Source organism: Triticum aestivum, chromosome 2A, assembly GCF_018294505.1.
Source record: "Triticum aestivum cultivar Chinese Spring chromosome 2A, IWGSC CS RefSeq v2.1, whole genome shotgun sequence".
Lineage (NCBI taxonomy): Eukaryota > Viridiplantae > Streptophyta > Magnoliopsida > Poales > Poaceae > Triticum > Triticum aestivum.
Genome location: NC_057797.1, coordinates 223,087,872 through 223,159,960, shown reverse-complemented (window position 1 = coordinate 223,159,960; position 72,089 = coordinate 223,087,872).

The following is a 72,089-nucleotide window of genomic DNA, read 5'->3' as shown; positions in this document are numbered from 1 at the left end:
TGGTCTCATGTGAACGTCGACTACATGACACTTCACCATATTTGGGCCTAAGGGAATTCAATGTAGATTACTTATTAGATGATGGGTTGTGAGAGTAACATAAGCTTAAACCCTAGTTTATGCGCTATTCTGTAATGGGCCGATTGGATCCAAAAGTTTAATGCTATGGTTAGAATTTATTCTTAATACTTTTCTCATAGTTGCGGATGCTTGCGAGGGGGTTAATCATAAGTAGGAGGTTTGTTCAAGTAAGAACAGTACCTAAGCACCGGTCCACCCACATATCAAATTATCAAAGTAGCGAACACGAATCGAATCAACATGCTGAAAGTGACTAGATGAAATTCCCGTGTACCCTCAAGAACACTTTGCTTATTATAAGAGACCGTTTTGGCCTGCCCTTTGCCTCCAAAGGATTGGGCTACCTTGCTACACTTTTGCTACTACTATCATTACTTGCTCGTTACAAATTATCTTGCTATCAAACTACTCTGTTACTTACAATTTCAGCACTTGCAGACATTACCTTGCTGAAAACCACTTGTCATTTCCTTCTGCTCCTCATTGGGTTCCACACTCTTACTTATTGAAAAGGCTACAATTGATCCCCTATACTTGTGGGTCATCAAGCTTCACCGAGGTCTTTCATTGAAAAATTCTTATTCAAGTATCCTTTTATGCTATCCAGAAATTCTACATCATTTCCAATAAATAATATGCCATCCACATATAATATCATAAATGCTACAAAGCTCCCACTCACTTTCTTGTAAATACAGGCTTCACCGTAAGTCTGTATAAAACCATATGCTTTGATCTCCTCATCAAAGCGTATATGCCAACTCCGAGATGCTTGCACCAGTCCATAGATGGATTGCTAGAGCTTGAACACTTTGTCAGCACCTTTAGGATCGACAAAACCTTCTGGTTGCATCATATACAACTTTTCTTTAAGATATCCATTAAGGAATGTAGTTTTGACGCCCATTTGCCAAATTTTATAATCATAAAATGTGGCAATTGCTAACATGATTCTGATAGACTTACGCATCCCTACGGGTGAGAAAGTCTCATCGTAGTCAACTCATTGAACTTGTCGAAAACCTTTTACGATAAGTCAAGCTTTGTAGATAGTGACATTACCATCAGCGTCAGTCTTCTTCTTGAAGATAATTTATTCTTAATGGTTTGCCGATCATTGGGCAAATCCACCAAAGTCCACACTTTGTTCTCATACATGGACCCTATCTCAGATTTTATGGCCTCAAGCCATTTATCGAAATCTAGGCTCATCATAGCTTCTTCATAGTTCGTAGTTTCGCCTTGGTCTAATAACATGACTTCTAGAACAGGATTGCCGTACCACTCTGGTGCGGATCATGCTCTAATTGACCTATGAGGTTCAGTAGCAACTTGATCTAAAGTTTCATGATCATTATCATTTGCTTCCTCTCTAGTTTGTGTAGGCATCACGGGAATGGATTTCTCTGATGTGCTACTCTCCAATTCGAGAGATGGTATGATTACCTCGTCAAGTTCTACTTTCCTCCCACTCATTTCTTTCGAGAGAAACTCCTCTAGAAAGTTTCCATTCTTGGCAACAAAGATCTTGCCTTCGGATCTATGGTAGAAGGTGTACCCAATGGTTTCCTTAGGGTATCCAATGAAGACGCATGATACGTCACCATCGTATCTACTTTTCCTAATGCCTTTCCTCTTGTTATGGACTCAAATTTGCATGATTTGAATGAAGCTAACCCGGACTGACGATATTTTTAAAATAACTACCATGGTGTTGTTTTTGTGTAGAAATAAAAGTTCTCCGATTGGAACAAAACTTTGTGAGGAATTTTTATACAAATGAAGAGAATTTCTGGAGCCAAGAATAACCGGAGGGGGCACCTGGGTGGGCACAACCCACCAGGGTGTGCCCCCCTCCAAGCGTGCCCAGGTGGGTTGTCCCCACCTAGTGGCCCCGCAGACCCTGAAACCGACGCTATAAAATTAGGGAGAAAGAATTATCGCATTTCACGTGACAGAGCCGCCGTCGCCTCTTATTCTTCATCGGGAGGCCAGATCTAGAGTCGGTTTGCGGCTCCGGAGAGGGGGGGTCTTCGATCTTCGTCATCACCAACCCTTCTCCATCGCCAATTCCATGATGCTCCCCACCGGGAGTGAATTATTCCCTCATAGGCTCGCTAGTCGGTGAGGAGTTGGATGATATTCATCATGTAATCGAGTTAGTTTTGTTAGAGCTTGATCCCTAGTATCCATTATGTTGTGAGATTGATGTTGCTAGGACTTTGCCATGCTTAATGCTTGTCACTTTGGGCCCGAGTGCCATGATTTCAGATCTGAACCGTTTATGTTATCACCATTATATCTATGTTCTAGATCCGATCTTGCAAGTTATAGTCACCTACTACGTGTTATGATTCGGCAACCCCGGAGTGAAAATAGTCGGGACACTTCCCGGTGATGACCGTAGTTTGAGGAGTTCACGTATTCACCATGTGTTAATGCTTTGTTCCAGATCTCTATTAAAAGGAGGCCTTAATATCCCTTAGTTTCCAATAGGACCCCGCTGCCACCGGGGGGGGGGGGTAGGACAAAAGATGTCATGGAAGATCTTTCCATAAGCACGTATGACTATTTACGGAATACATGCCTACATTATATTTAAGAACTGAAGCTAATGTTGTATCGCCCTAGGTTGTAATTGTCACGTGATGAATATCATCCAATAAATCACCGATACAATGCCTACGATTTTCCTACATATTGATCTTGCTAAGTTACTACTGCTATTGTTAATGGTGCACTTGCTACAAAATCATTGCTATCACTGTTACTGTTACTACTGTTGTTGCTACTACTATTAAAACTATCGTACTACTTTGCTATTGAACACTTTGTTGTAGATAATTAACCTCCAGGTGTGGTTGAATTGACAACTCAGTTGCTAATACTTACAAATATTCCTTTGCTCCCCATGTGTCGAATCAAAAAATTTGGGTTGAATACTATACCCTCGAAAACTGTTGCGATCCCCTATAGTTGTGGGTTATCAAGACCGTTTTCTGGCGCTGTTGTCGGGGAGCATAGCTATATTAGTTGAGTCACTTGGGATTATTATCAATTTATCACTATGAAGAATCTAAAGGATGCTAAGACTGTGATTTTTTCCTCTAAGACGAGGGGAGGTAAGGAACTACCATCCAGCTTCGCTTTAGATTCACCTTCTGTTATAAGTAAACTTGCAACACCACCACATGCAATTAATTCTGATATGTCACAAGTTATTGATGATGCTACTTCTGCTATGAATGCTACTCATGTTGATGCTAGTACCTTGCTTGATGATAATGTGCCACTTGGTGAATTTCTTGGTTAACAAATTGCTAGAACTGAAGCTTTTGAGAATGCCGAAACTGATGAAATTGTTGAAACTGATGAAGAGCTTGAAACTAAAAATCTTGAAACACCTCTTAGAACTAGTCCTCCTAGATATGAATTGCCTAAGGTACTGGAAGGTTATGTTATGAATGAGGAGACAACTAGAGACATTCTTGCTTGTAAGGATAGAGATGATCTATAAAAATTATTATGCAAGTATAAAGAAAAGACTTTGAATGCTAAAATGAAATGTGATCCCCAGTTTGCTAATTCTCCTATCTTTGTTGACGATAAGGATTATGAATTCTCTGTCGACCCAAAGTTGATTACTTTGATTGAATCTGATCCTTTTCATGTTTATGAAACTGAAACTGTTGTGGCACATATTACTAAGTTGAATGACATAGCCACCCTTTTTGCTCATGATTAGAAAATTCGCTATTATTATATTCTCAAATTATGTCCATTCTCTTTAAAGGGTGAAGCTAAATCTTGGTACAATACTCTTGCTCCTGGTTGTGTGCGTAGTCCCCAGGACATGATTTATTACTTCTCTAAATAATATAACTTTGTGCAAATTGAATAAGAGAGTCTCCCACAAGCTTGGGGGAGGCTTCTTCAATTGCTAAATGCATTGCCTGATCATCCTCTTAAGAAAAATGAAATACTTGATATCTTCTATAATGGACTAACCGATGCTTCTAGGGATTTCCTAGATAGTTGTGCTTGTTGTGTTTTTAGGGAATGAACTATTGGGCAAGCTGAAGAATTATTGAATAACATATTGAAAAATCATGATATTGGACTCTTCCTAAACGACCGCTTAAACCAACTCCAAAGAACAGGGGTATCTTATATCTCAGTCCTAAAGATATGCAAGAGGCAAAGCAATCTATGAGAGAAAAAGGTATTAAAGCTGAGGATGTCAAAATTTTACCTCCTATTGAAGAAATACATGGGCTTGATAATCCTCACAATATGCACCCTAGCCAATGCCTTTATGAGTTTGAAAATTACATTACAAAGCAAGATCACTTCAATGCAAATGTTATGAAACAATTGAAATACAATTCTGATATGATTGCTCACTTGAGTGACTTGTTATTTAGAATCTCAAATGATGTTAGAGGTGTGGGGAAGCATGTTTCTATGGTTCAAACTCAGTTAGAACAAGTTGCTAAATCTCAAAGAGAGTTGCTTGATGAAATGAATAATAATATCAATGGTCATGCTGTTAAAGTAATGACTAGAGGAGGAAGGATGACTCAGGAACAACTTTATCCTTGAAGACACCCAAAAAGAATTGAACAAGACTCTCAAAGAGTTAACACTGATGCACCTAGTCCTTAAAAAAAGAATGATAGGACTTTGCATGCCTCTAGTGAACCTAAAGTAGAAAAACCTCCTGATAATGATAATGAAGTTTCTATCTTTGATGCTGAAACTCAATTTGGTAGTGAACACTCCCCATCTGATAATGAAAAATATAACGATGAGGTTCGTGAAGATACTCAAACAAATAATAAAGAACCCGAAAATGATGTTGAGATAGAACCAGTAGTTGATATTGATAACCCACAACCCAAGAATAAAAGAGACTTTGTCGCTAGAAAACACGATAAGGAAAGAGAACCATGGGTTCAAAAACCTTCTACCTAAGTCAACTAAAAAGAAAGATGATGAAGAATTTGAACGCTTTGCTGAAATGTTGAGGCCAGTCTTTTTGCATACTCGCTTGACTAATATCTTAAAAATGCCTCCTTATGCGAAGTACATGAAAGACATCATCACCAATAAGAGAAAAATATTGGAAGCTAAAATCTCCACCATGCTTGCTAATTATACTTTTAAAGATGGAGTACCTAAAAAACATGGAGATCAGGGGATACCAACTATACCTTGCTCCATCAAAAGAAACTATGTGAAAACTGCTTTATGTGATTTGGGAGCTGGTTTTAGTGTTATGCCTTTCTCTTTATACAAAAGACTTGATTTGAATAAACTCACACCTACTAAAATATCTTTTTAAATGGCTGACAAATCAACTGCCATACCTATCGGTATTTGTGAGGATGTTCCCGTTGTTGTTGCTAATGTTACTATTTTGACTGACTTTGATGTACTTGAGATGCTTGAGGACGACAACATGTCGATTATCCTTGGTAGGCCCTTCTTGAATACTGCAGGGGCTTCATACGTCTCCTACATATCTATAATTTTTTATTGTTCCATGTTCTTATATTATCATTCTTGGATGTGTTACAATCATTTTATAGTCATTTTATATCATTTTTGGTACTAACCTATTGACATAGTGCCAACTGCCAGTTGTTGTTTTTTGCATGTTTTTTACATCGCAGGAAATCAATACCAAACGGAGTCCAAATACAGTGAAACTTTCTATGGATTTTTTGGACCAGAAGACTTCCAGTGGGCCGGAGAAACACCTTGGGGCTGCTCTGAGGGGAGCACACCCACCAGGGCGCGCCTGGGGGCCCAGGTGCGCCCAGGTGGATTGTGCCCACCTAGGGTGCCCCCCGAACTGCCTCTTTACTCTATAAATACCCCAATATTCCATAAACCCTAGGGGAGTCGGCGAAAATCAATTCCAGTCGCCACAAGTTCCAGAAACCACCTGATCCAATCTAGGCACCATAACGGAGGGGTTCATCATGTCCATTGGTGCCTCTCTGATGATGCGTGAGTAGTTCTTTGTAGACGTACGGGTCCGTAGTTAGTAGCTAGATGGCTTCCTCTCTCTCTCATTTGATTCTCAATACTGTAAGTGCATCTAGTGCCACCCCTAGTTGGTTTTGGAGTATTGACGACAAACCTGGTTGAGGGACTAATGTGTTTGTGAGAATTGCAGGATAACACAGGTAGTAGTCCCTCATTGATTCGGTTTACCTACCGGAGATGACCCCTAAAAATGTGTGAAGGCATTGAAGATAATGGTGGTATGTGAAGATATTCACATTGAAGACTATGACATGAGAAGACATCGCATGAAGTCTTTGGAGCGCAAAGACATAGTTGTTTCGTAGTTTCATTTTCTTCTTTGTTGAGTCATAGGAACCACCGTACTGTTAAGTGGGGTCCAAGTGAACAAAGTCAGAGTGACTAAAGTGATGCTCAACCAAATCCTATGTCTTCAAGCGAAGACAATGAGAGCAAATCTTATCGAGAGCTGGATGAGTCAGCTTTACTTGTAGCCCAAGTCAAGCTACTGTGTGTGTATGAAATCTGACCATTGGAACACGTCTCAGTTCCTTAGTGACCCAGGGTCATTTCGGTCAAATCAGGTCGGGTTGCCTAGTGGCTATAAATAGCTCACCCCCTACACCATAAATTGGTGGCTGCTCAGAGTTAGTGCACGACTTTTGTCATTTGAGAGCAACTCACCTCCGAAGCTTTTGAGATAGAGAAATCCTTGTGAGGACAAATCCCAAAACACCCAGAGCCAAAGAGTGTTAGGCATCACTGAAGTCTTTCTGTCCGCGTGACCTGAAGACTTGTTACACTTGAAGATTGTGAATCCTCCAGCCGGTTAGGCGTCGCGTTCTGAGCATCTAAGAGTCATTGTGGATCGCTGGTGAACGAAGTCTGTGAAGGTTTGGAAGTCTACCTTGAAGACTTACCTGAGTGATTGGGAGAGGATTGGGTGTCCTTAGCTCAAGGGTAATAAGGCGAAGACACGGTCTTCTAAGTTAAATCTCAACCTCCCTAACTAGACATACAGTTGTCACAACAACTGGAACTGGTCCAACAAATCCTTGTCCTCACCAAGCGACTGGTTCTATCTTCTCCCTCTCTTTATTTACAGTTTGCCTTTGTGAAGTCATTGCCTGCCTGTGTTACCTGTTTGACTTCATTGTGTGACTTCTATTGTTGTTTGGCTTCATACTATCTTCCATCCTGATCATCACTACCTAGCTTCTATTAGTCTTCATGCTTTCACTTCATTGAATACTTTACTATGGCTTGCCTAGTGTAGTCTACCTTCCGCTGCATGTCAATAGGTTCATTTCTACTGTTTGTCTTCGAAACTCCCATGTTTTGAAGACATTCATTAAAATCGCCTATTCACCCCCCTCTAGTCAATAACTAGCACTTTCAATTGGTATCAGAGCAAGGTACTCCCTTGTTCTGTGTGATTTGGTTTAACCATGTGGAGTTTTAGCTATGTTGACTGCAGGGATAATCAAAGTCTCCGCTACGTGCCCTGTCTTCGATGGCATTGATTACCCCTACTGGAAGAATAAGATGTGCATGCATCTTGAAGCCATTGATGTCAATCTATGGTATGTCGTCAAGAATGGCGTTCCCAAGACTGTTGAAGGTGTCACCCCTGCTGATGTCAAGAAGTTCGTTCAACTGGATTCTGCTGCCAAGAACATCATCTGTGGTCATCTGACCAAAGGATAGTATGGCCGTGTGAGTGCTCTGGAAACGTCGAAGCTAGTCTGGGACTGGCTCTCCACAATCAACGAAGGCATCTCAACCCATGGAGATTAAAGGATCAGTGTCCTTCGCAGCCTCTTCAACCGCTTCAAGAGAAACGACAATGAGAATGTTCAGCTCACGTTTGATCGCCTCACTGAGATCACAAATGAGCTCCATGCTCTCGGCGCCACTGAGATGACCAAGCATGAAATCGTCAAGACACTCCTGAGATCACTTGACAGCTCGTTTAACACCCTAGCCCTGATGATTCAAGAACGCCCTGACTTCAAGACACTCGATCTATCTGACATACTTGAGAGGCTCAACACACATGAGTTTTAGTTATCTGAGAAAAAAGATATATATGGTCCCAACTATGGCCAAACTCACGCTTTGAAGGCAAATGCAGTTTCCTCATCTGAAGAAGAATCTGATTGCAGTTCTGGTGATCCTGAAGGCATTGGAAAGGAGCTTGCTATGCATGTGAAGAAGTTCCAGAAATTCACCAAGAAGAAAGGCTTTAGAAATTCTTCACGATCCAGCTCAAGAAATGATGAAGCTTCTACTCATGACCATAAGAAGAGAACATGCCACAAGTGCAAGAAACCTGGTCACTACATCTCTGAGTGTCCATAGTGGGACAATGAAAACAACAAAAAGAAGAAGAGCAAGGAATATGATTCTGATGACAAGAAGAAGAAGAAATCCTCAAAGTCTTCTTCCAAGTCTTCATCAAAGTCTTCATCACACAAGAAGAGCTCATCTGGTAAGGCTCGTGCTTTTGTTGGCAAGGAGATGGGTTCAAAGGAGGAGTCTACTTCTGTTGGCAAGTCTGGCTCTAGCTACAACCTAAGTTGCCAAGTCCATCTTCAACACTGAATACAATGGCTCCGTCACCTACGCTGAAGCTAATGACAAGGACGACTCCGCTCCCACCTACTGCTTCATGGCACGTGGTGCCAAGGTAAACTCACGCGATGCTTACTTTCAAACAACAAGTGAAGATGACTCTGATTGTGAATCCAAACCCAGCTACAAAACACTTGCTAAAATTGCAACTGAACAACAGAAAGCTATGGAACATATTCAAAAACTATTATACAAAAGCGATGACCTGTTGGACGCGGAAATGACCTGATCTTAGTCCTTAATTGAAGACATAAAAAATCTTCATGTTAAGTATGAGGAACTTGAAAGTTGTCATGAAACGCTCTCAACAACTCATGAAAAGCTTTCCTATGATTATCTTCAAAGGAAGCAAGAATTTGAGAAATTGAGAGCAGTTCATGAAGATCTTCAAAAAGAAAATGAGTCACTTCACGCTCAACAGATCAGTCCCGCTCAGGAAGGATTTGAACCACCATGTCTAAAATGCCTTGAGCGTGATAATGCTACTTTTGTTGCTGAATGTTCTACTGCTGCTACTGTTGCAATATCTTCAACTGTTGATGTGGTAACTAACCCCTCTGCTGAGGATGCCACTGCTATTGCTAATGAAAATGCTAGGTTGAAGATATTGCTTGAGACAGGGATGTACAAAAGTCTCAAAGGGCATCAGACACTATGTTATGTCCTCAAAAAGCAGATTCTGAACCGAAACCCTAGGAAAGAGGGTGTTGGGTTTGAGAGGAAAATGAATGTTGATGATTCTTACTGGAAGCCTGAGCAGTACCCCAAAATCACATGGGTTGCTGCAAAGGAACCTTCAGTGGATCCATCCACCCTATCTGGCTTCACTTGTGCTAACCCTATTATCATTGATGAATCCTTTGATGCAAACTATAAACTGTTTAAGAATTAGAATGGTGAAGTGTTTGCCAAGTATATTGGTACTAACTGCAGGAATGGGCCACCTATGAAGAAAATGTGGTGCCCAAAAGGTGTCTGTAGAATCTTCCTGTGAATTTCATCATGACACCACAAGGGGAGAAGACAAACCCCAGACCAAAGGCTTCATATGGTCCAAAGTCTTCATACAGACACATGACTCACCTGAGTCACCCTAACGCCAATGTTTTGCAGGAAAATCATACTCAAACTTATGAATATGAGTGTGTATCATCAAACCGCTATGTTCATAAGACTAAGAACTACTCTGCTTATTCATATGAGTACTATTCGCCTCCTGCAATGTTATTTGCTAGGGCTCCAATGCCGAAGTTCTCAGATGTTGCACTTAGACTCATTGCTTCTAAGCCACCCCTGAAGATGTGGGTGGCTAAGAAAAATTGACTTTCTTTTGCAGGGAAAGGTCTCCAGCCGGAAATCAAAGGCGTCAGATGCTATTGCTGGGGACCTAACACATCTTGTTGGGCGCAAGATAAAATGCCCAAATGGTCTCACTATGTATTTTGTTCCTGAATCGCTTGCCAATCATCCTATCAGTCCTAATCTTGATCTGAGCTTTGATAATCTTCTTGTGCATCAAATGTTTATGCTTCACAATACTCTTGGTGAAGCCTATCCCCCTAATTTTACTGTAGGGTATGACACCTCATGCTTCAGAATGGATTATGGACAGCGGATGCACTAATCATATGACTGGTGATCAAAGTCTTCTCATGGACTCAACCTTACGTCCATCTGACAAGAGTCACATCACATTTGCTGACACTGGTAAAAGCAAGGTATTGGGTCTAGGTAGAGTTGCAATCTCAAAGGATCAGCACATGGATAAAGTGATGCTTGTTGAATCCCTTGGCTTCAACTTAATGTCTGTCTCAATGCTTTGAGATTTGAACATGATTGTGATATTAGGAAAATATCGTTGCCTTGTTCTAATGGAATCTGACAAGTCTCTAGTCTTTGAAGGGTATCGGAAAGATGATTTGTACATGGTAGATTTCTCAGCAGGACCACAGCTTGCCGTATGTCTTCTTGCAAAAGCTTTAGAGTGCTGGCTCTGGCATCAGAGGCTAGGGCATGCTGGCATGAGGAACTTGCATACTCTCGCGAAGAAGAAGCATGTCATAGGCATTGAGGGCGTCAAGCTCAAGAAGGATCACTTATGCGGTGCCTGCGAAGCTGGAAAGATGATGAGGGCCAAGCATCCCACGAAGACAATCATCACAATAACTCAACCCTTCGAACTGCTACACATGGACCTATTCGGCCCTACTCACTACTCTACTCTCACTACTACTGCTTCTTTCTATGGCTACATCATTGTTGATGATTATTCAAGATATACATGGGTGCACATAATCCTCTACAAGACTGAAGTGCAGGATGTCTTCAGATGCTTCGCCAATCGTGCCATGAACAACTATGGCGTCAAGATCAAGCAGATCAGAAGTGACAACGGCACAGAGTTCAAGAACACCGGCCTCGACCTTTACCTGGATACATTGGGCATCACTCATTAGTTGTCAGCTCCGTACACACCTCAGCAAAATGGCATCATGGAGCGCAAGAATAGAGCACTCATTGAGATGGCTCGGACGATGCTTGATGAATACAAGACTCCAAGAAAGTTCTGGCTTGAAGCTATTGATACTGCATGCCATGTCATCAATCGTGTTTATCTTCACAAGCTTCTGAAGAAGACATCCTATGAACTCCTTACTAGTAAGAAGCCAAATGTCAGTTACTTCAGAGTATTTGGTGCTAGGTGCTGGATCAAGGATCCACATCACACTTCAAAATTTGCACCGAAAGCACATGAAGGTTTTATGCTTGGTTACGGAAAGGACTCGCACTCCTACAGAGTCTTCAACCTCTTTCACTATAAAGTGGTTGAAACTGTGGATGTGCGGTTTGATGAGACTAACGGCTCACAAAGAGAGCACCTGCCAAGTGTGCTAGATGAAGTTCCACCTAGTGAATCCATCAAGCTTGTGGGAACTGGAGAAATCATACCGTCTGAAGCTCAGGTTGAAGAGGAACTTATCATTTCTGCACCTAATCAACCTGAAGACAATGCTCAGCCTGAAGACAATCCTCCTAATGATGACAATGATCAGCGAGAGAAAAATCTTCGTACAGTTCATCCTCGTGTTACAAATGAAGTACAGATTGAGAAGATAATTGATAGCATCAATGCACCTGGTCCACTCACTCATTCAAGAGCAACACAACTAGCAAATTTCTGTGGGCACTTTGCATTTGTCTCAATATCTGAACCCAAGAAAGTTGATGAAGCCTTCATGGAACATGAATGGATTCAAGCTATGCAAGAAGAGCTTCAACAGTTCGAGTTGAACAATGTGGGGGAATTGGTCAAGCATCCTAATCCTCGTAAACACAATATCATAGGCACTAAATGGATATATCGCAACAAGCAAGATGAGCATGGTAAAGTTGTCAGAAACAAGGCTCGTCTCATTGCTCAAGGATACACTCAAGTTGAAGGGATTGACTTCGATGAAACATCTGCTCCCGTGGCTAGGCTTGAAGCCATTCACATACTGCTAGCCTACACAAATCATCATAACATCCTTCTGTATCAAATGGATGTGAAGAGTGCCTTTCTCAAAGGCAAGATTGAAGAAGAAGTGTATGTTGCACAACCGCCTGGCTTTGAAAATCCAAAACATCCTGATATGGTATAAAAGCTCAATAAGGCACTGTATGGCCTCAAACAAGCCCCTCGCGCTTGGTATGACACTCTCAAAGATTTTCTGAAGAGCAAATGCTTCAAACCTGGTTCCCTGGATCCCACACTCTTCACAAAGACATATGATGTTGAACTGTTTATGTGCCAAATATATGTGGATGACATTATCTTCGGTTGCACTAATAAAAAATACAGTGATGAGTTTGGACACATGATGCAAGAGCAATATCAGATGTCCATGATGGGTGAGATGAAGTTCTTCCTTGGTCTTCAAATATGTCAGCAAAGCAAAGACATCTTCATATCTCAAGAAAAATATCTCAAAGACTGCCTGAAGAAGTTTGGAATGCAAGATTGCAAAGGATACACAACGCCCATGCCAACCAAAAGTCATCTGGGTCCTGACGCAAATGGTAAAGAGTTTGATCAAAAGGTATACCGCTCCATGATTGGTTCTTTACTTTATTTATGTGCATCTAGGCCAGATATAATGCTTAGTGTTTGCATGTGTGCCCGATTCCAAGCGGCACCAAAGGAATCGCATCACTTAGCTATGAAGCGAATTCTTCGATATTTGGCCTACACCCCAACATTAGGATTATGGTATCCAAAGGGCTCAGAGTTTGATCTAGTTGGATTCTCGGATGCTGATTATGCTGGTGACAAGGTGGCTACATCAGGCACATGTCACTTTCTGGGACGATCACTTGTTTGTTGGTCTTCAAAGAAGCAGAACTGTGTATCTCTCTCCACTGCTGAATCTGAATACATTGCTGCTGGATCTTGCTGCGCTCAGCTTCTATGGATGAAGCAAACACTCAAAGACTATGGCATCCATCTGAAGCAAGTACCACTCTACTACGACAATGAAAGCGCCATCAAGATTGCCAACAACCCAGTTCAGCACTCGAAGACAAAGCACATTGAAATTCGTCATCACTATCTCAGAGATCATGTCATGAAGGAAGATATTGATATCATTCACGTCAACACTGAAGAGCAACTGGCAGATATCTTCACAAAGCCCTTGGTTGAGAAAAGGTTTTGCAAGTTGCGGTGTGAGCTAAATATCTTGGAATCCTCAAATGTCCTATGATTAGGCACACATCCCAACACTTATGCATGTTGATGACTTAGATGTGAAACACACGAAGTAACGGATATCTTCAATAAATGAAGACTTACACTCTAAGTGTGAATACATTAACGCGGAATTTGACTTTGGAGTGCCATGATAATTGTGCGTCGTGTCTGGGTATAATACTTCCTATACGGTGGGTAACGCCACCACCAAACTTTTGTTTGGAGTGTTTTATGTTGCGTTACATTTGCAAAGTCTTCACATTTGGTTTGTCTTCAATATTGACATGACTTCATGTTTATCTTCACAATGTTGATTTGGTCTTATTCTGATATATACATATATTAGTGTTCTGTCCTCTACAACATTCACTCATAGCTATGTCTTTTCGTTTGAATCTTTTGAACTACGTGAATGTGATCGGACCCTAACCTCTCTATGCTTCCTTCTCAAATCTATCTATCCAAATCATATGCATTCTATTGAAACCGTCGAATGTCTTCTCTGCATCCTTGTCAGCAGAAGATACAGAGACAAACATTAAATCTGTTTTAAATTCTCAATCCTTATTGCCTGAAACCTGTGGAATCCGGAACGACCACCCGATAGTCCAGGCATGCGTGAGAACATGGAACAACTTCCAATGTGTTGCATGTTCGCCACGTGTCCCTCAGATGTGAACCACCAGGGGCACCTACGTAATTGCGTTGTGATGTGTGTAACACCCTCGATGCGGCTATATCTCCCACATGTCGAAGCACGACTTAGAGGCATAACCGCATTGAAAGCAATGCCGCAAGTGAGGTAATCTTCACACAACCCATGTAATACATAAGGGAAAGAGATACATAGTTGGTTTACAATCGCCACTTCACACAAATACATGAATAAAGCATTACATCATCCAAATACACTCAAGGTCCGACTACGGAACCAAAATAAAAGAAGAACCCCAAAAGCGACAAGGTGGGTTAGAGGCTTGGTTCAACAATATGGGAGGCATGATAAGCGAGTCATAGGCATCATAGCATAGGCATAGCAAAGGAGCAAACAACTAGCAAGCAAAGATAGAAGTGATTTCGAGGGTATGATCATCTTGCCTGAAATCCCGCAAGGAAGAAGAACGAGTCCATGAAGAAGACAAACAGACGTAGTCGAACGGGTCCTCACAAACCCGACGTTACCGGAACCAACCCGAAGAAGCAAACACCGGAAAGAAGCACACAACATAGTAAACAACCATCACATAATCATGGCATGATGAACAACCAAGTATGATGCATGTCCGGTTTAAATATGCATGGCATGGCAAAGTGCACAAACAACACTACAAGTTAAGTGGAGCTCAATATGCAACGGGTTGCATATTGACGGAACACCACATCAATTATTTAGTTCTCTCTCGTTTATGCACCCCAACAATATTAAATGTTGTTAGCATGGCAAGAGGGTGAAGCAAAGAAAACTACCTATCTAGTCAAGTTTAAATGAGGCCGGAAACAACAAACAACAATTCCGGTAAATCCCCATATGCATATAATAGATTTGGTACTGCTCTGCCCTAAACACACTTTTAGGGTTGTTAAACATGCAAAACAAGTACACCATGTTAAACTAGGCATTTTTCTACCCCAATTACATATAAAGTTTGTTAAGTTTGGAGCTACGGTTATTTAGTTATGAGATAAATCATTTTAACAAGTTATTTGAGAAAATTTAAACAAACAACATTTTAAGCATTTTAAACATGGATGAAAGTTGGAAATTATTAATCTACACAAAATTCTAGGAAAGTTTCATATATTAAGTTTTTACATTTGATGCATGATTGGTGAGTTATTAAATGCATGAAGTGCAAGGGGCTTTCTGTAAAACAGGCAGTCTCTGGTTAAATGGAAAAATCATAGCAGCAGGGAAAAACAAATTACATGGGCCGAAACTGAGCAGAGGTCCAACAGAACAAAAAAAGAAGGCGCTGGTACTGCTCACATCGGGCCTTGGCCCAGCTGGAGGAGAGGTAGGCCGACCTTGGTGGCTCTGGCTGGGCCGAAAGCAGGGCAGGGGCTCGGTCGATCCAGAGGCGAAGCGAGGGGCTGGGAGTTAGCGGTCAACACGGCAAGGGATCGAGTAGAGACTTGGCGTTGGCACCGTCCTCACAGAAGAAGTGGCTCATGGTGGCGCGCTGAAGGAGGCAGCAGCCGGCGACATGGGACTTGCAGCGGCGCGAAGCAGGCGAGCCGCGGTGGATCCGTCGGGATGGATCTGATCCGGCAGCTGCGGGCAACGGGCGATGCAGTGGGCGGCGGCGAGCTCATTCCCGAGCAGAGGTGCGGGATGGGCTTGAGCGCTAGGCATGGCTCTCGCACGAGCAGCGCAGGGGAAGAAGACGCGATGGCATTAGCGGCTACGGGATTTGTTGACGAGTTCACTCCGGCAAGGGACATGGCGGGGCGACGACTCGTTCGTGGCGACGGAGCTTGGCGAGGCGGCGACCGGGGCGACGAACTGGAGGAGGTACTCGGGCGGCTCGGCGGCTCGGCGGGCGATGCGTGCAACGAGGAGGAGGGAGCTCGTGCTCCTGCATCCATTAACGAGGCGCGGTCGGGGACTCCGGTGCGAAATCCATGGAGGCCGGCGCATCGTGTTCTCCCTGTGAGAGAAAACAGAGCGGTGGAGGGAGTTACGGCATGGAAGGAGGAAGGAGGGAACGGAAGGGGAAGAAGGAGATAGGAGGATGGCCTAGCGATGCAGCAGGTGGCCAACGGTGGCGCGACTCCGGCGCGGGGGAGGCCGGTGATAGCAGAGTAGAGGCGCACGGATCGAGCAAGGTGGAGGGCGAGGGGATCTGGAGGCAATAGGTGGCGAGCGATGGTTGGGGATGGGTGGATCCCGAGGGGGATTGAGACCGGGTGGCGGCGGCGACAGGGACAAAAGTCCTAGAATTTAGGGTTTGGCAAAATAGTCTAGTGGTTGATCTATATATAGCAAGTTGGTTAGGTTAGGGGCTATCTCGTCCCTCTGATCAAAATTGGACGGACGGGAAAAATAGCCTAGGGAGCCCAAATAAGAAAACGGAGACGTTTTGTAGATGTTTGGGGATGATCCAGACACAAAGGTGGCGACAGTCCGGGTCGGGTTCGGGACAACTTTTCGGACGCGCGCGCGAGGAGGGCCCGAGCTGACGAGAGAGTTTAGGTAGGGCCGGACGGTAGGTAGTGGGATGTGTAGACGGTCTCGAGCTGAGAGAAGAGAAGAGAGGGAGACCCGTCGACTGTTTCCAGAGACCGAAAACGCCCGACATTAGACCGACTATAATGTCGCTATAGTTATCCGTTGGGCTATCAAACGAACTCCGAATGTGATGAAACTTGGCAGGCGGCCTACCTACAACATAACAACACCACATGCCAACTTTGAACCCATTCCAAGAACATTTTTCAGCCACTTATAAAATAATATTTCGGACGTGCCGCGGGTGCGTGAAAGTGTGTCTGGGCTCAGAACGGACAACGAACGAAACTGGGGAAACCCGGACGAATGCAAGTTTTGAAAACATGATGATGCAATGCATATGATGACATGACAAGATGCGCCACGCAAGCAACGACAATGCAACAACAACGAATAACTGGAGGACACCTAGCACATCGGTCGCAGGGCGTCACAATGTGCCTTTCCCTATAAATGCACATCACATCACGGTCAAAATCTTTCTTCCACCTCTCCACCTCAGACAAACCCTAGCGCCACCGCTAGCTCTCGACGATGCCGGCGACGAAGCGCTTAGCTGCCGCGACCTCACCAACGCCATCCTCACGCCGGCCACGGACATCGTCTTCTCCGCCGCCGCTGTAGGTGTCCTCCGTCGCCAAGTTAGGGCACGAAAGATCAAACTGCTCGGCGTCATCTTCTACTCCATCTAGCAGTTCATCGTGTGGTAAATTAAAACTCTCTTTTTACTGTCTTTTTGATCCGATGGATTCATCTTTCCTTACCAAAAGTAGTTTCTGCTTCCACAAATTTGGATCTATCCCATTCTGCATCTCATAATATGCCTAGTATATTCACTTATGCTTCACACGTAGTTAGATTCCTCACTTGTACCAATTCTTGGATTCGTACAAATATGGAACAAACTCTCAACATATAAGTGAATGTCTTCACGCTATGAGGTCAATGTCTTCTAAATTGATTTATCTTCAAAATCTTCTGTGAATGCATATGACCTCTTCCCCTTCCCTCGCATCTCTAATGCTGTCACAGGTACATGTCCGTGGGAGAATCCCTTGGTTCTCATAGTCTGCATTCATTTGCAGAATTCTTACAGCATCACATCAATTCTCCCGAAGCTAGTTCCTTTCTGACTAGCAGACGGAAGCCTTTGACAGTTTTGAAGCCATTCAGTCTGAACTACATGGCCGCAGATATGTCAGCAAGGAAGGGAGGCAGACAGCGCCGAGGGGGCACGTCAATGGATTTGCCTGAAGATCTTTATGAGTTATACAAAACTGATCCTGAAGAGAGCTATGTCCAACGCAAAACACGAATCCTATGGATTCGAAGATATTGGGCCGAGCAATGGTTCAAGTACAGATTTGTCACCAAGGAATACGCTGAAAAGAATGCCATCAAGCGTCCTTGGGGATATATTCTCTATAAAAATCATCAACCCAAGACTAAATCTGAAGCTATTGCTCAGGGTTTCTACCCTTGCATGGTCCATGGACCACATCCTGCTGATGCTGACCCATCTTCTCTCCTATGGTGTCGTGAAGACAATCTGTTCAAGCGCAACTACTAGTTTGCCAAGAACTCGACCAAAGAGAACAAGAAGTCGCGGGGATTAAACTTTGACCCCGGTCCATTTGCTCCTCGTGCCGATGGCACATGCGATGCTGAACCCAATATTGTTGGGCCCTTATACAACCTCGAGGGTCTCATCACTCACATCATGGTTCTAGGGGCAGCCGTGGATCACTCTACAGATGACACTGATTCTGACGAAGCACCTGCACCACCGAAGCCTAAGAAGCAGAAGAAACCCAAGGCTTCGAAGCCCTCCACTGCACCAAGAGCTTCGCGAGCGAAGCCTCTAGCCACTGCTCTTCCTGCACCAAGTGTGCATTCTGAAGATCTGTCACGCATCTCCAAGTCTGAGAAGAAGAAGAAGCCCATGCATACTACTGGTCAAGCACTAAACCCTACTGCCGTTCTAAGGAATGAGAACGACGCCATTGACCTGTCTAGTGACGGCGATCTTGGCGATGATGCTCTTGAGCTGCTAATAAAGAGCAAGCAAGAGGCGGAAATCTTCAATGATCTTCCCCTGTTTGATGTGGACATCCTGAACAAGTTCATTGACGAGTGGTTTGATAGCCCAAACCTCAGTTTTGATGATCTTCAGCTCCCTATTGGCCTCAGCGTCTCCTTCCATGGAGCCATTGATCCTAAGCTGGCTCTAGCTCAGAGGATAGTTGAACTGAAGCACACGATTGACTATGAAAAGGCTCAGTTCAAGAAGCACATGTCCAAGCTCAGTGTGACAGACATCCAAAACTTCAAGCAAATGATGCATGAGCTCAAGGAGGCGTTTCACAAGAAACGTGACGAAGCTAAAGGTTCTCAAGAGCACATGAAACTCCTCGCTGCCAAATGTGTTCAAGCTTACAACAAAGCTGAGAAGCACAAGGCACTTGGGGGTCTTGGCATCGACCCCAAGATGGCTGCTAAGAAGAAGAAGCCTACCGTGGCCCCAGCTGAAGCATCCAGGCGGGAAGAACCTCACATTGTCTTCCCCGCCAGCATGACAGGCGTGAAGCCTAAGGTCCCCACAGTGGCTTCAGAGCTCATGAAGACAAGAACAGTCAAAGCTGAAGCCAGAAAGCGCAAGAACAAGAACACCACAGATGATGCGCCACCAACCAAGAAGAGAAAGACCAAGAAGAAAAATTGGGCTGCTCCCATAGAGCCCCTTGTCATCGAGCCAATTTTGGTTAATCGCCCTGTGTCCGCACTCCAAGAGCGTTGCTTGATAGTTCATGAGCCTGCTTCCACAGAGGCTCCTGAAGCTGAAGACATTCCAGCTATCGACCCCACCGCAGCTGAAGACATTGGTCCCCAAGACAATGTAGAAGATGATGAAGTCCTTCCTCAGATCGAGCACAACATGGTGTCCTTTGATGAACAATGAGCTCATCAGAATTGGTCGTCCTTTGACGCCAATCGCTCAGGATGATTCCTGGGCTGATCACCCTCAAGTCTCCCCCGTTAAGAAGAATCACCATGTACTTCCCCAACTCAAGTCACCACTCCGGTACTTGATGATGAAGACTTTGTGGCCCAGACAACTCCATCTCCACAAGCATCGCCAGCATTTCGCAGGATTTGCAAAGGACCAAGGCCACAAGTCACTCTTCCGAGTGTTCCAGAAGGAGAAGAGCACCACCACTCAGTCTCACGACAAGTGTTTCATGAAGCCTCTCCAACTGCAAACATCTCAGAGTCACCAACTACTCAAGTGGAGGCTGCCAATACTGAGGCGGCCACAAACAACTCAACTGAAGCCAATGACATTGTCATGGCCGAAGCTAATGTGGCGCCTAAAGCTAATGTGGTTCCAGAAGTGAATGCACCTGCAGCCAATGCTGCACCTGATGCAAATCTGTAGCCTGAAGTTAATGCCACTGCCACTGCTCGTGTACCGCCTCCAAGGCCACACACCATCGAGCAAGCATTTGATCGTGGTCAGTTGGTTACTGGCAGATGACCCATTCTGGTTCCTCCACCTGCTGCCAGTCCACAATTCGACTATCATGTAGAGCACAGGCCTCAGGTCCAGAAGCCGAAGCCAAGGCTGCCAAGGTTTCCAGGTACTGCAACTTCACCAGGATCTTTCAATGCAAATGGCTTCATTGAACACAACACTTTCTTTGATAGTGCCAAGAACCCCTACTCCAAGCCAAGAATTTCATCTGATCAGTTCTGTAGCTATCAGCAGCATAGTTACTATTCATGTGTTCCCTATGATCAAGGGCGCATCTTTCCCCATATGCGTCTAGATAGTGAAACTATTGCTGGACTGCCCTGCTTAGAAGAAGCTCTTGACTGTTTCCGTGATGCTGGTCTCTTGAACTTTGTGACTGATAAAGAGAATTGGAATGAAGAGCTTCTGCTACAATTCTATGCTACTCTCCACATTCACGGCTACAACAGGGATCCGAAGACTTGGATCCTTGAGTGGATGACAGGCAATACACACCACGAAGCCAAAGCTCTAGATATCATTGAGCTCACAGGCCTGCCCACTCCAGGTGAACTCTTTGAACCTGGTTGTCAGCTTCACCATAATGCCTTAGAGAGCATTTTTCACAAGCCAGAGCCCAACATGAGCCAAATGCTGAGCATGATGAAGCCTCTACCATGCGACGTTGAATACCCAAGAGAATTCTTTGTTGAAGACCTAGAGTATCTGCCCCGAACGATCTATCATATCATAAGGCGAACTCTATGGCCCATCAAGGGACATTCTTCTGCAGCGAAGCTTGAAGGAGCGATGAAGACATTGGTCTTTTATATCTTCAATGGCATCAGCTTCAATGCTCAAGACTTCTTTATCATGCAATTGGCTGCATCTGGCTCTGACCTCTTTGGTCTGAAATTCTACGGTCCATGGGTTATGCGCCTTATCAAGCTTCATTCAGCTATCTACTATCAGCCTTCTTCACGCAACCATCTGATATTTTTGCCAGAGGTTGATATGTCAGACTCAACTCCTCCAAGATTCAAGTTTGACTCAACTCCTCCAAGGAATGTTGTCTTGCGTCAGACTCCCTCACTTGAAGACTCTGACTATTCCTCCTCAGCTGCAACTGTTAATGCCAGAGTCATTGATGACCAAGATGATGCTACTTCACCACCTCCAACTTCGGCGCGTATCAACACTGCACCAAGTTCTTCTGCACCACCAAACCTCAATGACGACCCTGCTACTTCACCACCTATTCCTCATGGGAACGACTGGAAGCTCTATGTCTTCAAACCTTTTTGGTCCTTACTGACAAAAGGGGGAGAAGCATATGAGTTGATAGTCTTCAAGTGCGTCCCTATGGGTGGTTGCTATACTTTTTGCCAATTGTTTACCACTCTCGCTTTTGATACATTTGGGTTCTTTGAGTTGTAACACTTAAACTTGATGGTCGTCTGCTACTTTTTTTGTCATCTATGTGATGCGACGGTAAATTCTGCATGTGCGATGATAAATACCGCACCAAGTCATATTGCAGACGTCCATTTTTCATTATGCATGTCATTATCTTCGTTATATCTTATCATGCATGATGAATTACCTTTATAAGTTGAAGAGGATCTCCACAAGTACAACCTGCCATGTGCATTTGCATTCCAAAAGCAAAATACACATATGCACATCTTCAGAGGGAGCCTTTTGCTACTTATGAAGACAATATATTAATCCTTTACAATCTCACACACTTTTATCCTCGTTGAAAACTTCGACCAGTTTGTCATCAATCACCAAAAAGGGGGAGATTGTAAGTGAATCTAGTGACACCCGTAGTTGGTTTGGGAGTATTGACGACAAACCTGGTTGAGGGACTAATGTGTTTGTGAGAATTGCAGGATAACACAGGTAGTAGTCCCTCATTGATTCGGTTTACCTACCGAAGATGACCCCTAAAAATGTGTGAAGACATTGAAGATAATGGTGGTATGTGAAGATATTCACATTGAAGACTATGACATGAGAAGACATCACATGAAGTCTTTGGAGCGCGAAGACATAGTTGTTTCGTAGTTTCATTTTCTTCTTTGTTGAGTCATAGGAACCACCATACTGTTAAGTGGGGTCCAAGTGAACAAAGTCAGAGTGACTAAAGTGATGCTCAACCAAATCCTATGTCTTCAAGCGAAGACAATGAGAGCAAATCTTATCCAGAAATGGATGACTTAGCTTTACTTGTAGCCCAAGTCAAGTTGTCGCGTGTGTTTGAAATCTGACCGTTGGAACACGTGTCAGTTCCTTAGTGACCCAGGGTCATTTCGGACAAATCAAGTCGGGTTGCCTAGTAGCTATAAATAGCCCACTCCCTACACCATAAATTGGTGGCTGCTCAGAGTTAGTGCACGGCTTTTGTCGTTTGAGAGCAACTCACCTCCGAAGCTTTTGAGAGAGAGAAATCCTTGCGAGGACAAAGCCAAAAACACCCAGGGCCATAGAGTGCGAGGCATCACTGAAGTCTTTCTGTCCGCGTGACCTGAAGACTTGTTACACTTGAGGACTGTGAATCCTCCAGCCGGTTAGGCGTCGCATTCTGAGCATCCAAGAGTCATTGTGGATTGTCGGTGAACGAAGTCTGTGAAGGTTTGGAAGTCTACCTTGAAGACTTACCTGAGTGATTGGGCGAGGACTGGGTGTCCTTAGCTCAAGGGGAATAAGGTGAAGACACGGTCTTCTGAGTTAAATCTCATCCTCCCTAACCAAACGTACAGTTGTCACAGCAACTGGAACTGGTCCAACAAATCCTTATCCTCACCAAGCGACTGGTTCTATCTTCTCCCTCTCTTTATTTATAGTTTGTCTTCATGAAGTCATTGCCTGCCTGTGTTACATGTTTGACTTCACTGTGTGACTTCTATTGTTGTTTGGCTTCATACTATCTTCCATCCTGATCATCACTACATAGCTGCTATTAGTCTTTATGCTTTCACTTCATTGAATACTTGACTATGGCTTGCCTAGTGTAGTCTACCTTCCGCTGCATGTCAATAGGTTCATTTCTACTGTTTGTCTTCGAAACTCCCATGTTTTGAAGACGTTCATTAAAATCGCCTATTCACCCCCTCTAGTCGATAACTAGCACTTTCAAATACAATAGTCTCTTGGAGATCCATATGATGTAACTCTTTTTGCGTTGTGTTTGTTGGGATCCGATGAACATTGAGTTTATGATCAGATCTATCTTTTTATCCATGAAAGTTATTTTGAGTCTTCTTTAATCTCTTATATGCATGCTTGCTTATAGCCTCGTATTTATTCTCTGATATTTGTGTTTTGTTTGGCCAACTTGATCTATTTCTCTTGCAATGGGTAGAGGTGCTTTGTGATGGGTTCGATCTTACGCTGGTTGATCCCAGTGACAGAAGGGGAACCGACACGTATGTATTGTTGCCATTAAGGATAACAAGATGGGGTCTACTTCTACATAAATAGATCTTGTCTACATCATGTCATCATTCCTATTGCATTACTCCGTTTCTCCATGAACTTAATACACTAGATGCATGTTGGATAGCAGTCGATGTGTGGAGTAATAGTAGTAGATGCAGGCATGAGTCAGTCTACTAATCTTGGACGTGATGCCTATATAATGATCATTGTCTCGATATCGTCATTATTATTTGAAGTTCTATCAATTTCCCAAGAGTAATTTGTTCACCCACCGTTTGCTATTTTTCTCGAGAGAAGCCACTAGTGAAAACTACGGCCCCCGGGCCTCTTCTTTATTATATTTGCCTTTGCGATCTATTTCACTTTGCTTTTATTATTAGATCTATTAAACCAAAAATACAAAAATACCTTGCTGCACTTTATTTTATTTGGCGTTCGATCTATCAACTTATTACAACTCTCTCACGTATGTTTGCCAATTTCTGGTGCCGTTACCCGAAAGGGATTGACAACCCCTTTAATACATCGTGTTGCGAGTATTTGTTATTTGTGTGCAGGTATTGTTTACGTACTGTTGCTTATTTCTCCTACTAGTTTGATAACCTTGGGCTCATCATTGAGGGAAATACCTACTGTCGCTGTGCTGCATCATCCCTTCCTCTTTGGGGAAATACCGACGTACTTCTAGCAGACATCAAAAGGAATTTCTGGCGCCATTGTTGGGGAGACATCATCAACATCTACCAGGTTCCTAATCACAAATCCCATCTCCTCGCAATTTACATTATTTGCCATTTACCTCTCATTTTCCTCTCCCACACTTCACAAAAAATTGTCATTTTATTCGCCCACTTTTTCGTTTTCCTTTTCTCGTTTGATCTTATGTTTGCTTGTGTTGCTATGTGCCTTCTCTATGCTTGCGTCTTCGCTTGCTAAAAATATATATATATGGATCCACATCCACATGCTAATATTTTTAAAAGATCCAATCATGATGAACCGATTTCTAGTGAGTTGAGTGCACTAGATTATCTTTATGAAGTTTTGCTTGAGATTTGTGAATCTGAAAAATGTGATGAATAAATTTATGAAGTGACTCATGATAGCTCCTTGAATGAAAAGCATGATTACAATGTTTTTACTATATGTTCTATTAATGTCAGTTGTGCTAATAATATGCAAAACCCCAAGCTTGGGGATGCTAATTTTGCTATGTCCACTACTTGTTGCAATGATCATGATTGGGGTGATTCTTCTTATGATCTTGAAAATTTATTTAAGACTCATGATGAATATTTTTGCAATAATATTGAAAGTGAGTTTGGAAGAGTGTCAACTTTAGGTAAAAGTAATCCCACATATTTGGAGAGTGTTCAGTCTTATGAATTTTTTGATAAAAGTGGGCTTGGAGAGGTCATGACTTTATTTGATGATAATCCCACTATTTTGGAAGAGTGTCAACTTTGCATGCGTGTGGATCATGAAGAGATTATTTTATGTGATAGTTATATTGTTGGATTTGATTATGATCGTACATGTAATCATTATGAGAGAGGAAAATATGGTTGTAGAAATTTTCATGTTACTAAAATACCTCTTGTTATGTTCAGATCGTAAATGTTTTATTCCTCTTCTTAGCATATGTTAGATGTTTCTTGTCTTGATAATTTGTTTGCTTATAAAATTCCTATGCATAGGAAGTATGTTAGACTTAAATGTGTTTGCCATACATTTCAGGATGCTGTCTTTGTGTTTCAGTCTTATCTTTCGTGTGAGCATCGTTGAAATATTATGCCTAGCTAGGGGCGTAAAACAATAGCGCTTGTTGGGAGGCAACCCAATGAATAAAATTTGTGATGTATTTTTATTTCTGTTCTTGAGTGTTTGCACAATTATCCTACTATTATGATTGTATTTTTTGTGTTTTAGTTAGTGTTTGTGCCAATCAAAGCCATTGGGATCATGTTGGGTGATAGTTGATTTGATCTTGCTGAAAAACATAAACTTTTGCACTCACGAAAATAATTCTCATATTTAATAGAAGTGCGATAAAATACTGATTCTTTTTGCATAAGATTAATATAAAAATTTATCATGGGGTCCTAATTTATCAGATGTTTTGGAGTTACATAAGTATTCGAAATATCCAGATTCCTACAGACTGTTCTGTTTTTGATAGATTCTGTTTTCTTTGTGTTGTGTGCTTGTTTTGATGATTCTATGGTTTTCTTTGAAGGGTTTTTGCCACAGAAAAGTTGGGTTGGTTTGCAACAGTACTTATAGTAGTGATTTGTTTTCTTATACTAACGGATCTTAGGAAGGTTTCGTTGAGTTTTGTGTGATTGAAGTTTTCAAGTTTGGGGTGATGTTATGATGGATGATGGAATAAGGAGTAAGAAGAGCCTAAGCTTGGGGATGACCATGACATCCCAAGCTATTATCCAAAGAGAAGCAAGCAACTAAGTTTGGGGATGCCCGGGTGGCATCCCCTCTATCTTCTAACAACCATCGGTATTTTACTCGAAGCTATATTTTTATTCGTCACATACTATGAGTTTTGCTTGGAGCGTCTTGTATGATATGAGTCTTTGCTTGTTTTGCTTTTTGTTTTAAGTCTTGAATCCTTGCTGGACACACTTATTTGAGAGAGCCAAAATTATGCCATGACTTGTTAGAAATACTCTCTATGCTTCACTTAAATCTTTATGAGATATGGATTTGCTCTAGTGCTTCACTTATATCTTTTTGAGCATGGTGTGCTTTAGTATTTTTGAAGAAATGCTCTCTTGCTTCAGTTAGATTTATTTGAGAGTTAGTAATTTTTTTAAGAAATTCTCTCTTGCTTCACTTAAATTAATTTGGGCGAAAGAAATATTACGCTCATGATCTTCACTAATATTTTTTGAGCTTATCAAAAGCAACACATGAAAATTAGTTCCAAAGTGATACATATCCAAGGAGGATATAGTAAAAACTCTCATGAAGATCATTGGACAAAATAAACTTGATTCCTTGTAATAGTTTTGAGATATGATGATGTGAGTCATGTTGATGAGTAATTATGCTTTAGTAAGAATATTGGTGTTAAGGTTTGTGATTCCCTATGCAAGCACAAAAGTCAATAGTTATGTAATGAAATTACATCCTATTTGTGTTGCATTATTCGGTGTTAATTATGCTTAATGATCTCTTATGAGATTATTCATTTCTTGGTTGGTCGCTTCTCAATCTTTTGTTAGCCTTCATTTTGCACTAAGTATGGTCACTACTTGCGCATCCAAAATCCTTTAAACCAGTTTTGCCACATGAGTCCACCATACATACCGATATGTGGTATTCTTTTGCCGTTCTAAGCAAATTTGTATATGCCATCTCTAATTTTCAAAATAAATTTCTCTTTTGTGTGCTCGTACCTCTCATGAATCAATAGGGGGTGCCTAATACATTTCCATCCTAGATATGTTATTCTCACGATGAGTGTTTATTCACTTGTCATTGCACGAGAGTAAGGCAAAGGTATTAGGGATTCCCGGTCCCGAAATGAAAAATGAATTTACTTTATGTTGTCAAATAATAAATTCCTTGGAAAGTGTTGGTATGGAAGGCACCCGTGGATACGGCTAGCCATGGAAAGTGAAAGTATGGTTGACAAAGGAATAAACTTTAATTTCTGTTTGGGAACCTCCTATGATATATCTAGCATGGGAAGTATTGGGAACTTGTCGATTTTTCTCATTGATAGGAAAATCATGCCTCCCAAAATGTTTTTATCTCTGTGTTTTTCGCTTTGACCTCTGGCACCTCTACAAATCCCTACTTCCCTTCGCGAAGGGCCTTTCTTTTACTTTATGCAATCTTTATTTTAATTTGAGTTTCCATCCTCTCTTATAAAGCACCAACTAGGGGGCATTATGATCGTACTTGAGCACTGGGTGTAGCTAATATGCTAGTGTGTTTCATGAATGGATTAATGATTGAGCATGATGGGCTAGGGATAACTTATTTTAGCGTTGATATTTTGAAAGACATGGTTACTTGTTGTCTTGTTGATATGCTTGAGTATTTATGTCTCATGTCAAAACTAGACTATTGCATTGAACCATATAAAAGAATATGAGATGAGCATGTTAGGCAGCATTCCACATCAAAAATTATGTCTTTATCATTTACCTACTTGAGGACGAGCAGGTATTAAGCTTGGGGATGCTGATACGTCTCCAACGTATCTATAATTTTTTATTGTTCTATGCTATTATATTATCATTCTTGGATGCTATACAATCATTTTATAGTCATTTTATATCATTTTTTGTACTAACCTATTGACATAGTGCCAAACGCCAGTTGTTGTTTTTGCATGTTTTTTACATCGTAGGAAATCAATACCAAATGGAGTCCAAATGCAGCGAAACTTTCTATGTATTTTTTTGGACTAGAAGACTTCCAGTGGGCCGAAAAAGCACTTGGGGGTGCTCCGAGGGGAGTACAACCCACCAGTGCGTTCCTGGAGGCCCAGGCGCGCCCAGGTGGGTTGTGCCCACCTCGGGTGCCCCCGGACCGCCTCTTTACTCTATAAATGCCCCAATATTCCAAAAAACCTAGGGGGAGTCGACGAAAATCAATTCCAGCCGCCGTACGTTCCAGAAACCACTAGATCCAATCTAGACACCATCACGGAGGGGTTCATCATGTCCATTGGTGCCTCTCCAATGATGCGTGAGTAGTTCTTTGTAGACCTACGAGTCCGTAGTTAGTAGCTAGATGGCTTTCCTCTCTCTCGTTTGATTCTCAATACAATGGTCTCTTGGAGATCCATATGATGTAACTCTTTTTGTGATGTGTTTGTTGGGATCCGATGAACTTCGAGTTTATGTTCAGATCTATCTTTTTATCCATGAAAGTTATTTGAGTCTTCTTTGATCTATTAAATGCATGATTGCTTGTATCCTCCTATTTATTCTTCGATATTTGGGTTTTGTCTGGCCAACTTGATCTATTTATCTTGCAATGGGAAGAGGTGCTTTGTGATGGGTTCGTTCTTACGGTGCTTGATCCCAGTGACAGAAGGGGAACCGACACGTATGTATTGTTGCTATTAAGGATAACAAGATGGGGTCTATTTCTACATAAATAGATCTTGTCTACATCATGTCATCGTTATTATTGCATTACTCTGTTTCTCCATGAAATTAATACACTAGATGCATGCCGGATAGGGGTCGACGTGTGGAGTAATAGTAGTAGATGCAGGCACGAGTCGGTCTACTAATCTTGGACATGATGCCTATATAATGATCATTTCTTGGATATGGTAATGATTATTTGAAGTTCTATCAATTGCCCAAGAGTAATTTGTTCACTCACCATTTGCTATTTTTCTCGAGAGAAGCCACTAGTGAAAACTACGGCCCCCGGGTCTCTTCTTTATTATATTTGTGTTTGCGATCTATTTTCTTTGCTTTTCTTTTCAGATCTATTAAACCAAAAATACAAAAATACATTGTTGTACTTTATTTTATTTGGCGTTTGATTTATCAACTTATTACAACTCTCTCACACCTGTTTGCCAATTTCTGGCGTCATTACCAGAAAGGGATTAACAACCCCTTTAATACGCCGGGTTGCGAGTATTTGTTATTTGTGTGCAGGTGTTGTTTACATAGTGTTGCTTGGTTCTCCTACTAGTTCGATAACCTTGGTATCAGCACTGAGGGAAATACCTACCATCATTGTGCTGCATCATCCCTTCCTCTTTGGGGAAATACCGACGTAGTTCTAGCAGACATCAGGTCTATTTTTTATTGCAATAAAAGCAAGGTCACTTTTCATATCAATGGTAATGAGAATACGATGCACATTCTGAAGAAACAATTCCAAGTGAATGGTATTAATGTTATTGAAAAATCTCCAACAATCACTGTTGGAAGTTTTCAACTACCTCTACCTACTATTAAAAAGAAATATGAAATGCTTATTATTGGGGACATTCATATGCCTGTTGAGGTAGCTTAGTGATTTGCGAAAGTTCTTCGGTTTCATGCTAATCGAAAGTGGTTGTTAATAAGATTTGATCAACCTTATTAATGGATCATTTTTTAGAGGTATGGAGTGGATGAATTTAGTGAGCACTACCTTGTGTCCCTACCTTTTGTTTTTTTGTATTAGATAAAAAATGCCATGTTTTGTCTATTTTCTGAATTTCCCGTGCAATAAAAAATGACCCAACAGTAAAAGTTCTCAGAATGCTCTGAAAATTTAATACGGTTTTATCTGAATATTTATGAATTTTTGGTGCAAATGACATCAGAGGGAGGTGCACCAGGTGGGCACAACCCACCTGGGCGCGCTAGGACCCCTAGGCGCGCCCTGGTGGGTTGTGGTCCCCACGTGCCCCCCCTCACTTATCTCTTCATCCCACATCACCACCTACCTCCAGAAAAAAATCACCATTGCTCTCTCTCTCGTGTTCTTGCTCTCAAACCCGCGGATTCTGATCTCTTTGCTCGAAGCTCCGTTTCTGAAACTGTCTCGGGGAATTGTTGCTTGGTATGTGACTCCTCCGTTTGTCCAATTAGTTTTTGTTTTAGTGGTTTATATTTTGAATAATTAGCTACTCTTGGTGCTACTGTAGATGAGCTTGCATGTTGAATTCTTAGAGTTCTAAGTTGTTTGAATGCTTGCTATGGCCTCTATGCATACCTATGAGTAGTTACTATCAATCTTGTAAAGTTTTGTTAAGAAAATGTTGTGGACTAAAAATTTCAGAATTTTGCTCATAGGAAAAATATGAGTATCTTTAGGAAGTTTGCTTCCAAGAAGAACTCCAAGGGAGTTATTGGGAGTCATCTGACAGTGATCTCCATTCCCGGAGAATGGCGGAGGTACGGCCGTGCGAATGGCCGCATAACCCGTTCATGGAAGGGTGCGGAATCCTTCGGGAGTTTGCACAATATGCTGCTAATGCCGGCACTCACCGACTTCATCGCAGCTGAATGTGAATAGTATCATTTCCTCACAAATTCCTTTGTGCAAAGTGTTCATTTCCTTCCTATGAATAATCCCCCTGAGGTGCAGTTTAGTTTATATTTTGAAACCCGTCAGATACCACTTACTAAATTTTGTGATATATGCATGATCCCTTCTGACGGGGATTTAGTTGAGCCTAGGCCCACAAAGTTTGATGGTTTTTACCGCACTCTGACTGTGGGGGATGAGAGAGGGGTGTCGAGTGTCACTGCCACTAGCATACACTTTCTTGATGTGCATTACTTTGCTTTATTCATTGTGAAATGTTTGCCTTCTAGAGAGAAGGCAGGTGCGCCCAGTGCCCCAGACTTTGTTGTTTTACGTCGCACACTTTACTTCGACAACACTTATAGCTTGGGAGCTATTGTGGCATGTCGCCTCCACATTAACAGATCCAAGGGCAAAATACATGGTGGTATTTACACTACTCGCTTGGCGACTCGCTTTAACGTTCAGATACGACAGCATGGTTATCCCTTACCTAAAGTTTATTTAGAACGTCAGGCTATGGAACACAATCAGTTTATTGCTGGCGATTACACTAACATTACCGTTCCTTATAACCTGGTTTTCAGTGTGAACACTCATGATATTATTCCATTGCCTGCACCAGCTTTTTTGATCCTATTGCCAGGGCGGATACCGAATTATGCCTAAGGACATTGTCGCCTACCGGAACAACCTGGCTGCGGCTGAGGAGGAGCCTCAGGAGTGGAACCCCCAGGTACCCGCTCCCCAGCACTTCAACATAGGACCTCATGGCTTCTTCGAGTGGTGATTGCCAAGTTAGGCCAAAAGCCTAAGCTTGGGGAGTACGTATTTTCACCGACATTATATTCATGTTCACACATTTCACACATTTCATTTCTGATCCACTCAAAATTTATTTTGTCGCTTTCTTCTTATGTGTTTGAAAAACTTTGAGAAAATCCAAAAATATATTTCTTGCTTCATTTTGATGTTTCTTCCTACTTTATATTGTTGTAGTACTAAAAAGAAAACCCAAAAAGATTTCCTTGTTCTTCTTTTGCTTGTTGGGAGCTTTCCCGTGTAAATAACGTTTCTCGTTTTTGCTTGTCCCTTTTTATTTGCTTTCTTTCAAAAAACCAAAAACTCTAAAAAATATTTCAGTGTGTTTCTCTGAATTTCTTTTCTTTTTATTGAGTCATACCGAGGAGAAGACCATGATGAAAATGTTGAGTGGATCGCATATGCATTATTGTTGATCTAACAAAAGGCCTATATTACCTTGTCTTCTCCTTTGAATAAAATGTGTGTAGATTCCAACTTAGTCCACGACACTCTTGCATTATTATTATTTTCATATCGTTCGGTCATGCAACTGAAAGGCAATAATGACGATATTTGATGAACTGGCCGTGGTAGAGAGAAATGGGTATGAACTCAACTTGTTCTGATTTTGTAAATATGTTTAACCTAGTATCCATGATTCAGCCTATTATGATCAAACATGTTTGCAATGACAATTAGAGATTATAGTTTCTCATGCCATGCATAAGTATCTAGGACTGGATAATGATTTATCTTGGATGTTAACATTCGTTAAAATGATTGTGATGTAGTATGATGATATGGTATCCTCCTCTGAATGTTCGAGTGGCTTGGCTTGGCACATGTTCATGCATGTAGTTGAATCAAAACCAACATAGCCTCTATGTTATTTATGTTCATGTTGTTCATATCCTACTCATGCTAGTATCCAATGTTACTTATGCATAATGCATGTTCATGACCGCTTTCGCTCTCTAGCTGGCCGCTTCACAACCTATTGGCTAGCCTTCGCCTATACTAAGCAAGAATTCTGCTTGTGCAACAAAAACCTGATACCCAAGTTATTCCAGATGAGTCCACCATATCTACCTATATGTGGTATTGCCTGCCGTCCTAAGTAATTTTTCATGTGCCACCTCTAAAAACTTCGAATAAATATCCTTTTTATGTGCCCGGATTGTTCATAGAGCGACAGGAGGTAGTCAGTATCTTCCGTGCTAAGCGGGTTATTCTCACGATGAGTGTTTATTCACTCATCCTTGCACGAAAGGGGTGGTATTAGGGATTCCCAGTCCCAAACTGCAAAAAGAATAGAGCTTACAAATAATCAAACAAAAACTCCTACGGAGTAATAACCCTTAGTTTATTGCTTTGGAACCGCTGCTAATGTGTTTAGCATGGAAGATACCAATAACTAATGGTCGCGAAGTAAACAAGAAGGGTGCATTTCTCAAAATTTCATTTACCTCTGTTTTAAAAACTTGAGCTATAGCACCACTGCAAATCACTGCTTCCCTCTGTGAAGGACTATCTATTTACGTTTATGTTGTGTCATCACCTTCTCAAATAAGCGCTAGAACCTGAGAGCACTATTGTCATGTTCATGCATTGTGTGTAGCTAATGTTGCGTGCATCAGAAAGGGCTAGCGAGATACCACTATTGTCATATTATATCATGGTTGTTTTGACAACATGTTGCTATTTGAGATATCTTATTATTGCTCGCTAGCTGATTATGTCATTGATATGGGTTAATATAACTTCTAAGAGTTATTGTCGACATGGTTAGTTATAATCTTGGCTGAAAACCTGGGTGATGTTTAAGCTTATTTATGCAAACAAGAGCAAAAGAGTTTGTAAAAGCTTTTCTTTTTCACTTTCAGTTTATCAACTGAATTGCTTGAGGACAAGCAAAGGTTTAAGCTTGGGGGAGTTGATACGTCTTCATCGTATCTACTTTTCCTAACGCTTTTCCTCTTGTTTTGGACTCTAATTTGCATGATTTGAATGAAACTAACCCGGACTAATGTTGTTTTCAGCAGAACTACCATGGTGTTGTTTTTTGTGCAGAAATAAAAGTTCTCAGAATGGAACGAAACTTTGCAAGGAAGTTTCATACAAATGAAGAGAATTTCTGGAGCCAAGAACCACCGGAGGGGGGCACCTGGGTGGGCACAACCCACCAGGGCGCCCCCCTCCATACGTGCCCAGGTGGGTTGTCCACACCTGGTGGCCCGGCAGACCCTGAAACCGACGCTATAAAATCCTATTTTTCCATAAAAAAATCGAGGAGGAAGAATTATCGCATTTCACGAGATGGAGCCGTCGTCACCTCCTGTTCTTCATTAGGAGGCCAGATCTGGAGTCCGTTTGGGGCTCCGGAGAGGGGGATCTTCGATCTTCATCATCACCAAACCTTCTCCATCGCCAATTCCATGATGCTCCCCACCGGGAGCGAGTAACTCCTTCATAGGCTCGCTGGTCGGTGAGGTGTTGGATGAGATCCATCATGTAATCTAGTTAGTTTTGTTAGGGCTTGATCCCTAGTATCCACTATGTTCTGACATTGATGTTGCTATGACTTTGCCATGCTTAATGCTTGTCACTTTGGGCCCGGGTGCCATGATTTCAGATCTGAACTGTTTATGGTATCACCATGTTGGCATTCTGGGAACGGGGGTCCCCAGACATGCCTGCAGCCTGCGGGGTGGCTCAAGTGGGGCCCAGCGTGGCCCATCTTCATCAGCTCAAGCTCAAGACTCCCACGAGGGGCCAAGCCTCGCGGGGCGGATGATAGGAAGCTTCCTCAGAGGCAGCCACATCAGGCAGGCTCGCGAGGAGGCGGAGAGATCAAGGCAAGGGTACCTCACGAGGAACCCGTGACGCAAGCCATGACGATCGAGACCAGGCGGGCGCTGGCCTACGCAGTGTCCTTGTTTCCCCTTTGGTGCCAAGGGGGCAAGCACAGGCCAAGGCATCAGGCAAAGGTTACCATTCCGGTGCAACGAGACCAAGACCAGCCGGACAGCAGGATGGAGGTCACCGTGGAGCCCAAGACGGTGTCATCGCCAGTGCTTTTGGCAGCTGAAGACCACATTTGGTCAGGATAACTTGTACTAGATGTTCCCCTTCGAAGTGGCCAATTGTTGGCGCCCTTCCCGCTCATTATTTGGGGAGAGGCCTAGGGCCTCTATAAATAGAGCTAGCGACCACAGAAGGAGGGGACAGCCGGAAATCTGGTATAACCATAGCAAAGAGAGAGGAAGAGGCGACTGAACTCACCCTAGCAGTTCATCGCACCAGCTCAAGAACACCTCTCGCAAGGTTGTTCTTCCCTTGTACTGTCCATCATCAGCCCTAGAGGCAATCCACCACACCACGCACTGGAGTAGGGTATTACACCACAACGGTGGCCCGAACCAGTATAAACCTCGTGTCTCTTGTGTTGTTCATCATTTTCATCTTAGTTCGCACGAGAGGATCGGACGTAGATCGGTAGGGGAGAGATCTCCGCGCGCACCCCAGTGTTCGAACCTCAAGGGTCTGCCGGAACCCGAAACCCGACATTTGGCGCGCCAGGTAGGGGTGCGCCGGAGTCCTCCTTCCTGACGACCCCCTCTCCCCCGACATCGCATCCGGCCCTCATGGCGGACAACGTGCCGCCTGCTCCAGCAACGCATGCCGACACTGGGGCCAGGGCGCTCCGGGCCTTGTCCCCCGCCTTGCGGCAAGTGCAGTGGCCGCGCAAGTTCAGGCCCGAAATGCCGCCGCGCTATTACGGCGTGACGGACCCAATGATTTTCCTGCTGGTGTACGAGGAGGCCGTCCTCGGAGCCAGGGCGACGATCGGGTGATGGCCAACTGGTTACCCATGGCCCTCACCCGCTTCCCGCGCGTGTGGCTCCTCCACCTGCCGACGGCCTCTATCACCTCCTGGGAGGAGCTGCATGACCTCTTCCTTGCCCGTTTCGCTGCACCAGTGCCGCCCATTGTCGCAGCTCTCCTAGGTGGCTCCCAGGCACCACCCTCGAGTCATCACGTCAAGCCATTCGCCCGCCGGATCAGCACCGCCTCCAGGCGCCAAGAAGCCCCCTGGGCTGGGTGGCGCCCGAGGCCGATCTAACCTTCGACTCGGAGGACCACCCCTTCAATCCCATTGGTTCGGGCGTGCTCCCGATGCTGTGCACCCCCACCATCTGCCAGGTAGCAGTCACCAGGACCCTCATCGACGGTGGTGCCAGCCTCAACGTGCTCTTGGTGGAGGCCTTCAGCCTACTTCACGTGCCGCCGGAGCGGCTCCAACCCAGCAGGCCTTTCTCGGGCGTCGGAGCCTGTTCCACCGCCTCCTTGGGACAGATCCTCCTCCCAGTGACCTTCGGCACCTGCGACAACTTCCGCACGGAGCTGATCGACTTCGACATCCCCCCTATCGGCCTCTCCTACAACGCCATCCTGGGCTATCTGGCCTTGGCTCGGTTCATGGCAGCAACTCACCCGGCATACAACCTCATGAAGATACCTAGGAGCAGCGGCGCCCTCATCGTGTCAGGAGACACAAGGGATGCACTGTAGGTGCTCCGGCTTGTTTTCAGGGCGGCCGCAGTGGCGCAACCCACTAGCACCGACACCCTTGAGCCCAAGGGGGCTGCACCGGCTAAAAAGAAGCAGTTGTTCACCGAAGACAAGGCGGAAACCAAGCAGGTACCGGTCGACGAGCACAGGTCCACTGGTGCCACCTTCACCATAGGGGCCAACCTCGAGCCCGAGCAGGAGAAGGCCCTAATCAGGTTCCTGCGTGCGAACAAGAAGGTGTTCGCGTTGGAACCAGATCAGTTAGCGGGGGTCCCAAGGGAAGTGATTGAGCATCACCTCAACGTGTGCCCCAATGTACGCCACGGGAAGCAGAAGGCAAGGCGGCAGTCTACTGAGAAACAGGCTTTCATCCTTCAAGAGACCCGGAAGCTAGAGGCGGCAGGGGTTATCCGCGAGGTCCGCTACCCCGATTAGCTGGCTAATCTTGTTGTCGTGCCAAAGAAGGGGGAAAGAGCGCATGTGCGTCGACTTCACCAACCTCAACAAGGCTGCCCGCAGGATCCATTTCCGCTCCCCAGCATCGACCAGATAGTCGACTCCACCACAGAGTGTGACCTATTGTGCTTCCTGGATGCCTTCTCGGGCTATCACCAGATCAAGATGGCGGTAGAAGACATGGAGAAGACGGCTTTTCTGACCCCGTGTGGAGTGTACTGCTATACGTGCATGCCGTTTGGGCTACACAACACAGGCGTGACCTTTCAGTGGCTGATGCACATCGCCTTAGGCCGGCAGCTCGAGAGGAACGCTGAAGCTTGCGTCGATGACATTGTGGTGAAGTCTCGTGAGGCAAAAACCCTGATACATGACCTAGAAGAAACCTTTGCCAGCCTCAACGAAGTGGACCTACGGCTCAACCCGGAGAAGTGTGTATTTGGAGTCCCCTCGGGCAAGCTCCTGGGTTTCCTCGTATCCCACAGGGGCATGGAGGCCAACCCGGAGAAGGTCAAGGTAGTCGAAGATATGAGCCCGCCGAGGACCCTCAGAGAAATGCAGAAGCTCATCGGGCGTGTGACTGCGTTGGGGCGCTTCATCTCCAAGCTGGGGAACGAGCTCTGCCCTTCTTCAAGCTGATGAAGAAAAAGGGCCCCTTCGAATGGACTGAAGAGGCCGACAAGGCATTCCCAGACCTCAAGAGGTACCTTACCAGTCCGCCAGTGATGGTGGCTCCGCGTCCCCGGGAGCCCCTGGTGCTCTACCTTGCGGCCACCCCCTACTCCGCTAGCGCAGCCCTGGTGGCGGTTAGAGAGGAGCGTTGTGCCAAGGCCGCATCGACCGTCCGAACTGAAGCAAAGCAGAGCGAGGAGGGCCTCGCGAAGGCCGCAACCGCAGCCGGAAAGGGACAGCCGCAGCAGGAGAATGCACCCGGAGCAGGAGAGGCCTCTTCTGGTGACCAAGCCCCGGGGGCTCCGTCGTCTCCAGAGACGCCTCGACCTCTGGAGGATGCAAGCAGCGCCAACACCCTCAACCTCGTCGAGCATCCCGTGTACTTCGTCAGCACGGTGCTACGGGACGCAAGGGCACGGTATCCCATGCCTCAAAAACTCCTCCTCGCTCTACTAGTGGCCTCGCGCAAGCTGCGCCACTACTTCCAAGGACATCCCATCAAGGTCGTCTCAGCATACCCCTTGGAAAGAGTGCTCAGGAGCCCCAACTCAGCTGGAAGGGTCACCGAATGGAACATTGAGCTACAGGCATTTTAGCTAGAATTCAGCACGACCAGAGTTATCAAGGGAGCCGCACTTGCAGATTTCGTGGCAGAATGGCCAGAAGCGCCGGGTCTCGAGGCAGGCGAAGACCGATCACTTTCCCTGGGAAGTGAAGCACCGGACAGCTGGGTCGTGTACTTCGATGGGGCGTTCTCCCGACACGGTGCAGGAGCTTGCACAGTGCTTGTGTCCCCTACCCAGGACAAACTCTATTACGTCGTGCAACTCTGCTTCCAGCACGGAGAGAAGGTCTCCAACAACATAGCAGAATATGAAGGACTGATAGCAGGCTTGAAAGCCACAATCGCCTTAGGGGTAAAGCGCCTCACCATCAAGGGTGATTCATAGCTCCTCGTCAACTTCTCCAACAAGATATACGAGCCGAAGGACGAGCACATGGAAGCTTACCTCGCTGAAGTCCGCAGGATGGAGAAACAGTTCTGGGGGCTGGAGCTGCAGCATGTGCCTCGCGGCACCAACAGGAGGCTGACGACATTGCCAAGAGGGCGTCTAGGCGGCTGCCACAGGAACCTGGCGTCTTCGAGGAGCGGCTCTTCAAGCCCTCAGCGGCACCATCGCTATCAGGCGCGGCGCAGCGAAGGGAGGAGCCTCCTCAGCTGCCTGCCTCGGGAGCTCCGTTCCGCGGCCTGGCATCAGGGGCACGCCTGCTCCTGACTTTGGAGCTTCAGGAGGGATGTTGGATCCTAGAGCTCAAGTACTACCTGATGCAAGGGATTCTGCCGGAGAACAAGGAGGAGGCAGAGTGTGTGGCACGGTAAGCCATGGCTTATTGCATCCAGTATGGCGAGCTCTACAGGAAGCGGCCAAATGACGTGTCCCTATGTTGCATTTCCAAGGAGCAAGGAAAGGAACTTTTGGCGGACATACACAGCGGAGACTGCGGGCACCACTCGTCGCGACGAACCCTCGTCGGCAAGGCGTTCCGCAGAGGGTTCTACTAGCCCACAGCACTCAGTGACGCCGTTGAGCTAGTGAAGGCTTGCGAGGCCTGCCAGTTTCACGCTAAACAGATCCATCAGCCTGCAGGGGGTCTGCAAACCATACCCCTCTCCTGGTCGTTCGCAGTTTGGGGGTTGGACATTCTGGGTCCGTTCCCTCGGGCGCCAGGGGGCTATCACTACCTCTACGTCGCCGTGGACAAGTTCACCAAGTGGGCCGAGGTGGAAGCTGTCCGCATAATCCCGGCAGGCTTGGCAGTCAAGTTCATCAAGGGCCTCGTGAGCCAGTTTGGGGTGCCTAACCGCATCATCATTGACAACGGTTCACAATTTACCAGTAATCTCTTCAAAACATACTATGCTAACCTTGGAACGCTGATATGCTACACTTCGGTAGCACACCCCCGTAGGAATGACCAGGCTGAACGAGCCAACGCGGAGGTCCTGAGGGGCCTCAAGGCCAGGACCTTCAAGAAGAAGCTGGAGGCCTGTGGCAGGGGCTGGCACAACGAGCTCCAGTCCGTGCTATGGTTAATCCGCACGACAGCGACCAAGCCGACTGGCGAGACCCCATTCTTCCTTGTCTACAAACTGGAGGCTGTTCTCCCTCACGAGGTCAGACATCTCTCCGCATGGGTCCTAGCATTCGACGAGGCTCAGCAGGACGCCATGCGGGGGACGGATCTCGTGCTGCGGGAGGAACACCGTCGGGAAGCCGCACTGCGAGCGGCAAGGTATCAACAGGCGCTACGATGATACCACAGCCGCAACATCCGCCCCAGGACCCTTGAGGTAGGGGATCTCGTGCTCAGAAGGGTTCTCTCCAGGGAGGGGCTGCACAAGCTCTCTCCCATGTGGGAGGGCCCGTTCAAGGTTGTTCATGTTTCCAGGCCCGGCTCCGCACGCTTGGAGACTCCGGAGGGAGTACCCATCCAGAACCCATGGAACATTCAACATCTCCGGAGGTTCTACCCCTGAGTGAAGCCGCTGCATTTTGGAAAAGGCCTGATTCCTGTGAATAAGGCAAATGCATGTGAAGCCGCTGCGTTTTGGAAAAGGCCCAGAGCATGTGAAGAAGGCGAATGCCTGTGAAGCCGCTGCGTTTTGGAAAAGGCCCGGTGCCTGTGAAGAAGGCAAATGCCTGTGAAGCTGCCACGTTTCAAGAAAGGCCCGGTGCCTGTGAAGAAGGCCAATGCCTATGAAGCTCGCTGCCCATGACACTCTCACGTAATAATGAGTGGGGCCGTACACGCCCCGGAGTCTCCGGAGTGCCGCCCTCGGGCCTCGGGGGCTCCCACCTACACCCACTGACAGCACTTAGCTCCACGCTGGCGAGAAGACGTCGAAGACTAGAATAGGTGCCGGACATGGCTTTCCCATTTGCTTTCTGCAGTTGGCTTGTTTATTCCTGTTTGAAGTTTTTATCGGAGTTGCTGACGTTCCTGGCTTGTGGCTCTTTGTCTTTCTCGCTCGCTCACCACGTTTTCTCTCGCGAAGTCTCACGAGGGAAGATCGCGGGCGCCCTCGCGAGTGTTTTCTGCCCCGATCGTTTGGAGCTTTCCTATCCGAGTCCTCTGCGGGAGCACCCCTCCCAGTCCGTGCCCCACGGGCATCGCGACACGAGCGTAGGACCTGTGCCGATCGCCCCCACAACTAAGACCATAAGTTACCCCTCCTACTGATCCTTGTAGGGCACGAAGCGCACGAGGAGGCCACGGCCTCGGGAGGCGAGGACTGCACCAAGCCCCACCGAGCTAAAATAGTTCCCGCACATGGGAGCGCGGCGCGAAAACACGACGTAGAAATAGCGGAAACAACGCGATAGTTAAACAACAACAGTTCTAATACACCCCCGCGGGGCCCTACATTACTTACAATTTTTGCGCAGGATAAGAAAGAACACAAAACGGGTGCGATTCATCCTGCGCCAACCCACAGCGAAGGCTCTAGCTGCTCCTGGGGCTTACGCGGATCCCTTCTCTCGCTTCACCGGGGCGCGATGGTGGGCTGACCCGCTACCTTCACCCAAGCGGACATGACACCGAGGAGGCTGGTCGCGGCCACCGCTGGAGGAGCTGCTGCCTGCGAGGGGGTTGCCAAAGCTCGGCGAACCCCGAGCACCGCCGCCTATATGCCAGTCGCCATCTTCATCCTGGTCAGAGCCAGGGCTAGGCAGGCGGCCGCCGTCGTCATCTTCAGGGCAACACCCGGCACGGCGACCGTCTTCCCCGAACACCCTCACATAGAGGGTGGCGTCGCCATCAAACTTGAAGTATAGGGTGCACCACCGGCTCAGGCCACGCGCGCGGGCAAATGTTTGCCAGCCACGTGTTAGAGCCCCGTTCCCAAAAACGGAGACCTCTAGCGACGCCCAGGAGGCCCTGCTGCAGCATTCGTCTGCCTGGAGCCAGAAGCCGCACCGGGCGCTGGCCGGCAGTTCATCTACGAAGAAACGGGGGAGCTGGAGCCTGGTGCTGGACGGGTCTGCCGACCACACGACGAACTCCGGCGGCACCTCTGCAGAGCGAAAGGATGGCCTAGGGGGGCGCACACCCACGGCCTTCCCCCCGTCGGCAACCTCGCGCTCACCACCACGCTGGGAACCGCCTCCATGGCCGCGGGAGACCACCACGGGGACCGTGGTATACTTGCGAGGGCGGCCTCGGCTGCGCTTGGCCAGGGGGGAGTCAGGCCCAGCCTGGGGGGCCTTTCCTTTCTCCGCGGCCGAGAATCTCTTTGGAGCCATGGGAGCGACGAGTAATCGAGAAGAAGGAAAGGAGCAGCAAGGAAGGACGGGCCGAAGGGGGTCACCCAGCCCCGTACTTATAGCTAGAGGAGGCCAACCGCCGTGCACTATGATCACAGGTAATCATGACCAGTTTCTCTGCATGCAGGGACTTATCAAGTCATGCGGTCGCCGAGGCATCATGGGGAAGCGCAGTCGCCCACGCCCAATCAACCGCCACGCGGCACCCAAGGCTGCAGGCTGTTAGGGCCCGTGGCGCTTCGCGCTTGCCCCTTCGCTTCTCTGCTAAGCCAAGCCCACGTGTGCCTTGGGCCCAGGGGCTACTGTCGGCATTCTGGGAACGGGGGTCCCCAGACTTGCCTGCCTGCACCCTGCGGCGTGGCTCAAGCGGGGCCCAACGCGGCCCATCTTCATCAGCTCAAGCTCAAGACCCTCGCGAGGGGCCAAGCCTCATGGGGCAGACGACAGGAAGCTTCCTCAAAGGCAGCCACATCAGGCAGGCTCACGAGGAGGTGGAGAGATCAAGGCAAGGGTACCTCGCGAGGAACCCGTGACGCAAGCCATGACGATCGAGACCAGGCGGGCGCCAGGCGGGCGCCGGCCTGTGCAGTGCCCTTGCTTCCCCTTTGGTGCAAAGGGGGCAAGCACAGGCCAAGGCATCAGGCAAAGGTTACCATTCCGGTGCAACGAGACCAAGACCAGCCGGACGGCAGGACGGAGGTCACCGTGGAGCCCAAGACGGCGTCATCGCCAGTGCTTTTGGCAGCCGAAGACCACCTTTGGTCAGGATAACTTGTACTAGATGTTCCCCTTTGAAATGGCCAATTGTTGGCGCCCTTCCTGCTCATTATTTGGGGAGAGGCCCAAGGCCTCTATAAATAGAGCTAGCCACCACAAAAGGAGGGGACAGCCGGAAATCTGGTAGAACCATAGCAAAGAGAGAGGAAGAGGCGAGTGAACTCACCCTAGCAGTTCATCGCACCAGCTCAAGAACACATCTCGCGAGGCTGTTCTTCCCTTGTACTGTCCATCATCAGCCCTAGAGGCAATCCACTACACCACGCACTAGAGTAGGGTATTACACCACAACGGTGGCCCGAACCAGTATAAACCTCGTGTCTCTTGTGTTGTTCATCATTTTCATCTTAGTTCGCACGAGAGGATCAGACGTAGATCGGTAGGGGAGAGATCTCTGCACGCACCCCAGTGTTTGGACCTCAAGGGTCTGCCGGAACCCGAAACCCGACACACCATTATATCCATGTTGTAGTTTCGATCTTGCAATTTATAGTCACCTACTACGTGTTATGATACAGCACCCCCGGAGTGGCAATAGTCGGGACCACTCCCTGTATTGACCGTAGTTTGAGGAGTTCATGTATTCACCGTGTGTTAATAATTTATTCCGGTTCTCTATTAAAAGGGGGCCTTAGTATCCCTTAGTTTCTAATAGGACACCGCTACCACGGGGTGGTAGGACAAAAGGTGTCATGCAAGTTCTTTCCATAAGCACGTATGCCTATTTACGGAATACAAGCCTACATTATATTTATGAATAGGAGCTAGTGCCGTATCGCCCTAGGTTGTAATTGTCACATGATGAATATCATCCAACAAATCGTCGATCCCATACCTACGATTTTCCTACATATTGATCTTGCTAAGTTACTACTGCTATTGTTACTATTGCACTTGCTCCAAAATCATTGTTATCACTATTATCGTTACTATTGTTGTTCCTACTACTATTAAAACTATCATACTACTTTGCTACTGATCACTTTGCTGCATGATAAGCCACAAGTATAGGGTGTCGCAACAGTTTTCGAGGGTAGAGTATTCAACCCAAATTTATAGATTCGACACAAGGGGGGCCAAAGAATATTTGTAAGTATTAGCAACTGAGTTGTAAATTCAGTCATACCTGGAGATTAATTATCTGCAGCAAAGTGATCGGTTGCACAGTAATATGATAGTTTTGATAGTAGTAGCAATAGCAATAGCAACGGTAACAATGATAGCTGTAATTTTGTAGTGAATGCAACATTCACGATAGCAGTAGTAACTTATCAAGAACAATATAAGGGAAAATCGTAGGCATCCGATCGATGATTTGTTGGATGATATTCATCATGTGACAGTCATAACCTAGGGCGATACGACACTAGCTCCAGTGCATAAATATAATGTAGGCATGTATTCCGTAAATAGTCATATATGCTTATGGAAAGAACTTGCATGACATCTTTTGTCCTACCCTCCCGTGGCAGCAGGGTCCTATTGGAAACTAAGGGATATTAAGGCCTCCTTTTAATAGAGAACCGGAACAAAGCATTAACACACGGTGAATACATGAACTCCTCAAACTACGGTCATCACTGGGAGTGGTCCCGACTATTGTCAGTCCGAGGTTGCTGGATCATAACACATAGTAGGTGACTATAACTTGCAAGATCGGATCTAAAACATGGGTATAATTGTGATAACATAAACGGTTCAGATCTGAAATCATGGCACCCGGGCCCAAACTGACAAGCATTAAGCATGACAAAGTCATAGCAACGTCAATCTCAGAACATAGTGGATACTAGGGATCAAGCCCTAACAAAACTAACTAGATTACATGATGAATCTCATCCAACTCCTCTGAAAGTGCAACTATCCCTGGGTGGTTTTGGTAATTCCTAACAACATATAGCTCATTGAGCTAATGCTATTCCAAGATTAATATTTCAGGAAAAGCTCAATGAATGGCATGGCATGGATGAGGAAAGTGGACCCCTCAAAATACTATGGACAAAAAGATTGGCTCAAACTCAAAGCTCAAGACTCTACATTTTATATTTTAGTGATCCAAGATAACATTGAATCTATAGGAAAAGCCAATACTATCAAGGTGGGATGAGGTGTTGCTTGATGAGGTTCTTGCTTCATAGTGCTTAGTGATATGCTCCAAAACCCTCAACTACCTTCCCACATCCACATATGACCTAAACAAAAAGTCAAACTCGGCCCCACCGATTCTTTCTATCCGGCGCCACCGAGTTCAGATGTCATAGCCACTGCCACAAACCCTAGGCAAATCGGTCTCACCGATAGGGATCTCGGTCACACCGAGATGGGGTTGTAATCTCTCTGTTTCGCTTCGTAACGTTTCGGTCCTACCGAGATGAGCGATCGGTCCCACCGAGATTGCAATGTAAACTCTCTGTTTCCCTTTTGTAACATTTCGGTCCCACCGAAATGAGCAAATTGGTCCCACCGAGTTTACCTGACCAACTCTCTGGTTAGCTTATTACCAAAATTGGTCCCACCGAGTTTGTGTAATCGGTCACACCGAGATTACGTTATGCCCTAACCCTAACCATATCGGTCCTACCGAGTTGCATCTCAGTCCCACCGAAAATCCTAACGGTCACTAGGTTTGCTAAATCGGTCCGACCGAGTTTGTCAATTTGGTCTCACGAGATTGGTAAATTGTGTGTAATGGTTAGTTTTTGTGTGGAAGCTATATATACCCCTCCACCCACTCTTCATTCGTGGAGAGAGCCATCAGAACATACCTACACTTCCATTACACATTTTCTAAGAGAGAACCACCTACTCATGTGTTGAGGCCAAGATATTCCATTCCCACCATATGAATCTTGATCTCTAGCCTTCCCCAAGTTGCTTTCCACTCAAATCTTCTTTCCACCAAATCCATATCCTGTGAGAGAGAGTTGAGTGTTGGGGAGACTATCATTTGAAGCACAAGAGCAAGGAGTTCATCATCAACACACCATTTGTTACTTCTTGGAGAGTGGTGTCTCCTAGATTGGCTAGGTGTCACTTGGGAACCTCCGACAAGATTGCGGAGTTGAACCAAGGAGTTTTTAAGGGCAAGGAGATCGCCTACTTCGTGAAGATCTACCGCTAGTGAGGCAAGTCCTTCGTGGGCGATGGCCATGATGGGATAGACAAGGTTACTTCTTCGTGGACCCTTCGTGGGTGGAGCCCTCCGTGGACTGGCACAACCGTTACCCTTCGTGGGTTGAAGTCTCCATCAACATGGATGTACGATAGCACCACCTATCGGAACCACGACAAAAACATCTGTGTCTCCAATTGCGTTTGAATTCTACAAACCCTTCCCTTTACATTCTTGCAAGTTGCATGCTTTACTTTCCGCTGCTCATAGACTCTATGCATGCTTGATTGAATTGTGTTAAGATTGCTTGACTTGTGCTAAGATAGCTAAAATCTGCCAAAGACTAAAATTGGGAAAAGGATAGATTTTTATCTGGTCAAGTAGTCTAATCCCCCCCTCTAGACATACTTTCGATCCTACAAGTGGTATCAGAGCTTTGGTCTCCATTTGCCTTGATTTTCATAGCTTTTGGAAGTCATAGCCTTGGTTTCACAACCTAGGAGAGTATGGCGTCTAGCGAGGGAAATTACCACCATAGAGGTCCTTACTTTGATGGTACTAATTTTGCTAGTTGGAAGCATAAGATGAAAATGCATATTCTTGGACATAACCCCGCCGTTTGGGCCATTGTGTGTGTTGGATTGCAAGGTGAATTCTTTGATGGGAGAGAACCGAATCGTGAAGCTACCGCAAAAGACTTGAAGATGCTACAATACAATGCTCAAGCTTGTTATATCCTCTTCAATGGATTGTGCCCCAAAGAATTCAACAAAATCAGCCGTCTTGAGAATGTAAAGGAAATTTGGGATACTTTGATTGATATGCACGAAGGTACCGACTCCGTCAAGGAATCCAAGTTGGATGTGCTTCAAAGTCAACTTGACAAGTTCAAAATGAAGGATGGTGAAGGTGTCGCTAAAATGTACTCTAGGCTTGCTCTTATCACAAATGAGATTGCCGGCTTAGGAAGTGAAGAGATGACCGACAAATTCATCATCGAGAAGATCCTAAGAGCCTTGGATGGAAAATACGATACCAAATGCACATTGATCCAAATGATGCCAAATTAAAAAGATCTCAAGCCAACGAAAGTCATTGGAAGAATTGTTGCTCATGAGATATCACTCAAGGATAAGGAGGAGCTCCATAACAAGTCAAGTGGTGCTTACAATGCCTCATGTGAAGCTCCCACATCATCAAGTGAGAAACAAACCTTCAATGAAGAATTGAGCCTAATGGTGAAGAACTTCAACAAGTTCTACAAGAATAGAAGCAAAGAGAGAAGTTCCAAGTCAAGGTCCTACAATGACAAAAGATCTTCTAGTCGAGAGCGAAACTGCTACAATTGTGGAAGACCCGGACACTACTCCAATGAGTGTATGGCTCCCCACAAGATAAGAGAAGATTCTCCCAAAAGAAGAAGTAGAAGAGAAGAATCACCATCAAGGGAGAGAAGGAGTAGGGATGATCGATTTGAACGAAGACCCTCTCGGAGAAGCAAGGATTCGGAAAGGAAGAACAAGTCATCAAGGAGCTACACAAAACAAAGACATCAAGCTCATGTTGGTGAATGGGTATCGGTCTCCGACTTCGACAATGACTCCGAGAGAAGCTATCACTCCGACTCCGAATATACTCAAGATGAAGGTGTTGCCGGTCTAGCACTTGTGTCAACCAACTCCTATGACATATTTGATTCACCAAATGAAGGAATTGAAAGATGCTTCATGGCCAAAGGTATCACACCCCGAGTATGTCGATTTCAATAGTGATGAAGATGACTTGTTAGGTGATGATGATTTACTTGTTGACAACCATAGTGATGAATACTACGATGAAACGAATGACAATGATAAGGACAAGATTGAGTCTCTAACTAAAGAACTAAGCACTCTTAAGTTAGCTCATGAAACTATCTTAGGAGATCATCGAGAACTTTTAAGGACTCATGAGAAATTACGTTTTGAAAAGCTCAACTGTCGGTGTCAAAACCGGCGGATCTCGGGTAGGGGGTCCCGAACTGTGCGTCTAGGCGGATGGTAACAGGAGACAAGGGACACAATGTTTTACCTAGGTTCGGGCCCTCTTGATGGAGGTAAAACCCTACGTCCTTCTCGGTTAATATTGATGATATGGGCAGTACAAGAGTAGATCTACCACAAGGTCAAGGAGGCTAAACCCTAGAAGCTAGCCTATGGTATGATTGTTGTATGATGATGTTGTTCTACGGACTAAAACCCTCCGGTTTATATAGACACCGGAGAGGGTTAGGGTTACACAAAGTCGGTTACAATGGTTGGAGATCTTGAATATCCGCATCGCCAAGCTTGCCTTCCACGCCAAGGAAAGTCCCATCCGGACACGGGACGAAGTCTTCAATCTTGTATCTTCATAGTCCTGGAGTCCGGCTGAAGGTACAGTCCGGTTACCCGAACACCCCCTAATCCAGGACTCCCTCAGTAGCCCTCGAACCAGGCTTCAATGACGACGAGTCCGGCACGCAGATTGTCTTCGGTGTTGCAAGGCGGGTTCTTCTCCAAATTCTGTGTACCTGCTGAATAATGTCCGATTTTCGTAATGTAGCGCACCTTGGCTTCCACGCCCAATAATGACCGTCTTCCACGTATCAAACGAAAGTGAAAAGTCGGGGTATTTTTACATTCATACCCCTAGCTGCGTAAACGAGTTGCCTATTTAATGGGATGGGGATTCAGATGCAAACCACACCTTCTCCTTTCCGCGAGTAATCACTAGAGTGCCTCCAGCAAAGGTCCATTCCAGCATGGCCAGCCATTGCAGCTCCTCCTCTTGCCCTTCCAATCCTAAACTTGGAGACTGGGAGAGGTGCTCCATCCCGCACAGCGAGCTAGTGTTGCTTCAGGCCAAGGGATTTCTCCCTCAGGCCTATATGGCCCCAGTCCGAGCTGGACTCGCCACCTATAATGGCGGAGAGCAAGCGGAGAGCACCCCCAATCCCTCCAAAGGAGAGCGGGTGTGTCTCGTCCCTTATCTCGTAAGAGGACTTGGATTTCCAATTCATCCCTTTCTCCGCGGGCTTCTGGAGTTCTACGGCCTCCAGTTGCACAATCTCACGCCCGGCTCTATATTGCATATCGCGGGCTTTGTCGCCCTTTGCGAGCTATTCCTTGGTGTTGAGGCTCATTTCGCGCTGTGGAAGAGGTTATTCTGCCTGGTGCCCCGCTCTCAAAAGGGGTCTATATATCAAGTGGGCAGAGCCGAAGTGTGGCGTATCGCCGGGACCGGATATCTATCCGGAACCCCAAAGAAGGCGTCCAAAGACTAGCCTTCGGAATGGTTTTATATAGAGGACGTCCTGCTGCCGGATCCTATTCGGATCGGCGTCCCTAAGTTCGACGGTGCTTCCTTAAAGAAGCGCCTGAGCTGGCGTCCGCGGAGCCCTTAGAGGGAAAGTGACAGGGACATCGTTTACCTGCTGGGCCGAATAAGATTGTTAGCCCATTCCGGACTGACCATGATCGGGGTTATGGCCGAATGCATTATGCGGGGGGTGCAGCCACTTCAATATAGAAGCCACCCCATGTGGGATTTCAACGGGGAGGACGACGCCACCCGCTACGGCCGCAAGGGGCCGGATTCGGCTGCCGCTCTACTAAAGATCTTGTCCACTTTGTATAAGGGAGAAGAGGAGGAATTTCTCCACGTCAACCCACCGGGTGGATTCTCTATGCACAATCCACCAAGCTGGGTAAGCGACCGCATTTACTTTCCCATCCATTTTGTAATCCCATTGTCAAATATTTAGTCTAACGACTTCAACGCAGGAACTGCGCCGGGCTGTTAAGGAAATAAACAGCCCTCCTCCACAACCCGAGGACCCAGGGAGGTCCCTCGACCCGGCCTCTCAAGAGGATCCGGACATATCTGTGGAGCTGATTGATGGGGTGTTCCATCAACCGAGCAAGGACAACGCCTTGGTGGCCATTACGGCTGATTACCCAGGGTTAATCCCGACCTCCCAAGTAACAGAGAGAGGAGCCTCATCCCCTTGAGAAGGAATCCATTCTCACGTATTTCAGTTTTCTTGACAATGACCGTGTTTTGCAGGGGAGGTTTCCGAGGTGGGAGGCCGAACCTGCGGTGGCTAGCCAACGAGGGGCCGCAGGGCCCCGTGGGGTAAAAAGGAATGTAGTCTGGACTGAGACGCCATCGCAAAGGTATAGCGCACCCTCTTTTTCCCTGGTGCTATCCCTTCAGGGTATATTAACGTTCGTGCTATCTTCAGGACAAAGAGACCTCCCCTGACTACATCCGGAGAGTTTGCCAATTGTGCCTCCACCATCCAGGCTCCAACGCCTGGCTCGGAAGTGGAAGCGAACACAAGGCGCGCGCCGAACACTCCTCCGACAGAGGATGCGGACAGGATGTTTGCCACCAATTCCGAGGTGGAGAGTGCCATGAACCATAGGCGTCGCCGGACAGTTCTTCACGACGCTTGTTTCTCCCAAGAGGCATTAGATGCCTTCAATTCGGGAGATGCGTACCTCCGTGCTGCTCAAAATGGTTTAGCCAGAGCCACGGAGCAATATGTAAAAGTCATACGGGTAAGAAAATTTTGGTTAATATATATTTACACAAGAGGATCCGGACAAAGTCATACCAGTAGCCCCCAAGACTTGAAACAGTTAGAGTAACTGATTTAAGGATCATTTTTTATGCAGGTTCTTACAGAGAAGAATACCGTACTGTCCCAGGATGTCAGGACCCCGATTCCAAGTCACATCAATCTAGCCGGTAACACCTCATATCACTTTGCGGCCTCACGCATGGTATCCCACGGGTGTCGCCTTACCATGGCCCGGGACCGTTTGTGCCTTTTGGCTCACGTATATGATAGTGTCGCTAGCATCCATATGACAGAGAACCCAGGCCGACATGACTAGTCGTGAACCCAAAGCGGCACAGACCTATGGAGACAGGCATACATGAATCACATCGAGCATGTCGGTTATTAGCGAGTGATTTCGGGCTGTAGCACTGGGCTAACAGGACTCTGGATATCACCGCGTGACATTTCCCCGAAGGGACAGACATAGGAACAAAGTGAAACACATGCCGGCCAGTCAAGTGTCCTGAACAGTAGTGCTGGGCTAGCAGGACTGCGGTGAACCGGGTTGTAGCGGACTACTATGGCTCGAGGAACACTAGACTACATTTCCCCATATGAAAGACTACCAAGGATAAACAACTAGATTGTCGGATCCCACTCATACCAAGCATTTCAATCATACACACAATATGCCCGATATGAGTACACACAACATGGCATCACATGACCCGACACTCAAGTCATACAATCATACAAGCACATGCAGAAGCAACTAGTCTGAGTACAGACACTAGAAAGAAAGAAGGCTTCTCGAAGCCTGTCTATCTACATAGGGCCCTCCATGGCCAGGATCACCACCTGGGTGGCTAGTCACTTGTCGACATCAAGGTCTACATAAAACCCATCGGAGGGGGCGGTGTTGTCGTCTGAAAACAATAAATAAGCAAACATGAGTAACAGGTACTCAGCAAGTCCTACATCAGAACCTAATATACATGCTCATTCTTAAGAAGGTGGTGGGGTTATTGCAACAAGCCAGCTTTAACTCTTGGCTAAGCTATCCTACGGAACTCCACTAGTAAAATAGTTTTCGCACACGAGTCCAGTACTCACCAACACAATACTCCACCGGGGATCCTCTCTCGTCATCCTACGAGAGGGCCTTCCTCGGTACTCACACTTATCTTGAGTCTTTTATTAGTATCCATTAACTTGTCTATGAACTGTATAGGCAACCAAATAGTCCTTTACCGCGGACGCGGCTATTCGAATAGTTTTATACCCTGCAGGGGTGTACTTCTTCATACACGCTTTCACCACTTACCGCCGTTTACACGACATGTACTCGGCAACCTTCAAGCGGAAGCCCAGCGAGGGTGTCGGCCACGGCCTACCTAAACACTTAAGTCTCTAGTCCAGGTTTATCGCCTATCCAGGTTCCATCCGCAGGGAGTCCGGCCGAGGTTTCCACTTACGGCCCCGAACGATGTGAACAGGGTTCCCGAGACACCAAACAGGTGACTCGGTACACTGTGCCACGGTGTATCTACCGCAACATAGCCCACCCCTAGGGTCAGCGCTATGCACGGCTGCCAACACATAACCTACAAGCACTAGAAACTATTTGCAACTCCTAGACAGAGTACTAGGGTGATTAAGAAGCCGAGAGGGTCCATTGGTTTCGGGCCCAATGTACGGTAGTAACTGCATCTTAAATCACACATACAGATCTCAGTTCTTATGGACGGCCTCAATGAAACAACCCACCATGTACTCCTACATGGCCTCTCATCGACACCTTTACCGAAACATGTTCAACACATCCCTCATATTACCGGCATAATCATATCACTCTAGCCCATCACCCAGATGAACCAGACCTGACACAACTCTAAGCATAGCAGGCATAGCAAGGTAGAAATCACATACATGGCTCAATCAACTCCTACACATGCTAGTGGGTTTCATCTAGTTACTGTGGCAATGACAGGTCATGCAGAGGATAAGGGTACAGCTACCGTAGCACACAGTAGTTTGAATCACGTTGTCTTAATGCAGTAAACATGAGCAGAAGCGGGAACATGGGTTGTATCGGAATGATCAATGGGTTGGTTGCCTGTTGTAGAGGTAGTAGGGTACTGCCCTTCAGACGGATACTCGGGGTTATCCTCAGAGGCAGAACCTACCACGAAAGTCACACCGAACATAATCAACACATGGCAATATGCAACAATATGATGCATGCTATGACATGGCAAGATGAAAGTGTCTTGGCCTAATGCAAGCTAAAACAGAAAGGGATGAACTCATTTGAATCAAAGATTCAAATATTAGTTCATTAAACATGGCCTTATTAGTGCATTACCTTATTCTGCTTAAACATCAAGGTTAACTTGTTTTGTCATGCATGAAACCATTACAGATGGATAGATTGAATTTTTCTGATCATTTTTCATATATAAAACTTTGCATTTGGAGCTATGGTTGATTTTCTATGATTTTTAGAAGGTTTGACTATTTTCTAGAATTTTCTATTAAAGAACAAATCCAGTAATTGAATTAATGCGTCAGCACTGCATCACAGTGACGTCAGCGGGTCAAAGGCGCCAGCCCAGGTCAAACCTGACTGGTGGGCCCCTTCTATCAGTCTCTCAGCTAACTAACAGAGTTAGTTAGTGGTTAGTAAACCCTAGTGGGCCGGCTAGCACAGGTAAGGCCCAGGTGGGCTTCTCCCTCTCTCTCTTTTTCTGATTTGTTTTCGTTTTCTATTTAACTGCAACTGTTGGGCTTTATTAAAAATACTAAAACATTTCCAAAAATCCTGAAAATAATTGTGGGCTCTGTTTAGAATATTTCCAACAGCAAACATTTATTTCCAGAATTATTTGAGCATTTAAATTATTTTATAGCATTTAAATGCCCAAATTCAAATACTTATGATTTAATTCAATGACCTTCTGTTGACCTAGAAAATTGTGCACCAATTTTGCCAGAGTTTCTAACCCAAGGCAAAGAGGGTGAACTTTTTAGAAGGGCATTTCAGGTTCATTGAAAATAATTTTAGTAAACCCTAGTTGTTTCCAGGGGGTGTTGGGGGTTTCTGCCTTCCCCATTTCAAATTTAAGAGGAATTTAAACATGATGCACACTCTAATGCTTGAACTAGCTAGGGTGTGACAACTCACCCCCACTCAAAAGAATCTCGTCTCGAGATTTAGGATTCTCCGGGAAGAAGGTGGGGTACTCGAGTCAAAGACGATATTCCCTTTCCCAACTGGCTTCTTTCTCGGAATGGTGTGACCATTGAACCTTGAGAAACTTGATGTTATGGCGTCGAGTGGTACGCCTGGCTTGATCAAGGATACGAATGGGATATTCCCGATATGAGAGGTTATCTTGTAGATCAAGCGTTTCGTGGTCCACTCCACGGATAGGATCCGCAAAGCAACGCCTGAGTTGAGAAACGTGGAAGACATCGTGAACTCTGGACAGATGCGAAGGTAGTTCCAATTGGTAGGCAACTTCTCCTCGTTTGGCAAGAATGCGAAAGGGTCCAATGTAACGAGGAGCCAATTTCCCTTTGATACCGAAATGATGGGTTCCCTTTAATGGAGTAACCCGAAGTCATAGGCTTATGTTTACGATCATATTGACTCTTTTGACAAGATTGGGCTGTTTTCAATTTCTCACGAATAACGCGAACCTGCTCTTCTGCTTCTTGAATCATATCTGGGCCAAAGAGTTGTCTTTACCCGGTTTCTGACCAGTTAAGAGGCGTTTGACATTTTCGTCCATAGAGAACTTCGAAAGGAGCCTTGCCCAAGCTAGTTTGATAACTATTGTTATAAGCAAACTCCGCGAATGGAAGGCATTTCTCCCAACTCATCCTGAACGAGATGACAGAAGCTCGGAGCATATCTTCCAGAATTTGATTGACTCGCTCCACTTGACCACTTGATTGAGGATGGAAGGCGGTACTAAAAGAGAGACGAGTTCCCATAGCATTTTGGAAACTTTCCCAAAATCGAGAGGTGAAGAGACTCCCATGGTCTGAGTTAATTTCCAATGGAACACCATGAAGAGACACTATTCGGGAGATGTATAAATCGGCTAGCTGGCTAGCGGTGATACTCTCACGAAGAGGTAGAAAGTGGGCTACTTTGTAAAGTCGGTCGATCACGACGAAGATGGCATTATTCCCTCTCTTGGTCCTGGGAAACCCAGTGATGAAATCCATACTGGTTTTATCACATTTCCATTCAGGAATACCAAAGGTTGAAGGGTGCCAGCAGGCTGTTGATGCTCTGCTTTAACATGACAACAAATGTCGCAATTAGCAATGTATTGAGCGATTTCTCTCTTCATCCTAGTCCACCAAAACCTCTGGTGTAGGTCTTGATACATTTTAGTACTACCGGGATGAATGGTGAGAGGGGATTCATGAGCTTCCTTAAGGATCAGCCGCCTCAGGTTTCGTGCCTTTGGAACCACTAGGCGATTTCCAAAGTATACGACACCTTGATCATCAATGGAGAAACAATTCGCGACTCCTTTCTTAATGTTTCTCTTAATACAGGAGATTCTCGGATCTACCTTCTGTGCCTTGATGATCTGATCCGTAAGGGTAGGTTTCGCCACCAGGGTAGATAGGAATCCTCGAGGAACAATGTGAAGATTAAGCTTACGAAATTCCTCATGGAGAAGTGGTTGACTTTGTTGTAACATCAGGTTGTTACAATAGGACTTACGGCTTAGCGCATCAGCCATGACATTGGCTTTGCCCGAGGTGTAAGTTATTCCTAAGTCATAATCCGAGATCAACTCGACCCAACGTCTTTGCCTGAGATTCAAATCTGGTTGGGTGAAGATATATTTCAAACTTTGGTGATCGGTGAAGACCTCGCAACGATTACCGAGAAGGTAATATCGCCAAGTTTTAAGTGCATGGACTACAGCTGCAAGCTCAAGATCATGTGCGGGATAATTTTCCTCATGTGGATGTAATTGTCATGAAGCATAGGCAATTACCTGACAATCTTGCATGAGTATGCAACCTTGTCCTTGTCGCGAGGCATCGCAATAGATAATAAAGTCCTTGGAGAAATCTGGTGGTACCAGTACGGGAGCAGATGTCAGGCGTCTTTTCAGTTCCTAAAAGTTGAACTCACACTATGGAGTCCACTCGAACTTTTTATCTTTCTTGAGGAGTTCAGTTAGAGGTTTAGCAACCTTGGAGAAATTCTCGACGAAGCGGCGGCAATAGCTTGCTAAGCCCAGGAAGCTCCGAACTTGCTTGACCGTCTCAGGTGGAGTCCAATCAAGGACGGCTTGAACTTTCTCGGGATTGACAGCAATACCCTTGCCAGAGATTACATGGCCTAGATAGGTCACTTCTGGCAACCAAAATTCACACTTGGAGAATTTGGCATAAAGGCGATGCTCTCGAAGTTTCATCAATACCAGCCTTAGATGTTCGGCATGTTCCTCTTCGTTCTTGGAGTAGATGAGTATGTCATCGAGGTATACTACGACGAATTTATCCAAATACTCCATGAAGACCGAGTTCATTAACCGAGAGAAGGTAGCTGGGGCATTGGTTAAACCGAAGGACATAACGGTGTACTCATATTGGCCATAACGAGTAACAAAGGCCGTTTTGGGAATGTCCCCGTTTCTGATTTTGATTTGATGGTAGCCCAACCTCAAATCCATCTTGGAAAAGACCGAGGATCCAGCGAGCTGATCATACAGATCGTTGATCCTGGGAAGCGGGTATTTGTTCTTGATGGTGACCAAATTGACAGGTCAGTAATCCACAACCATTCGATCTGTTCCATCCTTCTTCTTGACGAAGAGGACGGGGCAAGCCCAAGGAGAGGCACTAGGACGGATGAAACCCTTTTTCAAGGACTCATCGAGTTGGTTCTTAAGCTCGCCTAGTTCTAAGGGTGCCATCTTGTAGGGTCTTCTAGAAATTGGAACAGTTCCTGGAACAAGGTCTATCACAAACTTGCCATCCCTGTCAGGTGGAACACCTGGCAGTTCTTCTGGAAAGACATCCGGAAAGTCTTGGACTACCGGAACATCTTCAAGGTCTGGAAGGGGGTTGGCATTTAAGGAGTAAAGCTGGCGCTTGGCCACTCGAGTTAAGACATTGACTGTCTTGCCTGATGGGTGAGTAAGTTGAACGGTTCTAGTGGCACAATCAATTTTAGCATAATGAGCTGACATCCAGTCCATACCCAAAATGATGTTTATGTCCGAGGACTTGAGAGCTATTAAGGATGCAAGGAAGACAAGTATATCGACAAGAATTTCGTTCCCATGGCTTACTCTAGAAGTTTGCCATTTGGAACCCGGAGTTTGAATTACCATAGAAGTGGGCATGTCATAGAATGTCGTGTTATGCAATCGAGCATAGTTCTTGGATATGAATGAATGAGATGGTCCAGTATCGAAAAGAACAGATGCCAGATGGCAGTTAACAAGGAGCGTACCAAGGACGATGTTGGGATCCTCATGAGCCTCCTCGGCTGAAACATAGTTGACATGGCCACGGGCAGTAGTGACCGGCTTGGCGTAGAATGTCTTTCCCGCGGGCTTACCACGGCCAACAGACTTTCCAGTTTGATTGGGGTTGTTGTTCTAGGGACACTCTCGGCTATAGTGACCCGGCTCTCCACTTGAAACAAGTCACCACATTGGGACGTGGAGCAGCGTTAGCAGCGGGGCCACCATAGGGCTTGGGCGGTGCAAATTTCTGGTTGGGACGAGGTGCCTCAAAGGATGGCCTCGGGATGAACCTGGGTGGCAGTGCCATGCTTGGGATCCACACCCGGCGCTTCTGAGCTCCAGAGCCGGATGAAGAGCCAAAATCACGGGAGTGCTTGCGTGAAGCGTCATAATCAGTCTGGCCTGTCTCAGCACTGATGGCTTTATTGACCAACTTCTGAAAGGAGGTGCACTCGTGCAGACGAAGATCGCGGCGAAGCTCAGGGCTAAGTCCCTTGCGGAACCTTGCCTGCTTCTTAGCGTCAGTAGATACCTCTTCAAGGGCATAGCATGCCAGATTCCCAAATTCACGACTATATGCATCCACAGTCAGTCTTCCTTGGGTGAAATTGTAGAACTCCTCCCTCTTGCGATCCATGAGACCTTCCGGAATGCGATGCTCGCGGAAAGCCTCACTGAATTCAGCCCAAGTAGTGATTTGGCCGACCGGGCACATAGCTTCAAAATTTTCCCACCAGAGGCTAGCAGGGCCTTCGAGATGGTAGGCAGTGTAAGTAACCTTGTCGGCTTCGGCTACGTTGGAAGAACGTAGCTTGTCGGTGATGCTGCGAAGCCAGTCATCCGCGTCGAGGGGCTCGACGGAATGGTTAAACTTTGGTGGGTACAGCTTGATAAAGTCACTGATTGACACCAAGTCATTTCGCGGGTGGCGTGCAGTGTTCTGCTCAATCCGCTCCAGCAGGCGGTTAGTCTCACGCTTGTTTCTTTCCGCCTCCAGCATCACTTCGGCCAGAGAAGGTGGGTGAGGCAGATTTTCACCCCTAGCTGCACTGGCTTCCCCCTGCTCCGGGGCAGCAGGGTTGCTACGGGTGTTGACCATCCTAGGAGAAAACAAGACAATGGTTTAGATAAAGATGGCTCAATTTAGCAAGGAAGTGCAGAATGTAATGGATAACACGGAATGCAGAGATGTTCATCCGTATGTCATGGTAATATAAAACTGCCATATATATACCAACGGTCATACACATCATACATAGTTTAGTACAAGCCCAGGCTACAGTACAACTATGATGAAAGACGTTACATCTCATCGGAGGCATTCCAAGCTCCTATACATTATTTGTCTACACCTCCGGAATTGATTACACACCAAGTCATATTCCACAAGTCACGCAGGATAGTGGAGATACAACTATTACAATACTAGTGATACTACTACTAACTCAGACAGCTCCGTAGTAGTCCTCATAGAAGTCACCTCCATAGCCTGGAAGTTCAACGTGATCATCCGGGAACAGACGGTCCTGAGGAGCCTGTGGACCATAGGGGCTAGGATGAGGTCTTGGACCAACAAACGATGGCCTACGAGGACCACGGGGTGGGGTGATGCCCCCCACATCACGCCAATCCACCATGTCTGGCAGAGCAGATCTCACAGGATACAGATCCCTTGTATCCATACATCCAGCTTGCACCGCAGGTGCAAACCGAGTCAATGTGGCCCAATGATCAGCACGGGTATTGAAAATCTCCAACCTCAAGGCCCGATTCTGTCGGTCCTTATCTTCGAGCATCTCGGCAGTGGTACGAGTTAATGAGTCCTCCTGAGTGGAGTCAGCATAGATAGCCTGAAGATACCCTTGTGCTCCCGGAAGTGAAGCTGGCATGTAACGGAAGTCGGTGTTCCGAAGCAGGCCAGTCCGGACTCGCATGATGGTCATCATGGAATAGGCAGCATCCTGCACAGCCATCTCAACAGTAACCCCGAGTCCATAGGAACAGTGAAGGGGCTTGGTAGATCCAGGATAAGAAGGAAATATCCTGACGGTGCAGAAATATTGGCTTTGATTAAAGTTGCGGAACTGCTCTTCGATAGTGTATTCGGGATACCAACGGTAACCCGTCTCGATCATTACCCGGACTAACATAGTAGTATGACCGGGCACGTCGAGGCACCGGGTCAGGCGAACCACTTGGTTTTGAGCACGGTTGGCCATCTGAAAGCACAACCACAATTCAAAGACATTAAGATTTCTAGGGAAAATTGGACAGCATAACAGCTGTAAATGCTCAGAAAAAGATTTGAGACATCCACAATAGTCTGCAATACCACCCAACAACATCATATCAAGGTTCTGATTCAATTAGCAACATACTAAAAGTAGTAGAAACTGTACTGAGGCTTGTAACAACAATCCTATAAGCTACTACGGATTAGTAACACGTGAACCTGATAGAAGAAGAGAGCCTAGTCCTTAACCCACATTGAATGAGAAGAGAATGACTCAGATCAGAGGGCATAGGGTAAAGGAGTAAAAGAGCCTTACGTTCCCTCCCACAATTAATTCCCCTACATATAACTAAAGCATTTCTAGACTCGACATCGACCAGTTTGGCTCAACGAACCTACAGGCAGTCCGGCTCTGATACCAACGCTGCCAGGACCCCGATTCCAAGTCACATCGATCTAGCCGGTAACACCTCATATCACTTTGCGGCCTCACGCACGGTATCCCACGGGTGTCGCTTTACCATGGCCCGGGACCGTTTGCACCTTTTGGCTCACGTATATGATAGTGTCGCTGGCATCCATATGACAGAGAACCCGGGCCGACATGACTAGTCGTGAACCCAAAGCGGCACAGACCTATGGAGACAGGCATACATGAATCACATCGAGCATGTCGGTCATCAGCGAGTGATTCCGGGCGGTAGCACTGGCTAACAGGACTCCGGATATCACCGCGTGACATTTCCCCAAAGGGACAGACATAGGAACGAAGTGAAACACATGCCGGCCAGTCAAGTGTCCTGAACAGTAGTGCTGGGCTAGCAGGACTCCGGTGAACCGGGCTGTAGCGGACTACTATGGCTCGAGGAACACTAGACTACATTTCCCCATAAGAAAGACTGCCAAGGATAAACAACTAGATTGTCGGATCCCACTGATACCAAGCATTTCAATCATACACACAATATGCCCGATATGACTACATACAACATGGCATCACAACAAAACTCTACAACTCAAGTACTTTAATTAAAGGCTCCCGAGAGCCATACATAACATGTTCATATAGATAGGGGTCACATGACCCGACACTCAAGTCATACAATCATACAAGCACATGCGGAAGCAACTAGTCTGAGTACAGACACTAGAAAGAAAGAAGTCTTCTCAAAGCCTGTCTATCTACATAGGCCCCTCCATGGCCAGGATCACCACCTGGGTGGCTAGTCACTTGTCGACATCAAGGTCTACATAAAACCCATTGGAGGGGGCGGTGTTGTCGTCTGAAAACAATAAATAAGAAAACATGAGTAACAGGTACTCAGCAAGTCCTACATCAGAACCTAATATACATGCTCATTCTTAAGAAGGTGGTGGGGTTATTGCAGCAAGCCAGCTTTAACTCTTGGCTAAGCTATCCTACGGAACTCCACTAGTAAAATAGTTTTCGCACACGAGTCCACTACTCACCAACACAATACTCCACCGGGGATCCTCTCTCGTCATCCTACGAGAGGGCCTTCCTCGGTACTCACACTTATCTTGAGTCTTTTAGTAGTATCCATTAACTTGTCTATGAACTATATAGGCAACCAAGTAGTCCTTTACCGCAGACGCGGCTATTCGAATAGTTTTATACCCTGCAGGGGTGTACTTCTTCATACACGCTTTCACCACTTACCGCCGTTTACACGACATGTACTCGGCAACCTTCAAGCGGAAGCCCAGCGAGGGTGTCGGCCACGGCCTACCTAAACACTTAAGTCTCTAGTCCAGGTTTATCGCCTATCCAGGTTCCATTCGCAGGGAGTCCGGCCGAGCTTTCCACTTACGACCCCGAACGATGTGAACAGGGTTCCCGAGACACCAAACGGGTGACTCAGTACACCGTGCCATGGTGTATCTACCACAACATAGCCCACCCCTAGGGTCAGCGCTACGCACGGCCGCCAACACATAACCTACAAACACCAGAAACTATTTGCAACTCCTGGACAGAGTACTAGGGTGATTAAGAAGCCGAGAGGGTCCATTGGTTTCGGGCCCAATGTATGGTAGTAACTGCATCTTAAATCACACATACAGATCTCATTTCTTATGGACGGCCTCAATGAAACAACCCACCATGTACTCCTACATGGCCTCTCATCGATACCTTTACCAAAACAGGTTCAACACATCCCTCATATTACCGACATAATCATATCACTCTAGCCCATCACCCAGATGAACCAGACCTGATACAACTCTAAGCATAGCAGGCATAGCAAGGTAGGAATCACATACATGGCTCAATCAACTCCTACACATGCTAGTGGGTTTCATCTAGTTACTGTGGCAATGACAGGTCATGCAGAGGATAAGGGTTCAGCTACCGTAGCCCACAGCAGTTTGAATTGCGTTGTCTTAATGCAGTAAACAAGAGCAGAAGCGGGAACATGGGTTGTATCGGAATGATCAATGGGTTGCTTTCCTGTTGTAGAGGTAGTAGGGTACTGCCCTTCAGACGGATACTCGGGGTTATCCTCGGAGGCAGAATCTACCACGAAAGTCACACCGAACATAATCAACACATGGCAATATGCAACAATATGATGCATGCTATGACATGGCAAGATGAAAGTGTCTTGGCCTAGTGCAAGCTAAAACAGAAAGGGACGAACTCATTTGAATCAAAGATTCAAATATTAGTTCATTAAACATGGCCTTATTAGTGCATTACCTTATTCTGCTTAAACAGCAGGGTTAACTTGTTTTGTCATGCATGAAACCATTACAGATGGATAGATTGAATTTTTCTAATCATTTTTCATATATAAAACTTTGCATTTGGAGCTATGGTTGATTTTCTATGAGTTTTAGAAGTTTTGACTATTTTCTGGAATTTTCTATTAAAGAATAAATCCAGTAACTGAATTAATGCGTCAGCACTGCGTCACAGTGACGTCAGCGGGTCAAAGGCGCCAGCCCAGGTCAAACCTGACTTGTGGGCCCCTTCTGTCAGTCTCTCAGCTAACTAACAGAGTTAGATAGTGGTTAGTTAGCACTAAAGTGGGTTAGTTAGGCCCTGGGCCCACATGTCAGTGAGAGGGGGTTAGTTAACGACGTCATTAGCCTCTAATAGAGTGATTAGCTCTAATTTAAACTAATCTGAAAAAGTTAGGAGCCAGCCCCACCTATCAGTGTCTCAGGCGGAGTCAAACTGGGGTCAAACCCCTGGTCAGCGGGGTTAATCCCGCCGGCATTGAGCCGCCGGCGAGGCCGAGACGGCGGAGAGCTTCGGAAATCGGCCACAGGCGACCAATTCGACCGCGGTTTGGTCCTACGCCTAGCTGGGGCTCGCCCGCATCTAGTGGGGCAAGTGGGAGGAGCTGGGGTGGAGTGAGCTCGCCGGAGTCGAGCTCGTGGCGGCGGCCGGAGCTCGGCCGTTGGTGATTTTGCTGCTGCAGCGAGCTAGGGGGAAAATGGACATGCTAGCGAGCCGCTGCGAGGTGCGGGGAGTGCGTTAAGCACCCGCGCTTGACCAATAGGCCACCAGAGTGATGCCGGCGTCGAGCTCGCGCGGCGGCGTGCTACGGTGAGCAAGGGGGCGGCGTCTACGGAGGGCAAACGAAGCAGAGAAGAGGGGGGATCGGTAGAGGAGCTCACAGCGGTTGCAGGACGCGTCTCAGCGGGCTCGGGGGAGGTCGGATGTTGTCGGGGCATTGCTGGCGATCTCGGCGGATCGAGGAAGAAGAAGGCGTCGGGGAGGCGCTTGGAGGCGTCCGGCGTTGCGTGAGTCGACAGGGAGGCGTAGACGATGGAGGCGGAGCTCACGGGCACGTCAGGGAGGCGAGGGTGTGGCTCTGGTGGCAACTATGGCGAACGGCGGCGAGGATCGCGCTCGGCCATCACATGAGAGGGTGAGGGAGACGAGGGGGAGAGAGGGGAGGAGTGCAGGGAGGTGTTGGGCGTCTCCGTGGCGCTCGGATGGGGACGAGGAGGCAGCAGGAGGTGGAAGCAGGAGGTGGCCGCCGAAGCACGCGCCGGAGACACGCCTCTGCCTACTGGCAGAGGTGGGTGACGACTGGCACAGGCCAGGTGGGCCGGCCAGCACAGGTAAGGCCCAGGTGGGCTTCTCCCTCTCTCTCTTTTTCCGATTTGTTTTCTTTTTCTATTTAACTGCAACTGTTGGGCTTTATTAAAAATACTAAAATGTTTCCAAAAATCCTGAAAATAATTGTAGGCTCTGTTTAGAATATTTCCAACAGCAAACATATATTTCCATAATTATTTGAGCATTTAAATTATTTTATAGCATTTAAATGCCCAAATTCAAATACTTATGATTTAATTCAGTGACCTTCTGTTGACCTAGAAAATTGTGCACCAATTTTGCTAGAGGTTCTAACCCAAGACAAAGAGGGTGAACTTTTTAGAAGGGCAATTCAGGTTCATTGAAAATAATTTTAGTAAACCCTAGTTGTTTCCAGGGGGGGTGTTGGGGGTTTCTGCCTTCCTCATTTCAAATTTAAGAGGAATTTAAACATGATGCACACTCTAATGCTTGAACTAGCTAGGGTGTGACACAGGAGCTGGAAGAGTGCAAAGCCCAACTAAAGGCCGCACTAGCCGCGGCAGGGGAGCCCACAGGGACCCCCTCTGGTAAGATATACTTCGAAAGATTAACATGTTGCGAAGTGCGGCGTGGGTGTAAATCTGACAAATCATATTGCAGATGGCGCCGGACTGGATCCAGAGAGGCAACAACTCTTACGCCGGATGGAGGCCGGTGAGAGTGTGCTGACAAGGGTGAGGCGGGAGAAGAATGATCTTCAGGATACCAACACCAAGCTGGAAGTTGAACTTAAAGATGTTCGTGGCCAGCTGTTGGACTCCACTAAGGAGAATCAGCGGCTTCGACGCGGCATATTTAGTAAGTGCTTAAGCGAATCTTTGAAAGAAAGAGGTCGGCGAGGAAGTCAACTAATAGAGTAATGTCTGTAGGTATGCTAACGGGTCGTCCTGCAGAGGAGATGCCCGGTTCTACGGGTGACCTTCTTCCCTATCTCTCACAACTGCACGAGCGAGTTCGGCAGGCGATGCGGGGCGTTGCCCAAGCCTTATGGCCTTCCCACTCCATGCTCGAGGGCCTTGGAGAGCTTTCGGAGAAGGTTAAGGGAGCCCGGCGGTGCTTCCAGTTATGGAAGATATCGGCCTGCCGACAAGGCGCCAGGGAGGCCTGGGCCATGGTGAAGACGCTGTACACGAAGTCTGACCCAAACCACATGGCCGAGGTCGGACCTGTGGGGCCTGACGGGAAGGAGATCCCTGTAAGCTTAGTGTACGGCCAAGTAGAATTGGCCACAAAGTATTCCCAGCAGGACTGTAAGTTAGGCAGCCTGTTAGATGGTATTGAAGAGGAATAGAATCAGTCAGAGTGACTATGTAATTGTTGATTGACATGTGTAATGCCTTCTAGTCGGATTGTAGATTGTTTGTCGTTGCCGACCTTTTCGCTTCAACCTCAGGACCTGACGGTCCGGAGTGTATCCGAATACCCTATCGGTTATGTAAGAACCGGGGTATGCATGGAGACCAGGCGTAAGGGTCATTAGTGCTTTATCGGACAAGTGCCCAACTAGTTATGTTATATTACATGGTTAGTAAGAAACATCTTCCAGAGAGAATAGTTCCGTTAGGGGTTCCTTTCTCTCGGAGGCATGCCCTAAAGTGCATGTCTAGGCTGCAAACGCAGGAAAATCATCTGGGGGCATATATAAGTGAAAAACGTCATCTTTTAGTTCACCGACCGAATATTCCCTTAAGAACGCTAGCTTTCGGCTTCACCCAGTCTGAGGTACACATCCGGCTGATCCAGTAGTAACAATCGCAGAGGTGCTCCCTTTACCACCTAGCCGAACAATCGGGAACGTAGGGGTAAGCACAGGAGCCAGGCAACCCAGCTTGGCCAAAACTTAAGTCATATCGATGCACATAATGGTGAAGAAAAGGTACATGCGAAAGTTTAACACATGTGATGGGCGTGAAGCCCGAGTAAATAAGCTTCTGTTAAAGAAGCCTCCAGGTTTAATGAGCGCGAGTAGCACATCACTTGAGGAGCCTTTAAGGGCTATAAAAGAAAAGAGGGGAAGGAGAGAAATGACAGAAAATGTAAAAAATGGACGGAGGAAGGAGACAAACACAGAGTCCGGCATTAGGCATAGAATCTTCGGAGATGGGCTGCGTTCCATGGGTTCAGCTCGAGTCGGTTATCCGACGCATCTCGTAGGCGGTATGCTGCACCGGTCAGGACTTGGTCGATTATGAAGGGACCTTCCCACTTGGGCTTCAGCTTGTCCTTTTTCTTGTCAGGCAGACATAGAACTAATTCGCCAATGTTGTAGTTTTTGGCCCGCACTTCTCTGCTTTGATATCTTCGAGACTGCTGTTGATAGAATGCGGAACGGGCTTTTGCCACATCGCGCTCCTCCTCTAAGGTGTCCAAACTGTCCTGCCGATCGAGCTCGGCTTCCCTTTCTTCGTACATGCGCACTCGAGGCGAGTCATGAATTATGTCGCAGGGCAAGACTGCCTCTGCACCGTACAACATAAAAAATGGTGTGTACCCGGTGGTGCGATTCGGCGTGGTCCGCAGCCCCCAGAGTACGGAGTCGAGCTCCTCTACCCAGTGCGTGTTAGATTCCTTGAGGGACCGCACTAATATGGGTTTGATGCCGCTCATGATGAGACCATTTGCACGTTCGACCTGGCCGTTAGTTTGTGGGTGATAGACGGAAGCGTAATCGAGCTTGATGCCCATGTTTTTGCACCAGAGTTTTACCTCATTGGCCATAAAGTTCGTGCCGTTATCGGTGATGATGCTGTGGGGGACGCCATAACGGTGTACGACCCCGGATATAATTTCTATCACAGGTCCGGATTCAGCCGTCTTAACGGGCTTGGCTTCTATACATTTGGTGAACTTATCCATCATGACCAGTAAGTATTTTTTCTTGTGGGTTCCGCCTTTAAGGGGTCCCACCATGTCAAGCCCCCAGACCACGAAGGGCCAAGTGATGGGGATAGTTTGGGGGGCGGTGGGTGGCATGTGGCTTTGGTTTGCAAAAAGCTGGCAACCGACGCATTTTTGGACCAAGTCCTGAGCGTCCGCCCGGGCCGTTGGCCAATAAAAGCCTATACGGAAAGCCTTGCTTACAAGGGACCGGGCTGCGGCGTGATGGCCACCGAGTCTGGCATGAATTTCAGCCAGCAGGTTCCGCCCTTCCGCTTCGGAGATACACCTTTGAAGGACTCCGGTAGTGCTTTTCTTATAAAGTTCTCCCTCATGGACTTTATAGGCTTTAGATCGCCGCACTATACGGCGTGCCTCGTTTTAGTCCTATGGGAGTTCCTACCTAGTAAGGTAGGCTAGGAATGGTTCTATCCACGGAGCGATAACGGCCATTAGTATGTGGGCTAAGGTTGTGATTTCATTGGCAGAGCCTCCGATTATGTTAGATTGTTCGGCGTCGGACAATGCGGTTGGATCCGGGCTAAAATTGCCATGTTCCCCTTCCCATACTATGGATGGCTTGAACAGCCTTTCCAGGAAGGTGTTGGGGGGGACCACATCGCGTTTTGCACCGATGCGTGCTGAGACGTCTGCCGCCTGATTATTTTCTCGGGCTATATGGTCAAATTCGAGCCCCTCAAACCGAGCTGACATTTTGAGGACGGCGTTGCGGTAAGCTGCCATTTTTGGGTCCTTGGCGTCGAAGTCTCCATTGATTTGGGATATCGCGAGGTTCGAATCCCCGCGCACCTCTAGGCATTGAATGCCCATGGATACTACCATCCGAAGACCATGTAAAAGGGCCTCATATTCGGCTGCATTGTTGGAGTCCGTGTACATAATCTGGAGCACGTATTGAACTGTGTCTCTTGTGGGGGACGTCAAAACAACGTCGGCCCCTAGTCCGGCCAACATTTTGGAACCGTCGAAGTGCATGATCCAGTTTGAATATGTGCCGTACTTTTTAGGGAGTTCGGCCTCCATCCATTCGGCGACGAAGTCGGCCAAAACTTGCGATTTGATAGCTCGCCGTGGTCTATAAGTTATGTCGAACGGGAGGAGCTCGATGGCCCATTTTGCTATCCGGCCCGTTGCGTCACGGTTGTTTATGATATCGTTTAGTGGTACTTCTGATGCTACTGTGATTGAACACTCTTGAAAGTAGTGTCGTAGCTTCCGGGATGCCATGAATACTGCATATGCAATCTTTTGATAATGTGGGTACCGTGATTTGCATGGGGTGAAGACAGTGGACACATAGTAAACCGGCTTTTGGAGGGGGAATTTGTGTCCGTCCGTTTCCCGCTCGACGACGAGTACTGCGCTAACAACTTGATGGGTTGCTGCAATGTACAATAGCATTGGTTCGCCAATGTTTGGCGCGGCCAGGACATGGTTTGTTGCCAATATGGCTTTTATTTCCTTGAGTCCGGCCCTAGCGGCATCTGTCCACTCGAAGTGTTCGGTGCGCCAAAGGAGGCGATAGAGGGGTAATGCCTTTTCTCCCAAACGGGAGATAAAGCGGCTTAGGGCCACCACGCATCCGGTTAATTTTTGTATTTGTTTGAGGTCCTTTGGGATATCCAAATGTGACAAAGCTCAGATCTTGGCTGGATTTGCTTCAATTCCTCTACCGGATACGCCGAAAACGCATTTTTCCGGATTTAGCTTGATGTCATATGCTCAGAGGTTGTCAAATGTAAGCCTCAAGTCCTCTACTAGAGATTCGACATGTCTTGTTTTTACGACCACATCATCCACGTATGCCTCTACTGTTTTGCCGATCTGGTTTGCCAGACAAGTCTGAATCATGCGCTGATATGTTGCACCGGCATTTTTGAGCCCGAAAGGCATTGTGTTGAAGCAGAATGGGCTGTATGGGGTGATGAATGCCATTACGGCTTGGTCTGACTCAACCATCTTGATTTGATGGTAACCGGAGTATGCGTCGAGGAAGCACACCGAATCGTGTCCTGCAGTGTCGTCGATAATTTCATCGATGCGGGGGAGGGGGAAGGGATCCTTTGGGCAGGCCTTGTTAAGGTCTTTGAAGTCAATGCACAGACGCCAGGATTTGTCCTTCTTTGGTACCATCACCAAGTTTGCTAGCCAGTCCGGATGTTTTATATCTCTGATGAATCCGGCCTCCAAAAGTTTGGCTAGCTCCTCTCCCATTGCCTGTCTTTTGGGCTCAGAGAAATGCCGAAGGGCTTGTTTGACAGGTTTGAATCCTTTTAGGATATTTAAGCTGTGCTCAGCCATCCTGCGCGGGATTCTTGGCATGTCTGAAGGGTGCCAGGAAAAAATGTCCCAGTTCTCCCGTAGGAATTCTCGCAGTGCGGCGTCTACATCAGGGTTTAATCGTGCCCCGATGGAAGCTGTGTTATTGGGGTCCGTTGGATGGACCTGGAATTTGACTATTTCATCCGCTGGTTTAAAGGAGGTGGACTTGGATCTTTTGTCGAGTATCACATCGTCCCTGTTTACCGTGGAGCACAGCGTAGTCAGTTCCTCAGCCGCTAGGGCTTCCTACAGTGCCTCAAGGGCCAATGCAGCTGTCTTGTTTTCGGCGCGGAGTGCTATGTCCGGATCACTAGCGAGAGTGATGATTCCGTTCAGCCCGGGCATCTTGAGCTTCATGTACCCATAATGGGGTATTGCTTGGAAGATTGTAAAGGCTTCCCGCCCTAGCAGAGCGTGGTATCCGCTACTGAATGGGGCCACCTGGAATGTGACCTCTTCGGATCTATAATTATTCGGCGTGCCGAACACCACATCTAGTGTGATTTTTCCTGCACAGCGCGCTTCCCGACTGGGGATTATTTCTCTAAAGGTTGTGCTGCTTCACTCAATGCGGTTCCAGTCTATTTCCATTTTTGAAGGGTTTCCTCATAAATGAGGTTCAATCCGCTGCCTCCGTCCATGAGTACCTTGGTGAGGCGAAAGCTGTCCACTATAGGACTGAGTACCAATGCGGCTGGTGCTCGATCTGTTTGGAATTAAGGTTCATCACTAGCATTAAAAGTAATAGCTATGTCACTCCATGGGTTTATTGTTCCTACTTGGTAGACTTCGGCGAGGCTGCGGAGTGTTCTTTTTCGCATATTATTTGATGCGAAAGTCTCAAAGACTGTTAGGACTGTACTGGAGTCCCTGAGGTGGCTTTCTGCGGCCTCCGGAATTAGGAGATCTTCGCACCTTTTGGCCACCTGCCAGAGTATCCAACATGCTCTAAGGCTGTGAGTTGGTGTGGCGTCCTCTGTACTATGAATTTTACAGGGTCCATTAAGCCATCCCTCCAGTACGGTTCCATGCCCTGTAGAGGGTTTTGGTTTTTTGGTTTTTAACCCGGGTGTCTGATGATGATGCACCCTTTTATTTCAGACGAGGTTTCTATTCAGGGCCAGATTGTCCCAAAATTTAGTTTCGGTTTTCCGGGCACTTTCCATCGCACAGTATTTTTGTACTATGGATGCCAACTCAGCGAAGCGTGTAAGATCATGATGACCTATGGCGTTGAGGATTCCCTTGTCCGTGCAATTATTGCAAAAGATTGAGATTGTGTCTTCCTCGCGGCAGTCCTTTATCCTGTTCATAACCAGGAGGAACCTTGCCCAGTAATGATGTACTATTTCTTCAGGATTTTGCTTGATTTGGGATAGATTGCTTATGTTCGGGTGGGTGGGTGGAATTAAATCCGGGACTTCACCCAATCTAAGACTCAGAGGCCAAGGAGTTTCCGAACTCTGAAGTTTGGATTCCTGGATGTTGTCCAGTGAATCTAGCCCGTTGCCTAATTCTAAGTTCAGGTGTTGAGTTACCTCCTCCCCTCCGCGGGTATCCGGCTTGGAGGGATCGGGAATACGGACGTAGCTAGTCCTTAAGATAGGTGAAAAGTCGCCGCACTGTGCCTCTACCACGGCAACGTGATGGGTGACTTGGGGAGAATTAATTTCTCTTAGATCGGGTTTAAGCCCAACCTAGTCATAATCCGTAGTGACACCCAAGGCGGCGATGCGATCCAAGAGCTCGTTTGCGGAGGGGAGCTCTATTGGATCTAACTGCTCGACGAGCTCCGAGCTAACGTGAAGATTGCTTTTGATGACCCGAGAGGTCACCGTCGGCGCAACGGCCGAACAGGCGGTCATGAGAAAATCGCCTAGCCAGAGAGTTTGGCCGACAGCCAAAGCTCCCTTAGTAACGGCGCCGTCTTTAAAGACGGGAAGAGGCATCCTTCCTGATTGCGACGGCACAGAGGAACTCTCAATGAAAGCACCAATGTCGGTGTCAAAACCGGCGGATCTCGGCGGATCCGAACTATGTGTCTAGGCGGATGGTAACAGGAGACAAGGGACACAATGTTTTACCCAGGTTCGGGCCCTCTTGATGGAGGTAAAACCCTACGTCCTGCTCGATTAATATTGATGATATGGGCAGTACAAGAGTAGATCTACCACGAGATCAAGGAGGCTAAACCCTAGAAGCTAGCCTATGGTATGATTCTTGTATGATGATGTTGTTCTACGGACTAAAACCCTCCGGTTTATATAGACACCGGAGAGGGTTAGGGTTACACAAAGTCGGTTACAATGGTAGGATATCTTGAATATCCGCATCGCCAAGCTTGGCTTCCACGCCAAGGAAAGTCCCATCCGGACACGGGACGAAGTCTTCAATCTTTTATCTTCATAGTCCTGGAGTCCGGCTGAAGGTACAGTCCAGTTACCCAAACACCCCCTAATCCAGGACTCCCTCATCAACCTTGAGCAAGAGCATGAGTTCTTAATGTCAATCAATGATGATCTTCGCAAGAAAAGTTCTTCTTACATTGCCAAGCGTTTACTCTTATCCACTTACATGCCTCAAGTCAAGTCTAGTAACAAGAACAAGAAAGATTCTTCCTCTAGTAGTAACAATAATCATGCTAAATCCACTATTGTTGCTTCTAGTAGTTCTCTTGATTCCACTAATGATTCTTTTAGCCAAGTTACACTTGAGCAAGAAAATAGCTTATTGAAGGGAATCATAGAGAAAGGTGTTTACAAGAGCCTTGCCGGGAGTAAGCAATTCGAGGAAATTGTATGAAAGTAAGGAAGGCACCGGAAGAATCAATGTATTGGTTTTGAACGAAAGTTCAATGCCAATGGAGTTGAGTGGGAAGAAGATAAATACCCCAAGATGAAGTTTGTTCCTCAACAAGAGAAGTATGATCCTACTTCTTTCAAAGGGACACAAGCTCAAGATGATCTTCCACCACAAGACCACAAGAAAAAAGGCAAGGACAAGCTTCAAGAGGAAATTGATGCATTTGAAGAAGCTCCTAAGGCCTTGGTCAAGTGGGTTCCCAAGACTACATCAAGTTCCACTTCATCGAGTACAACTATAACTTCGAGGATTCCCATCAAGATGGTGTGGATCCCGAAGAAGAAGAACTAGAGAGTTCTTGAGGGTGACTCCGCCAACATACTTCACTCTTATCATTTTGGCAAGAACGAGTGCAATCAACTTCCACATCTTGCACTAGTTCAAGGAGTCACAAACCCTCTTGTTGGTAAGACAAGGGACAAGGTAACCTAAAGCTTTCATAGACATCATCTTGTGTGTGCATCACTCTATGTCTATGGATATCCTTGTTTGTTCCTTGTGGGACTAACTCATGTAGGTATTGAAAGTGCAACTCACTCCAAAGGATAGCTCCAAATGATCTACATCAACATTGAGCATCCACATCTTCAACATCTACATGAAGTCATCATCGACAAACCCCAAGGTTAGTTCATCCCACTTAGGGGGGATCTCACATCTAGGGGCAGCTTTACTCTAACAATTGAGTTAAAGCAACTCTAATGGTGTGAACACAACAACGCTTTATGTAAAAGTGGTAACCCCACTTGTGCTTAAACGATAAGTATGACCTATGATCAAATGTTCTCATTTGACTCCTAAGTCAATATACTCATATATAGATGACCTAGTCATCGCCAATTGCTTGATAGATGCTAGAATTGTTTGTGCATGCTTTGCCACATATTTCATTTGTCATTTTATTGTGTGAGCATCTTGGTTGCATAATTTACTCATTCGAGGACATCCACTTGTTGTTTTGATTGATTGGTTTCCTTTTATTTTGGCCAAGTGGATGGACAAGAATGCCAAAGAACCTTCTCTAGCTATCTATGATTTTCTCGTCTCAAACTCTATTCATGCTACATCACAAAATTTGATCAAGTCAGATTTGAACCACTCTGTGTGAGGAGCACTCGGAGTCCCCGATTCGTCATAGACTTAAACTTCCAAAACTTCTTT